Source organism: Callorhinchus milii, unplaced genomic scaffold (assembly GCF_018977255.1).
Source record: "Callorhinchus milii isolate IMCB2004 unplaced genomic scaffold, IMCB_Cmil_1.0 Scaffold1, whole genome shotgun sequence".
In the NCBI taxonomy this organism is placed as follows: Eukaryota; Metazoa; Chordata; class Chondrichthyes; order Chimaeriformes; family Callorhinchidae; genus Callorhinchus; species Callorhinchus milii.
This window is the reverse complement of record NW_024704742.1, coordinates 75252214-75315096: the sequence shown is the minus strand read 5'-3', so window position 1 is coordinate 75315096 and position 62883 is coordinate 75252214. Positions and strand designations below refer to the sequence as shown.

General features: G+C 44.7%; 2 protein-coding genes across 2 annotated transcripts; one reads left to right on the top strand and one right to left on the bottom strand.

Moving 5' to 3' along the window:
* The first annotated feature begins 2654 nt into the window (after positions 1–2654).
* On the top strand, positions 2655–5348 carry LOC103177664 (exosome complex component RRP40). The gene is made up of 4 exons (XM_007891937.2): positions 2655–2850; positions 3741–3890; positions 4775–4926; positions 5020–5348. The coding sequence occupies exons 1-4, from the start codon at positions 2671–2673 to the stop codon at positions 5225–5227; spliced, it is 690 nt and encodes a 229-aa protein (XP_007890128.2). The 5' UTR covers positions 2655–2670; the 3' UTR covers positions 5228–5348.
* A 15037-nt stretch (positions 5349–20385) lies between these two features.
* Positions 20386–51393, bottom strand: LOC103177733 (neuromedin-K receptor). The gene is made up of 5 exons (XM_042337774.1): positions 51098–51393; positions 45116–45307; positions 41822–41972; positions 31142–31338; positions 20386–20701 (listed from the first exon to the last, which is right to left on the bottom strand). Exons 1-5 carry the CDS (start codon positions 51325–51327, stop codon positions 20386–20388), a joined length of 1086 nt encoding a protein of 361 aa, XP_042193708.1. The 5' UTR covers positions 51328–51393.
* Positions 51394–62883: the final 11490 nt, after the last annotated feature.

Genomic DNA, 62883 nt, shown 5'->3' with positions numbered 1-62883 from the left:
TAAAACAATAATAAATTGGTCACTTCTAACCATGACTATTTGTGGGACACTGCTGTGCGCAATTGGCTGCCGCATTTTCACTCACAAATGTACAGTCAATTCACTTTAGTCTATTCTGTGAAGCGCTTTGAGAAGTCTAGAAGACATGAAAAGTGCTATATCAAATGCAAGGTTTATTATTATTATTATAAATAGGAGTCCTGCATCTTAGTGGTTAGAGCACTTGATTTCCAGGCATAGCAAAATAATAATCCCTTCAAAACAAAAATAAATTTAAAAACTAATAATTTGTTTACCCAATCCACCACTGTTTGTGGGACACTGCTGTGCGCAGTTGGCTGCCGGGTTTCGCCCACAAATATACAGTCCATTCACTTTACAGTATACAAAAAGCAAAATTCTGCAGATATTGGAAATCTGAAATAAAAACATAAATCGCTGGGAATACACAGCAGGTCAGGCAGCATCTATGGAGAGGAAAATGAGTTAACATTTCAGGTCTATGACCTTTCGTGAGAACTCACGAAAGGGAAGACCTGAAACGTTAATTTGTTTTCCTCTCTCCATAGATGCTGCCTGACCTGCTGCGTGTTCCCAGCAACTTCTGTTTTTATTTCACTTTAAAGTATATTCTGTGAAGTGCTTTGAGACATCTCAAAGACTTGATAAGATGCGATATCAAATGCAAGGATTATTATATCATTATAATAAACAAATTAAAAATCACCTGTACCTGGGTTTGATTCCCAGCAGGCGAAACCACGTGCAAGTTTCCCTACTCCACGTGCCTAATAATAATCCCTCAAGAAAAAAACAATAATAAATTGGTCACTTCAATCCAAGACTGTTTGTGGGACACTGCTGTGCGCAATTTGGCTGCCGCATTTTGTCCACAAATATACAGTCAATTCACTTTACAGTATATTCTGTGAAGCGCTCTGAGACGTCGAGAAGATGTGAAAACCGCTATATCAAATGCAAGGATTATTATTATATTATTATTATATGCCGCAGCATATTTAGATGACATTGATCTATAGCTCAACCTGGGATTGTCATCTGCACCTGGTGGCTGCGGTTCTGGATTCCCTAAGGGCAGCCCGACGAGCAGTGAACCCCCCAGCAAGTGTGACCCATGCTCTTACAGATGCATACATACATGATGGAATAAGGGATTATGGGGGTAATAGTACGGGCTCTCGTGGAGTATATAAATGTAGCTGGGCCAAACGGCCTGTTTTCATGCTGTATCATTTTATGTAAAAGAAAACTTGATGCATTTGTAAGTGTTTGTCCTGTGCAACGATACGTTTGAGGGATATTATTGCAAATTGGCTGCTACCGATTCAGTTCACCGCAATTATTTGTGAAATGCTTTCGAGAATCTTTGACATTTACAGCAAGTTTGGTGGTTAGAGGAAGTAATGGGTGCCCAGTTCCCCACAGTCCCCCAGTTACTGTTACGTTATTGTAAAGAGGAATGATAAACTGAAATTAGATGCTAAATTTTGACAGACCACGTCTGGGAATCAGCCTTTTTTTTAGTCAGTCAGATGTCTGACTCCTGTGGAAACCCATTAACATGCATAAGAGTATCCAAACCAAACTGAGATTTCCATACATCCCACCCACACGTGGGAATCGGAGATAGATTGTTGGAATGCGGATTCTCTCCCTGGAGGTCGCATCCTGATTACCTAATTTCAGACCGTATTAGGCGCAGGTTGGCAATAGCCAAGGCCTGGGGGACCCCAGAGTGTGTGTTGGGGTAACTGCTGGAGTCTAACCAGCTAAAACGACATAGCTTGCGTGTGACCTTGAGGTCGGTTCAGCTCCCAGGAGACCCCACTTGCCCCCCATAGGAAGGATGGACTCACTGTTGACCCCCACATGGATCCGGAATATACATTCCTGATAAAATCCAGGATTCGGCCCAGAAACCGTAAGAGGCACAATACCTCAGTGGATATATGTGCGGCGGTCAGTCGGGGTGAGCATGTGCGGGGTCAGACGGGGGGGGGTGAGCATGTGCGGGGTCAGGCGGGGGGGTGAGCATGTGCGGGGTCAGGCGGGGGGGGTGAGCATGTGCGGCGGGGCGGGGTCAGGCGGGGTGAGCATGTGCGGGGTCAGGCGGGGGGGGTGAGCATGTGCGGGGTCAGGCGGGGTGGGGGTGAGCATGTGCGGGGTCAGGCGGGGGGGGGTGAGCATGTGTGGGGTCAGGCGGGGGGGGTGAGCATGTGCGGGGTCAGGTGGGGGGGGGTGAGCATGTGCGGGGTCAGGCGGGGGGGGGGGGGGGGAGTGAGCATGTGCGGGGTCAGGCGGGGGGGGGGGGGGGGGGGGGGGGGGGTGAGCATGTGCGGGGTCAGGCGGGGCGGGGAGTGAGCATGCGCGGCGGGGCGGGGTCAGGCGGGGAGGCGGAGTGAGCATGCGCGGCGGGGCGGGGTCAGGCGGGAGAGGGGGGCGGGGTGAGCATGCGCGGCGGGGCGGGGTCAGGCGGGAGAGGGGGGGCGGGTGAGCATGCGCGGCGGGGCGGGGTCAGGCGGGGCGGGGAGTGAGCATGCGCGGCGGGGCGGGGTCAGGCGGGGGAGGCGGAGTGAGCATGCGCGGCGGGGCGGTGTCAGGCGGGGAGGCGGAGTGAGCATGCGCGGCGGGGCGGGGTCAGGCGGGGGGATGCGCGGGGCGGCGGGTGGCGTGGTGTTGGCCGGGGATGTGCTGCTGTGTGAGCAGCGGGAGCTGGTGACGTGCGGCCCCGGCCTGAGGCGGGAGGGGGACAGTGTGCTGGTGTGTAAGTGCGGGGAACTGCGGCACAAGGAGCCCAACATCTACTGGGTGGACTCACAGCAGAAGCGGGTGAGTGAGTGAGTGAGAGAGAGAAAGAGAGAGAGAGAGGGCCTCACAAGAGGCTCCGGGTTGTCAACCAGTGAGGGAGGGGGACACTGACTGCATCCTGAGGGGGAGGGCTCCGAGCTGTCAGTCACCAGTGACAGCACAGCCGCCTCGGTCCTGACATACCTTTCTACCCCACATCTGCGCCATGACCCGCTCTGCCTTCCCCCACCTCCGCAACGTCGCCCGACTCCGCCACTGTCTGACACCGCCGGCCACCGACACCCTCATACACGCTTTCATTACATCGAGGCTCGACTCTGCAAACTCATTGCAACTGCTTGTCACCAACTCCTCCCTTCACAGGCTGAGATCATCCAGAACTCTGTAGTCTATATCCTCTCCCACACAAGGCTCTGCGACCCTATCTCCCCCATCCTCACCCAACTCCACTGGCTTCCCATCACACAGAGGATACAGTTCAAGGATCCTGGTTCTCACCTTCAAAGCCCTCCCCGATCTTGCTCTCCGGCCTGCTTCACGTCCCCCGCCTCGCTCATCCCACTATTAGCGGGCAGGCCTTCTACCACTCTGCCCCCACGCTCTGGAACTCCATCCTGCAGTCCCTCTGCCTCGTCCCCTCCCTTGCCACCTTCAAGACCCATCTCATAACCTCTTCGACTGTGCTTTCGATCTCCCTGCTTCCCCGCCCCTGCCCTCCGCCCCCTCCCCAACCCCACCTCCAGCTTGGGTCCGGTACTCTGTCTGTCCAGCACCTTGGGACGTCCTCCCGACGTGAAAGGAGCTTTACAAATGTAATTTTGGTGTTGTTGTTCAATTAATAGTTGAATAGTTAACTGCTGAAAATTAATTTTTAGACACATTTGTCTTACTTGTCAAATATTCTTTTGTAGTATGTTCCAGCTAAAGGAGAATACGTGATAGGAATTGTTACTACAAAGTCTGTGGATGTATTCAAAGTTGATGTTGGAGGAAGTGAGCAGGCATCGTTGTCATATTTAGCATTTGAAGGAGCCACCAAACGAAACCGACCAAATGTTCAAGTAAGGAACATCTGTTTTCTACCAATAAGTTCTCAGAGATTATGTATAAGACAAAGACTTTGTTTGCAGAATTCTGAGGTTAATAAATTGAAATTGCAGCCTTACAAGTTCACGCTTTTTCACTAAAACAGTTTGCTATTTTCATATTTGAATGTGCGTATGCTGCTTGATGATTCGTTGCAGGTGCTGTGCCCTTTCTCGCTATGCTTTCTCCCTTTCCAGCCCTTCTTCTGGCCTCTCCTGCTCCGCCTCCGTTCTCCTGCTCTTCCGTGCCCCCCCCCTCACTCTTGTTCTCCCACCCCCTTCTCTCGCCCCCTTGCTAAGTGTTCTCTCTTTCTCTCTGCCCCCCCCCCCCCATTTTTCTCCACCCTGCCCCCTCTCTGTCTCCCTGCCCTCGTTTTCTTCCTCCCCCCTCTCTCGCTTTCTCTCCCTCTCAATCTCTCCCTCCCCCACTCTCTCTCCCCCCCTCTCTTTCTAAGTGCCCTCTCTTTCTACCCCCCTGTCCCACTCCTCTCTTTCTCTCTTTTTCGCTTTCTCCGTACCCCCTCTCTTTTTCTCCGTGACCCTGTCTCTCTTTCTCCCCACCCCGCTCTCTTTCTCCCCACCCCTTCTCTTTTTCCCCACCCACCTCTCTCTTTCTCCCACATCCTCTTCTCTCTCTCCCCCTCCGATCCCCCCTCTTCTCTTTCTCTCCCACTCCCCTCTCTCTATCTTTCTCTCATTTCATTTTTTAAAAATATATATCTATACAGTAACTATCTCAACAAGAAACATTCAAAGTATTACTGTTGTGAAAGTGATGGATCTACTCCTCAGTCCTTAATTGATGAAAGAGTATATATTAAGTTCAAACTGGTTTCTTGTTCTCTGTTTGATTGTAACAGGTTGGAGATCTCATTTTTGCACAATTTGTTGTGGCCAACAAAGACATGGAGCCAGAATTGGTTTGCATTGATAGCTGTGGACGATCCAATGGGATGGGTGTGATTGGACCAGATGGATTATTATTTAAAGTTTTGCTGGGTAATGCACGCAAGTAGGTGAATTTACTGTGTCAAAACTCTTATCTACTGTCGTCCAACAATTTTTTATTATGACTTATAAATTATTATTTTTATTATATTCCTAGGTTACTTTCTCCAAACTGTGATGTCATCAAGGACCTAGGAAAGCTATACCCTTTTGAAATAGTCATTGGCATGAATGGGAGGATATGGGTAAAAGCCAAAACAATTCAACATACATTACTTGTAGCTAATGTATTGGAAAGTTGTAAGAATATGACCAATGAGCAAAGGAAACAAGTCTTCAACAAATTGTCGGAAAATGTTTCATGAATTAATTGAACTGTATGTTAAACGTCAATGTTGAAGGCAGTCAATAGATTGCTGTATTTTGACCTTTTGACCTCTTGAGTGAGATGGAATTTTGATAAATAAAAACAGATTGAAAAAATTACTAGAATATTGATTTTTTTCAACTGTAATTCAATGAGAACATGGTGAGTTTCCAACATACTGTTAGGAAGGAAATACGGGTCTTGTATTCAAGAAAGATGAATTATATCTGATAACCACAGACCAATTAGCTTAACTTCAATTCAGTAGAATCCAGTTCCAGCATACTTTGTTATAATTCAGCTTTACCTCTAGCCTAACTAGAATATGGACGCTATTCACTGGATGCAAAACTCAGCTCCTGGCCTCCCAAAATGCAAATTCCTGGTTGTCAGGTGACGGTTGACATTCTTTAAAACGACATAACTTCCTACACATACATTGTGCACAGGAAATGACGGAAGGCAAGTCGGCCAATTGTGTGTGCAATGTATGTGAAAATGCAAGTTTAGGATGCTATGGACTCCCAACAACAACTTGCATTTGTATCACGCGGGGCAGAGTCTCCGAGCACCAATGCCTTATAACAGGGCTCCATTATAAATGGAAAACTGCTAGAATCAATGAAAGATTATTCATCAAAATAATCAATGACAGCCAGATAACTTCACAAGGACCCTTCTTCTCTAAACAACCTCCTTGTAAGTGCTTGGGTTCTTGTGCACACTCACTCCTTCCACAGTGCACTGGTGCAAACACATTCTCTTTCTGCAGAGTGCTCTCCAGAGGCCCTCAAATGTAGTGTAAAATGGAAACGAAACATTTGGCCTTTCAGGCCTGCGCTGGTGTTTATTCCCCTCAAATGGGCCACCCAGTTTTTGTTACAGAAAGGATTGTTATTATTATCTTCAAAGCTCTACCGTAAAATGAATTGACTGCATTTTGGGGGGAAATGTAGCAGCCAGTTTACACAAGGCAATATCCCACAAACAGCCATGGAGTGAGTGACCAATTTCATTTTGAGGGATTGTTGACCAGAACACGAGGAGAAACTGCCTTTCTCTTTTGCCATGGGATTAATATCTGCCTGAATAGGCAGAAGAGACCTCGGTTCAACATTTTATCCGAAGGGTGGCACCTCTGATAATGCAACAATCCTCCTCCCACAGCTGTATTGGAATGTCAGCTTAAATTATGTAGCATTATAAATTATATAACAATAATATAAATTATATAACAAAGTATAACAAAGTATGGGATTTGAACCCACAAACATCTGACTGAGGCCAAAGTCATTGAGCCAGGCTGACACACTATGAAGGGAGAGTGTTTGGGCATGAAAGTTGGAGGAACATTGTGCACATGAGCACGTGTGGCAGCATTGTGGAGGGAGTGTGCGTGTGTGATCGCTGTGGAGGGAGAGTTTGCATGCGTGAGTGTACTATGGAGGTAGAATGTGCACACGTGTGTCAGTGGTGTGGAGGGAGCATGTGTGTGTGTGCATATGCTGTAGCACTATGAAGGGAGAGTGTCTGTTCACAGGTGTGTAGGTTTGCATGTGAGCAACGTGACTGTTATTAAAGTAATTACAAGTATATGTTTCACGCTGGCAATAACATAAATGCATCATTCTTACCTGGTGAGTCATCACCTCCAGGCTCGACTATGCAAACTCCCTGCTTGTCGGCCTTCCCAACTCCTCCCTCCACAGGTTGCAGATAATCCAGAACTCTGCAGCCCGTGTCCTCTCCCGCACCAAACTCCGTGACCCCATCTCCCCCATTCTCGCCCGACTTCATTGGCTCCCTATCCTTCGGAGGATCCAGTTCAAGATCCTGGTCCTCACCTACAAAGCCCTCCATGGTCTCGCCCCACCCTACCTCTGCGACCTCCTAACTCCCTACCAACCCGCCCGTTCCCTCCGCTCAGCCGACTCTGGCCTGCTCCACGTCCCACGACCCACCCGCCCCACCATTGGCGGGAGAGCCTTCAGTCATTCTGCTCCCAACCTCTGGAATTCCATCCCCCAATCACTCTGCCTCGCCCCCTCCTTAACCTCCTTGAAGTCCTGCCTCAAGACCCTCCTCTTCGACCATGCGAATCAGCCACCCCCTTCCCATTCCCTCCTCCCCCCCTGACCCCAGCTCGGGTCTGAAATGCTGTACACTGTCAGGCGCCTTGGGACGTTCTCCTGACATGAAAGGCGCAATATAAATGTAATCTTGTTGTTGTTCAGTGTGCACACATGTGTGGGCGCTCCTCCATATTGCTCCCACTCACAAACTATAGAACTTGCGCACATATACACAGGACTTCCACAGGGATAGTGTGTTGCACACACAGACTCTTCCTCTATATTTCTCACGCATGCATGCACACTCTGTGTCTCCACACCGTGCTCATACACGCACTCCCTCCACATTGTTCACATGTGCACGGTCACATACACTCCCTCCACATTGCTTGTGCATGGCTGCAAACACAGTCCCTCCACATCGCTGGTGCACACACAACACTGGCACATGCGCTCACATGCAGATTATTTTTATTTCGGTCAGCTTTTCCTGACGCCATTTCCAATTTCACCCGGTCAATTTGTGATTCCATATGGTAGGGGTGGCGGTGGATGGCTCCTTTCCTTTTTGGTAGCTGTTTTTTTAAAAAAAGATTATACCGAGTCCTGTCGTTCAGTGGTTAGAGCACTCGCCTCGCAAGTGAGAAGACCTGGGTTCGATTCCCGGGCAGGACGAAATGTTGGGCAAGTTTCCTTCCTCCACGCGCCTCTGTTTACCTAGCAGTAAGTAGGAACCTGGTTGTTAGTCGATTCGTAGATCGCTTTTCCAGGGGTAATAATTCCTTCAAAAAAAATAATTTGATCACTCAATCCACAACTTTGTAGACCACTGTTGTGTGCAATTAGCTGCCACTTTTCGCCCACAAAATTCACTGTACGTTTATTCTGTGAAGAGCTTTGAGACATCTAGAAGGCGTGATAAGGCGCTATATCAAAGGGAAGGATCATTATTATTATCATAGTGGTAGTGCCATTTGGTGGCAAAGAGAAAGGACTTGTTTTTCCCTGTGGTTTGCTTTGCCTCCAGCAGATGGCAGTAATTATAGCGGTGTCCAACGGCGCCATCCACTGGTTAGTAATATGTAACGGTAAAACGTGTTCAACTGGAAAAGGTTTTTCACAAGATCACAAGATTTTTGGGATGAAGATCCACCTGCTCACATCGATTCAGAACACCCACCCTACCGTCCACCATCACAGCATCAAGCTACTGATTAAAATGTAGAGAGAGTTTGCCTACAAATAAATACACGTTCACCATAAATCCTGTGAAGTCCAGAAGCATAATGCCAAGCTGGGAGGTGACTGTAACCTGGAACACTCTTCATATTCGACCAAGCTGGTCAAATAGGAAGGTCTTCAGGCGCAACCTGAAGATGGGGAAGGAAGGAAAGGGCAAGGTGGAGGGATCGAAGAAGAATGTTTCAGAGATTCAGGGCATAGCGGCTGAAAGCGCAGCCACCGATGGTGGAACAGAGGGCATGGGAGACACGCAGGGGGCCAGAGCCAGTTGGTGGTATACAGCGGGTAGTGGGTTGGGGTGTAAACAGGTACAGATATCAGGGCATGAAGGGATTTGAAAACGAGTGTGAGGATCTTGAAATCAATCCGTTCGGTGTTAGGGAGTCAGTGGAGCCTGGCTAGAACTGGTGTAATTCTTTCCACAACTCTGTCTCTCTCCAACGTTCTTGTTCACTCTCCACAGCTCTCTCTTTCTTTCCAAATCTCTCTTTCACAGTTTTCCACTGAGAGATGGAGAGTTGTAGAGAAAGTGAAATACTTGGCTTGTGGAGTCCTGTAGCTCAGTGTTTAGAGCACTCGCTTTGCAAGTGAGAGACCTGAGTTCAATTCCAGGCAGAGGGCGAAACCTTGGGCAAGTTTCCTTACTCCACACAGTGCCTAATGATAATCCCTCCAAAACAAAACAATAATAAGTTGTTCATTTTCAATCTACGACTGTTTGTGGGACATTGCTGTGCGCAATTGGCTGCCGCGTTCGCCCACAAATATACAGTCAATTTACTTTACAGTGTGTTCTCTGAAGCGCTTTGGGACGTCCTCCCGATGTGAAAAGCGCTATATCAAATGCAAGGATTATTATTATTATTAAATGGAAGAAGCAGAGACAGAGAGTGGAGGAACCCAGAGATTGGGTGAACTCGATTCTTATAGAGAAATCTGCCAGGCCACTTCAGATTTGTCAGGTAGTTAATAAATAGAAGATTTCAGACAGAAGCTGATTTAAATTTCTATGTTGAATGCACCATTTGGAAGGAATGAATTCCTGAAAATGCTATTTGGAACAACATCAGCTAAAGTAAAGTTTAAACAACACACCAAGCAAATTTTCCAAATGAAATTCAGCAATATTTCTTCGTGTTTGGGGCCTTTGGCCCCTTTGGTTGATAAGAGTCGAATTCTAATACTTCTCATTCAATTTGTAATGCTGTAAAGGACTACTGATGAGATTCAGCACAAAGTCATTCCTCATTCAAACCAGAAAGAAGTTAATGGGAAAACATTGTATTGTGAAAGCTACCCAGCAGCCAATTACCAATTAAAGATTTTTGGTGCTTTGTAATAGGATGTAAACAGGAAAGCAGTTCTGGAGGGAAGATAAAAAGGAGAGAGTCTAAATACTTGTATTTTCTTCAATTTTTTTAATAAAAGTAAAAAGGTAAACTTCACTGCAGATTTTTCAACTCCGTTAACCTTTTTCTGAGTAATGCTGTTATGTTCTTTGGAAGTATAAAGCAGGCAAAAATAAGGACATCAAAAGGTTCTGGTACACAGAGGAGGATGCGATTCAGAGGCAGGTTTTGATTTAAGTAGGTTGCTGTTTAATGAGTAAAGGATAGGATTTACAAGTATTTAGATAATACAATAACTACATGCGGACTACTGAATATGCAGAAACAAATTCCCTAAAAATACAGAACAACAACTTGCATTTATATAGCGCTTCTCTCACAGGGTAGAGTCCCAAAGCACTTGACAGTGGCAGAGAACAAAGCTGAGCCGGCAAGTGGGGGGAGGTAGTTGAAAAGGAAGATCTTCAGGCGTGTTCTGAAAATGGGCAAGGATGGGGGGCAGTGTGGAAGTTTATCAAGTGTCTGCGGATGACATTGCCAAGAGAGAGCATGTAGATGAGGAAGGGGAGGGGACCACAGGTGAACATGCGGGGGCGGGAGAGGAAACCGTTTGAACAGACAAAGATAGGACCCGAACCAGGCTAGTGTGGTCCCACTAAGGTGGATATGGGAGGAAAGGCGGTGAATGAGGATGGCATGGTTGACTGTGTCAAATGCAGCGGAGAGGTAGTGTAGATGTCTGGTGGGTGTGGAAGGGAATGTGGGGGTGGAGGATGCAGCTAAGCAGATGTTTTCAATTTTTGACAAGAAACGCACTTGGCATTTGACATGAGGACGGAGAAAGCTTGGGGTGGAGGGAGGGGATGGTGTACAGAAGAGGATGGTGGAGGACAGTGCCTTGAGTTGTTTTTGGCCTGTGGAATGGTTTGGGAATAAAAGGCAGATTTGGCCGGCGAGCGGGAGAGGCCACAGGTGTGGAGAGCCACAGCTGGTGGTGAATTGTGAGGCTGGATTTGTGCCATCTGCACTCGAGGACCGGATTTGCATTTTGAGGGAGAAGAGTTGACTGTTATACCAGGGGGAGTGGGGGGGATCAGAACCTATCTGATCTTTATGTAGATATGAATGAAAATTCTAGTACTTTTCCACCGTTCTCTTTATCCTTCGAAGTATTCAGTTACAAAAAAAAAGCATTGCATCGCTTTATTCGAATTACAGACTAAGCAAAAACACTTTTCCTCTAACATTCCCTTTCCACAGGAAAAAATAAAGTTTCCATGTTCTTGGCACTACATCTTTGTTCGATTCAGTTAAAAAAAGAGCAATATTTGTAAGCATAGAAAAAAAGGCACACAGACAACACAATAACACTGGATATGAGTGTTCCAGTATTTTTATTATGTCTCTGCTATTCATAAAAACAAGCAGTTACTGAAAAATCTGCTTGGTTGCTGTCACTTTCCACATTAATAGTTCCCCCTTTTCTTTAGAATCTCTCCAAACACAACCTGTATGCACTTTGCCCCTGTTTTAGTACTTTGTAAGCATATTTTCCTGGTTCGCAAGCTATTTCTTGTCACACAGATCACAACTCAAGCTTGTCTTGCAGCCTTCCTTTTCAGCCCTTGTTTTGACACCAAATTATATCTTCTTTCACCATCAAATCTGATCTTACAAAACCTTCAGATATTGCTTATTTATATTATATGTGAATATATTTCAGATATTCGCTTCCACCCAATTTGAGTGAAACGACAGTCCCAAAATGCATGTTACCCAANTTTTTCTTTCCCATGTCCTTCTCTCAGGCAAGTTGCTAACTGCACCAACCTTCCCTTGTACATGTAACATCTATATGGGAGGCATTTCTGCACCAGCAACCATGCTAGGTTTCTCTGAGATCCTTTCAAATCTATATAATTATCATTCACCCACTCATTCCCTACGCCCCCTCCAGAGTCCCCTTTCTTTCTTTATTGGTCTTTCAGTTTTTCGAATACTCCTTTCATGCCACAAGGAATCACAATTCAGTTTTAAAGATGGTGGATTCTGTCCCTCTTGCTCTATCAGTCCTCTTGCTTCCCGTGATAAGGCACTGTATCAAATGTAACTATAATTTTTATTATGCTTTTCATATACTAAAAGACCACAATTAACAGTTAGTGGTCCACTCCCCTCAATAAATGTAACTTTTAAGTTTAAAGCTCCCTTTCTGAATTAAACTCTTGGCAGGCTGAACTCTCACAATTGCAATAGTTTTGCTCTGATTGATTTGGTGTTCAGTCTTCGGATGTTACAACCGCACCATGCACGCTTTTTCAGAACTGTACAATGGTTTAGTGTGCTTGCTTAGTGTTTAGGTTGTTTTTCTATTTCTAACCTCATTGTCTAACCCCACAAGCTCCATGAATGATATCATGAGGCTGCTCTTCTGCTGAAGTTTGATGAACTTAATTACAAATTGAAATGTACTTCAGTTGAACTTAGTAACTGCTTCTTTATAATTGGATAATCAAATTATGAAATCTCATATCCTTATTAACCTCATATATGCTTATATTCAAAAGTCAAGCATCATAAATTATACTTATTTTAAGGCAATCATCATTGATTACTGGACATAGTATTTTCTCAATTTCTCCCAGCTATAAGAGGAGCTTAAAACTATATTTGGGCCTCTTTGTTTTAGTCACAATCTCAATCCCACACACTCCACTGAATAAATAGTTACTCCATACAATTAAGTCAATAATTGTCATGTGCTTTGCTCATTTATTTTAATCTGAAATACCCAAGAGATATTCTGACATTTTTAAGAAGTATTAGGATAATAGTAAAATCGTATGGTGCACGACACAGAGCCGGAGGGAGAGGGAGGTGACGATAGGCACGGAGGTGGAACGGAGGGCACGAGGGACAAGCAGGAGGCCGGAGCCAGTTGAGTGGAAAGAATAGATAGTGACTCTTTGTAATATATTTCTCTATCTTGCGATTATTGTATGCGATCTTTATAACAACTAAGACAAGAAATTTATTTTTCCCTTCTTCCCTTATGTTCTTATGTCCTCCCCTTTTCATTTCATTCCTTCAAGCAGAATTGTATTCATATTTTGTCAAACATTAATTTGGCTGACTTTATTTTCAACAATTCTTGAACACAGTACTTCAAGGACACAGACATGCACAGTAACAGGGCGAAACCATGGGCAAGTTTCTTTATTCCACACGCCTAATAATAATCCCTCCAAAGCAAACAATAATAAATTGGTCTTTTTCAATCCAAGACTGTTTGTGGGATACTGCTGTGTGCAATTGGCTGCCATGTTTCGCCCACAAATTATACGGTCAATTCACTTTACAGTCTATTCTGTGAAGCTCTTTGAGATATCGAGAAGACGTGAAAAGCGCTATATCAAATGCAAGGATTATAATATTATTATTATCAGAGGAAACTCACAAGGGAGATGGAATGCTTGCAATGGGTTGCTTTCTTATGACTCTAAGTAATCATTTATTAAGTAAATATTAAAAGAAAAAATGAAGATTTGGTTGAATTTATCATTTGCCGAATCAACTTATCATATCCTCCTTGAATGTCCTTTCTTGTCTTTTTCACCCTCTTAAATGGGTGTCAGAAGACATATTTAGAATTTCTTGTGCAGATTGGTCCCCTCTCACAGCACATTTTATGTGACAAGGATTTATTTTATATCCAACATAGATATGTCATATCAGGACCTTCAGTTGAAATTCTCCCTTCTGCTCGCTGGAAATAGATATGATCTTAGACAAGTTATCATTCATTGTTGTTGGAAAAACAACACCAATATATCCTTCCAGAAGAGAGCTTTCTTTCATCTTGTCTGCAATTGAATCCTTTTATGCATTATTGTAAGCGCATTTCAGCAGCAAAGCTTTCTAGCTCCTGATACCGCTAGCTGCACCAGCCCCTCCCCACCAGCCATTCTCATTACGGTAATTACAACAGTTGATTACAGCATATGAACGCGGATGAATCAAGAATATGCATCAAATTGTGGAACCTAACCATCATGTATGCGGATGACACCCACTCTATCTCGCTGCCTCCACCCTCGACTCCAGACCCGCTGCTGTGCTGACAGAATGTCCATCAGACATCAAGTCCTGGTTGAGAGCTAAGTTTCTACAGCTAACCGTCAACGAGACCGAGGCTCTCCTGATTGGCTCCTGTCAGCGCCTCTACACCTCAGGCACTGGCAGTATTACCATCCAAGGATGCGCACTCCACCTCACTGAGCCAGTCAGGAACCTCGTCTTGGTTGAGCCTCAACTGTCCTTTCTACCCCACATCCGGGCCATGAACCTCTCTGCCTTCCCCCAACCCACCCGCCAGTGGAAATAGTTTCTCCTTGTTCACCCTATCGAATCCCCTTAACATTTTGAAAACTTCTATTAAGTCTCCTCTTAACCTTCTCTGCTCCAAGGACAATAACCCCAGCTTCTTGAGTCTCTCCTGATAACTGAAGTCCCTCACTCCTGGCACCATCCTGGTAAATCTCCTTTGCGCCCTCTCCAACGCCTTGACATCCTTCCTAAAAGTGTGGTGCCCAGAACTGAACTCAGTACTCCAGCTTGTCAATACAAGTTATTTATAAAGCTTAGTATCCCGTATGCTTTTTTAAAAGCTTTATCTGCCTGTCCTGCCACCTTCAAAGATGTACCTATATGAACCCACAGGTCTCTCTGTTCCTTCACCCCCTTTATGATTGTACCATCAGCTTATATTGCATCTCCTCATTCTTCCTCCCAAAATGTATCACTTCACATTTCCCCACATTAAACATCATCTGCCATGTGTCTGCCCATTTTACCAGCCTATCTATGTCCTCTTGCAGTCTGATACTATCCTCCTCACTGGTTACTACTTTTCCTACAACAACAACAAGATTCCATTTATTGAGCGCCTTTCACGTCGGAGGACGTCCCAAGGCGCTGTACAGTTGGGTCAGGACCCGAGCAGTGGGGGAAATGGTCAGGGTGAGGGGAGGGAAGGGAGGGAGCGAGGAGTGGGTAGAGAGTCGAGAGGGGAGCTGAAGGCACGGTCAAAGAGAAAGGTCTTGAGACCGGCCTTGAAGGAGGAAAGGGAGGAGGCGGTGAAGGCACTGGGGATGGAGTTCCAGAGCCTCGGGGCTGAGAGGCTGAAGGCCCGGCCACCGATGGTAGGGCGGTTGGGGCGGGGGATGTGGAGCAGACCGGAGCCAGAGGAACGGAGGGTACGGGCAGGTAGGTAGGGGGATAGTAGGTCAGAGAGGTAGGAGGGAGCAAGGCCATGAATGGCCTTGTAGGTGAGGATGAGGATCTTGAATCCTAGCTTAGTATCATCCTCAAACTGGGAAATTGTACTCCCTATACCCAAGTCCAGGTGATTTATATAGAGTTGGAGGGACTCCAGGAATGAAACTCCAGAGAGAGGAAGCAAAATGGTGATGGTGGGGCGTATGAGGTGGAGGGACACGAAGCAAGCTGGTGTTTGCTGGGCAAAGGGAACGGCAGGGTCAGAAAGTCACATAGGTAGGGTTGGTGGATTGAAGGATGTGGAGAAGTTTCTCATTGGGAAAAGAGGGAGTTTTCTGTGAGGAAACTGCACGGCTTGTCCCTTGGTGTCTGTCCTCATCCCCCACGATGGCCAAGGGTAGCTCTGATTGTCTGTTCTGACAGTGAGCCACAAAACACTGCCCTCACTTCTCTCTCTCTGCTCTTTCATTCTTCTTATTTCTTCCTCTCCCTTTCATGCTTTCATTCCCCTGCTCTCCCACACGCACTCTCTTCATCCACTCCAGCACATCTCTTAATTATTCCCTCTCTGCTCATTTGCTCACTGTGTCTCTCCCTCCCTCTTTCTATTTCTTTCTCTCCCCCTCTTCCTTACAATCTCACCCTCTTTTTCTCCCTCCCTCTTTCCCCTCTCACTCACCCTCTCTCTCCCACCTCTCTCCATCACTCTCTCTCACACACATTCTCTCTCTCCCCACCCCTCACAATCTCTCTCTCTCTCTTTGGTCTCTCCCTCTTTCAATCACTATCGCTCTCCCCCTCTCTGTCAATCTCACTCTCCCCCCTTCTCACACAGACTCTCTTTCTCACTCCCCCTTTCTCATCTCTTTCACACGCACAAGCTCTCCTCTCATTCAATCACTTTCTCTTCCCACTCCCTCCAATCCTCTATCCTCTATCCCCTCTTCCTCCGTCTCCCCCCTCCCTCCTCTTGTTCCTATTCTCCCTAGCATGTAGCACCGGGAGTACTCCGTAGAATACTATCTCTGAGCTCTTTAGTCTCCTCTCTAACTCCTGAAACTCTGTCTAAAATATCTCAACTCTTTTCCTTCCTGTGTCATTGGTTCCAAGATGGACCACAACTTCTGTCTGTTCCCCTTTTCCCCGCAGAATGTTCTGCACCTGTTCCTTGACATCCTCTACCCTGGCACGAGGGAAGCAACACACCATGCGAGAGTCACATCTGTAGTTGCAAAAACACCTGTCTATTCCCTAATTATCGATTCTCCTTTGACAACTACATTGTTACATTTCACTGTGTCCCCTGTCCAACCATTTGCCCCACAGCACCATGGATATGGTTTTGTCTGTCCTCCCAGAAGGCATACCCTCACCGGTATTCAGCACAGAAAACCAGTTTGTGAATGCTATACTCCCAAGGGATTTCTGCTCTGCCTGTCCTACAATGACAGGTGGTCACCCACTCACTCTCCTCCTGAACTCTCTGTAGCTGTGGGGTGACCGCCTCCTGAAAAGTGTTCCATGAAACTTTCAGCTTCCCATGTGCACTATATAGTGACACCAGTCTCTCCTCAAGCTCAGAAACCCTGAGCTTGAGCTCCCAGAGGCACTTCCTGCACACGTGGTTGCCCAGGGCACACAAAGCATCCTAGAATTCCCATTTGGTACAGGTTGCGCATGCAACAGGTCTCTGCTGTCCTGCCATATTCCCAGAAGCTGAAGCACTCATTATTTAATTATTTAATTATTTATTTTGGAGCCCTTATTTATTTACTTAATTATTTTTGTTTATTAGCTCCTCCTTCCCCCTCTACACCCAATTCCCACTCTTGATTAACTTGGCATCCAAAAATCCACTGATAATTCACATTATAATTTATAATTAATTTATATTAAATTATAATTATTATTACAATTATTAATAGTTATAATTATTATAGTTATAGTTATATTTAAGCTATGGATATGGTTTCAACTGCTCTTCCAGGAGGCATCGTCACACTAACTGGTATTCAGCACAGATTGGGTGCAGAAAATTCTGTGGGGGGAAAGGGGAACAGACAGAAGTTGTGGTCCATTTTGGAACCATTTTGGAAGGAGTAGTGTTGAGGTCCTACAGACAGATTTTCAGGACTTAGGGCGATTAATTGATTAATTGAGCTTGATTCACTTATGGATATGAATTATAACTTATAATTTATTATTATTGTTAATTCACATCAACAGCGGTTTATAATGAATGAATGCTATTTTGCTTAAACTTTTGAGGAAATGTTTGATGTAGTATTTTTTGGGTGTCAGCCGGGTGTCTGGCACGATATAGTAGTATGTGCAAAGCTGCAGACTGATTTGACTCCAACGCTATGTAGCATACACTGAAACAGTAACATATCCAAACATTAAGGTAAACCATATCTACCTGTATTTAATTGATGACTGAGGTACTGTTGGAAAGTGTTTGTAGGTTTATTCACAAAGAGAGTACAGGAACAATTAGAGGGAGAGAGTTATAGAACATTAATAGTAGTTTATTAATTTTAGTCGATGAGACAGATAGGTCAAAGAGATCTTCTAAGACGGTGAATCATAGGTCTACTGCTGCCTGTTACTTTATTACTTGACATAAAAAGACACAATCAATTGCAAAGCAAATTTTCAGAATATCTGATCACTCAGGGAATGCAGTGCAAAGTGTGCAAGTTCTTTGTGGTGAGTCACACTGTTCTTGCGAGATTCCAGTAAGTGGCAGTGAGTAACGTTGACCTGTGGTGTGGGTCACACTAAACTGTTGGATTCTGGTAATCGGTAGATCGGAGTGGTACACCATTATCAGCATCAGTTTCTCTTTTCAATTCCTGTTAAAAATTGTGTCTTTAGAACCCCATCGATAAATTGCTCTGAATCAGTTATCTGGAAATATTGAAGGTAAATGGAAGCTGATACACATGTTGCTTCCACTAATCAAAGTTATTGGTTCACTGCATATGTACACCTCTGTCTGAGCTGCAGCTGAGGATCAGCCACAGGATTCCTGTTTTACTCTTATGCTATAGAAGATGTAATCTGCAACCATGGAAACACTCTTGATGATGCGCCTAAGGCTAGTTTAGTCTTCCGATTCCAATTTATAGAATTTGGACTGTAATATTACGGATTACCATCAGCAGGAATAGTTTGGGACCTAAAGGGTTTTTAAAAATTATTCGAGGTTTAGTTTAGTTTAATCCCAGTTGACTTTAATTGATCTCCATTCCATTTGAGGACTCAATAAAGTATTGTAGTCTCAAAGAAACAGAGGAGTGCACAACAATCAACTTGAAATACAATATAATACCATTTAAATTTATGCGGTGCTTTCCATGTTGGGAGGAATATTGAAGTGCTTAACACTGGGCATCCAAGCTGGGGGGAGGGTAAGCCGGAGCGATTGAGAAGGGGAAAGATTAAGATGACTGAGAAGGGAGCCTGAGCGATAGAATTCCAGAGAGCTGGAGCAAAATGGGTGAAAACCTGGGCTAATAGAAAAGTGCAAGTGCACTTTTTCCACAGAATCCGCTAAAAACACCCCTTTCTGCTACAAACATACACATTGTACTAGACCCTGGGTCTCTTGTGCTATTTGCTCTGGAACACTCTGGAATACTCTCCCTCAATTCCTCCGCCCTTCTCTCCCTTCTTTCAAATCCCGCTTGAAAACTTTCCTCTTCGACTGTGCTTACAGCCACCTCCCTCCTCCCCCCAGCTCACAGTCAGGCTCCGCCACTGTTAAGTGCTCTGAGATGCTACCCTGAGTGGAAGGCGTTATATAAGTGCAAGTTGTTGTTGTTGTTGTTGCTCGATGCTGCTACTGTGGGTGGAGCAGCTCTGGTCAGACATGCACGGTGCGGGGAGTATTGGGATGGCAGAAGTGGCGAGAGTGGGAAATTGGCTGCGCCCAGTGCCTGCGGCCTAAACTGAGCTCCTGCGGTGAATTCTTGGTAACTGCTGTACTATTCAAATTAAAAGATTTAGTGTTTTAAACATAACTACATGTTCAAGAACTACATGCCTATAATTTCAATCTGGGTTTTTTCACAAAATGCGTCTCTCAATAGAACCAATCAACCCTCCACAATTTTCTGCAAAATTTATCAAATTTCTCTGTACTTCCCCGCTAAATTTGTCAAATGCCCCAGAATCTCCGCACTTTTCTATTGGCTTAGGTGAAAATCCACCTGCCAGTGAAGGGGCGGAGTGAACGCAGAATATGAAGCAGGTGATTGAAGGAGATTTCAGAGAACTGTGGAGGGATTTGAAGGCGAGTGTGAGGACTTTGAGCTTGAGCTGATGGGGGAATTGGGGAAGTAACCGTTCTTATATTATTCAATTTGCTTCTGTCACAAATGCTTATAATATCATTTTGTTAATACCACTCACCCACAGGTAAACACCAGGAAACAGTGCAATCAGAGCAAGGAGAGCAGCAATATTATTGCAATACACAGAAGCTCATATTTAACATTTATAATCTTAGCATTTCAAGTTGCTCTGCTGAAACCTTTTCTCTTAACTTGATGGATCACTGCAAGTTTCTACAGGCACATCAGTACTTCATCTAATCTAGTAATAATTAAAACATATAATAAAGTAGCTCCCAGTTACCAGCAGTTCAGAATACACAAGGTTTGCAACTGGCACTATTCGACTAATCCTCACAATTATTGTTCTACTGTACTTGGTAATGAGTAAAACATAATACACAGACCACATTCAAATGGATCACACATTTAGCTGAAACAGACCAATTGGGTGTTTTTGTACAAACATCACGATAATCACATATAATGTCAGTAAATTGTTTACATTCAACAAATCAACAAAAAATGGTAAATACTTGCTTTCTAGTTAAAGAGAACGATATTCACATAACTGGCAGTAATAACTTTGCTCATGGAGAAGGGACTTCCCATTTCCAGAAGCACTTCCAAGTGGCTCCAGTGCAAAATGGTACTCTGTTTTCTAATCTCAATACTTGCTTGCTACAAAGGAATTACAACAACATAATTACATTTGTATAGTGCCTTTCACGTCAGGAGGACGTACCAAGGCGTTGGATAGTCAGCTATGGGAGGAACGAGACAATTATCGCATCATATATCTCCCCCCCCCCACCACCCCCCATTTCCAGATTGCACTGATGAACTTGAGAATGCTCATCTGATAATGAGTTTAGGAACCTAGGAGTACTCATCTACAGATGTATTTATAGTGGTAAACAAGCTCGAGGTTCTTGAAATGTTTTTAGAATTACTCGGAGAGTATCCGTTGAAAATCATATCCTGCAAAGCTGAACTCTTTTTCCTGCAGACCTCCTGGCTGTCGTTTTCAGCTGTCTCAAACTCCACTGTCATGCTGGACTCTAGCCGAGAGATGGTGAAGGTGCTGTTTTCTCTAGTGGGGTGAAAGTTAGTTGAACGCAATTCTAGTTCATCATAGTTGGAAACTTCAATGAAGGGACACCACTGGAAAGCTCGCTTAAACCCTGCCCTAAAGCTGGAGAAAGTTCAAAACAAGGAAATGTTGAAGCAATCTGAGAACTTTGAGGTAGTAATTCCACCTGTGTCTATATTTACTTAATTGTCTTAACATTTCAGAGTGACTAGAATTTTGGAATTTCTTAAAACAACTTTAATTTATAAGTGAAGAGAGTTTCTCCCAGTGTTCCACTGGCCAACAATTCACCAAATAAAATAGATCATACACTTCATGGCTGTTTGTGGGACATTGCTGTATGCAAATTTGCTGCTGCATTCAAACAAAAAACACACAGTCACTCCATTTTACAAGCACTTTGGGACCTCCTCCTGATACAAAAGACTCTATACCAAATGTAAGGATTATTATTGATATTCATTGGGAAGTCAGTTTTTTCAAGTTCTTTTGAGAACTGCAGAAAATTGGCTTCAAACTTCACACTAAATTCAACAATGTGATATATTCTGGATACTGTAAAATACAAAGAAAATAGCGTAAACTAATAAATAACTCCCCCATGTCCCCATCATTGCCCCCGTTGTCTTCTATGCCTGCAGCTGACTATGCCCCACTCCGCCTCCAGTCTCTGTGTGCACGTCTTGGCTGCCGGCCCCAACCCAAACTACTTTCCCTCAAAATGCCCCCATCCCTGTCCTCCACCCCCCATCACTTTCCCTTGGTCCTTCTCTCCCTCTGTCCTCCTTGCCTCCTATCGCCACTTGACTGTCCCGCAGCCTCCCTCAGCTCCAGCCTGGGCATCCAGATGAGGCTCACTGTGGCACTCGCTGTTGGCTGACCGGCAGCAGCTACACTGACCACCCCAACCCTCATTATCACCACAAGGCCCACTGGCACTAGAGCCCAGGGGAAAACCTCTCCTCCCTCATCCACATTCTCACCCTCCCTGTCAATCCTCCCCCTCCCATCTCACACATTTCTCTGCCACCCGTTACCTCCGTAATGCCATACAAAAATGTCCACCCCCTCTCCAAAAAAGCCCTCGCCGTCAATAAACGCATTGTTGATAGAAACATCGACATCCTGGCCCTCACAGAAACCTGGATCACCCCAGGTGACACCTTCCCCCTGATCAAGGTCACACCACCCGGCTACACCTTCCACCATACCCCATGACCTATCTGCCATGTCGTGGTGTGGCCCTCATCGCCTAGTCCTCACTTGGTCTATTCCCTTACTCCTCAGGTTCATTCCCCTCCATCGAGCACCTGACCTGACTAAGTCCATCTCGGAAGATTATGGTGTTCCGAAGGAAGATGAAGGAACTCCTCTATTACCATCCCTTCAATCTTTCCCTTAAAATCCTCCTTGTTTATCACTCTCCCAAACCCTCCCTCACCTTCTTCTCTGACGTCTCCACCCCTAACTTCCCTTTGCCTCTGTTCTGAACGCCTCTTCATCCTAGGCGACTTCAACCTGCACTTCACTCCCTCTTGCTCTATCTCTGCTGACTTCTCCTTCCTTTCCTCTCACAATCTCACCCTCCACATCCACTCTGCTACCCACATCTATGGTCACCTGCAAGATTTGGTGATACCCAGGGCCTCAGCATCTTGGAAATCATTATTACTGACAAAGCCATCTTGGGCCATTACTTAATCTCCCTTAACTCCTCTATCACTGCCCCTGCCACCCAACCCTCCTCTGTCTCTTATCATCCTGGAAAAAAATCTGCACACCCCCTCCCTCTCTGCTGCCCTGGAGTCACCTGAAATCTTCCCTATCTGAGCTTCCTCCCACAATGACCTATCATCCTCAGTCACTTTCCTCCATAACTCCCTCCCCACCACTCTCAATGCCTTTGCCCCCTCACCTCCCGAACTGCCTCCTACTCATGTAAGTCTCCCTGGTACACCAGCCACCACCACTCCCTCAAGGCACAGGTACGTGCCGCCGAATGCATCTGGCTCAAATCTAATGGTCCGTCAGCAGAACTGGCTGGACCACATCAAAACTTACTGCTCCGCCCTCACTTCCACCAAATTATCCTTCTACTCCAAGACAATCTTGGAGGCCAAGGACAACCCAAGCTCCTCTTCTCCATCACCAACCGGCTCCTCCACCAAACCTCTCATTCCTCACTCATCCTCTCCTCCATCTCCAACTGCAAGGAGATACTGGTCCTCCTCGAGACCAAAATAGAGGGGATCTGCTCGGCTGCCCCTGCCCTTCCAACCGATAACCCCTCCCCATCTCCCCCTCACACTCTGATCCCTGTCTTGACTGCTTCAGATCCTACCTTTCACACTGTCTCCACTTTTGTGTCCACAAACAGCTTCTCCTCCAACCCCTGCACCATCTTATGTGGCATTCCTCAGGGCTCTGTCCTTGGTCCTCTCTTCTTCAACACGTACATGCTCCCTCTTGGTGACATCATCCACAGACATGGGGTCAACTTCCACATGTATGCGAATAACACCCAACTGTACCTTTCCTCCTCCACCTTCAACTCCAGGACCAATGCTATCCTGACAGAATATCTGTCAGACATCAAGTCCTGGATGAGAGCTAACTTTCTTCAGTTGAATGTCAACAAGACCGAGGCTCTCCTGATTGGCCCCTGTCAGAGCCTCCTCACCTCAGGCGCTGACAGCATCACCATCCATGGTTGCACACTCCACCTCACTGAGCCAGTCCAGAACCTTTTTTGACTTTCAACCATCCTTTATACCCCTACGAAGTCTTGTTGACCCTAAACTATCCTTTATACCCCACATCAATGCCTCGACCTGCTTTGCCTTCCCCCACCTCCACAACATTGCCCATCTCCACTATTGCCTCTCCCCTCAGGCTGCCGAAACCATCATCCACGCACTTGTTACATCTCAGCTCGACTGTGTCAACTCTCCTGCTTTGTCAGCCATCCCAACTCTTCCCTCCGCTAGCTGCAGATCATCCAGAACTCTGCAGCACATGTCCTCTCCTGCACCAGGCTCCATGACCCTAACATCCCCCCACTGCTCCCCACCACCAGTTTCCACTGACTCCCCATCCCCCAGAGGATAGAATTCAAAATCCTCCAAGGCCTTGTTCCTTCCCACCTCTGCAACCTGCTAACCCCATATCAACCTGTCCCTCTGCTCAACAGGCTCTGGCCCGATTGAGCCTTCAGCCTTTTTGCCACCACCCCATGGAACTCCATCCCAGGGTCCCTTTGCCTTGCTCCTTCCCTTATCTCCTTCAAGGCATGTCTCACAACTTTCCTCTTTGGCCACCCTCCTACCCTTACCCTCTCTCCACCATCCCTCCTGATCCCAACCACTGCTCAAGTCCAAATCCCTGACTATACAGTGCCTTGGGATGTCATCCCAATGTGAAAGGTGCTATACAAATGTAATTTATTGTTGATGGAGTCCCATAGCTCAGTGGTTTGAGTACTCGCCTCACAAGTAAGAAGACCTGGATTTGCTTCCTGACAGGGCAAACGTTGAGCAAGTTTTGTTACTCCACATGCCTTTGTTTACCTAGCATTAAGTAGGAACCCAGTTGTTAGACAATTGGCGGATCACTTTTCCAATTCCTTCAAAATAAATAAAAATAATTTGGTCACTCAATTCACGACTGTTTGTGGGACACTGCTGTGTGCAATTGGCTGTTGCGTTTCGTCCACAAAATATACAGTCAATTCACTTTACAGTATATTCTACAAAGTGCTTTGAGACCTCTCAAGACGTGATAAGGTGCTATGTTAATATTATATATTCTTATATCAAATACATCAATTATTATTATGATATTCATTATATGAACTGTAAAGAAGTCTGGTACAATTTTAGTTACACTGTAACAGTAATGAAGCAGCATTGCACATTTATCAAAGACAAGATAAGGCACTATATCAAATGCAAGGATTATTATTATTATTATTATTATTGAAGATAGTAGTAGACCAGAGTCCTTCATGCTAAGTTTAGGGCATTAGGAATAAAGCTTTAGGGAAATTCCTCATTGTTGTATTTCCTGAAATACTACCCGTATCACGTGATAATGAGGAGAGAAGAGGGCAATTAAGCAGACAAACGCGTGGCTAAGGCTTTCAGTTCCTCAAACATATTTTGGAATATGAGGTACCTAACATAGACTGGATGGGTTCCACCCAAACATTCAGAATAGATAGTATGGTAAGCGAGTATTAAAATTAGATATCTGGGTGGTTGCAGTAAGTGTAGGAGAGGGCCTAAAACAATTAGGGAAAACTTTAAGTTGTACCAGTGAAAACATAACCAAAAGTATAATAGGTCTAACTCCAATAGTGGGAGATAAATAAACTAAAAATGCTGATAAAGTATATGGGAAATGCCAAAGACAATGGAGTTGTGACTGACAAATACGCTATGCTTGCATGCGGCAAAATATTGGACATCATTTGTATCACAGAGACAATGTTGGGATGATTCCAATCAATGGGATACATATCTGGAAGGATATAAACTGTTTAGGACTGTATCGGGAATAAATAAAGAATGCGGGAATCAGTGGAAGTATCTTACAATGGATACTGACCGCTAGAACCCAGAAGGTAGTGGTACAGGGAATGTCATCAGGCTGGGAGAATGTTACAAGTGGAGTTCCACAGGGGTCTGTTTGGGGACCTCTTTTGTTTAATATCTTCATAAATGATCTGGAGCTGGGATTCACAAGCACAGTAGCTAAATTTGCAGATGATACAAAACAAATGAAGGTGGTAGAATGCAAATCTAAACAGGATAGGTTACAGGAGGACTTGGTAATTGGGCAGACCAATGGTAGATAACGTTGAATGTAAGAAAATGCAAAGTGCTTCACATGGGGATAAAAAATCCAGGAAGACACTATTATTTAAATGGGAAGAAAATAACCTGGACAGAAAATGAAAAGGAACTGGGAAGTCTGACTGATTCTGATTTATAATAAATTGACCAACAGTGCTCGGTAGCAGTGGGTAAGGAAAGCCAGATGCTAGGTCGTATGAAAAGAGCAATATTGAGCCCAAATAGTGAGGTAATCCTGCTACTTTATAAATCACTGGTGTGACTGCACCTAGAATACTTTGTGCAGTTCTGGTCACTGTAGTACAAAAATGGTATTGCAGCAAATGAGAGAATACAGAAAGGGCAACTAGAATGATTGAGTGGAAGGAGGGACTGGACTATGAGGAGCGATTAGGTAAACTGGACATGTTCACATTGAAGAAGAGAAGGCTGAGAGACAATATGATTGTATTTTTTAAGATTCTAAAGAATGATAAGCTGTTTTATCTTGTACTGAACAGTAAAACCAAAGGACATAGCCTGCGATTGAAGGGAGTTAAACTGAAAAAAATCTGTGGAAACACTATTTCAGTGAGTGAGTAGTAAATGTATGGAACAGGCTCCCAAGGGAGATGGTTTAAGCAGAAAGAGTTGATTCTTTCAAAAGCAAATTAGATAGAATTCTTTTAAGAAATAATATGTCGGGATACAGTTTTTAGTTGGGGACATGACATGTGCATATGACTGCAAGGATGGTAGAAGGCGAACTGGATGGATCTTGGTCTTTTTTCGTCTAACGATTCTTATGTTTTTCCTAACTTAAGATTTTTTCCAATAGAGTTGAGAAGATAAAGGGTGATCTGATAAAAGTCTTCAAGAATAAAGGGTAAATATATCCACTGAGCAGTGAGTCAGTAACCAGAGTTCACACACCACAAGAAATAAAGCACAAATCAATGCAACTCCTGGCATTTCTAATTACAGTTCAGCAAATCGACAAGCCTCTGACAGGTACAGTACAGTACTTTTGACTAATCTAATGACTTAGTCATTCACTTCAGTGCCAGAACCAAAGTCTTTCATACTTTCATCCATTCTGAGGATGTCCTTGCTACCACTGATATAGGGATCTTGCCTCCAACACTGTACTTGTTTTTGGTGTTCTCGGCCCCTGTAGTGTCTCAATCATAACATAACAGTCTGCCTCTTTCACAGCCACGTTTGCCTCCTTTTCTACTGTGCTTTCGATCACCTTCCTTTCCCCCATGGATCAGTATGTTTCTAGCCCAATGAGGAAGGAAGCAGTGCCGGATCTAGTTCTGGGGAATGAATTGGAGCAAGTGGAGCACGTTTCAGTAAGAGGCTTGAGCAGAGAAAACAGCAGCATGAGGAGAGAACTGAGTGAGGTCGAGCAGAGTGAGAATTCTGTTAAGGAATTTGGTGAGAGTGGGAATTTGGTGCAGAGGGGGAAAGAGGTGCAGAATTATAAAATATATAATAGTTATATTAAATAATATAAAACATGTCTGGAAATATAGCAAGGCAGCTGAGACTGGTTGCATGCACAATGTATGCCATGTGGAAACTTTCGGATGCTTTATGTGTCCTGGACAGACACGTGTGTAGGAAATGCCTCTGGCTGCTCAAGCTTGAACTCAGAGTTTCTGAGCTCGAGAAGAGGCTAGTGTCACTAATAATAAAATAATAATCCTTGCATTTGATATAATGCTTTTCACATCGTCTAGATGTCTCAAAGCGCTTCACAGAATATGGAGGCTGAATGGATCGAATGTTTTGAGGTGGTCACCTCACAGCCACAGAAGGTTTCAGTGACCACCCGGCATGGTAGGAAGAGAGGATGGACAGTGCAGAAATCCCCTGAGAGTGTGGAACTCACAAACCGGTTCTCTGGATTGAATACCAGTCAGGGTAATGACACGTCTGGGGAGGAGAGTCAAAAGCAAATGGATGCACAGGGAAGAGTGTTAATGCAATTGTCATTGGGGTCACAATGGTGAAAGGAGTAGACAGACGTGACTCTTGCATGGTATGTTGCCTCCCTGGTGCCAGGGTGGAAGACATCACAGGGAACATCCAGAAGTCATGGTCCATGTTGGGATTCATGACGAAGGGAAAAAAAGGGCTGCGATCCTACAGGGAGAGTATCAGAAGCTATGGAAAAAAAGAATGGGACCTCAAAGGTGGTCTCTGGATTGCTCCCAGTGCCTCATGCAAGTGATTATCAAAACAGCATGATCAAACACATGAATACATGGCTGAAGAAATAATAACAATAATAATCCTTGCATTTGATATAGCACTTTTCATGTCTTCGAGACGTCTCAAAGCGCTTCACAAAATAGACTGTAAAGTGAATTGACTGTATGTTTGTGGGCGAAATGTGGCAGCCAATTGCGCGCAGCAGTGTCCCACAACCATGGATTCAATCGTGGATTGAAATGACCAATTTATTATTGTTTTATTTGAGGGATTATGATCAGGCGTGTGGAGTAAGGAAACTTGCCCAAGGTTTCACCCTGCTGGGAATCGAACCCAGGTCTCTCACTTGCAAAGCGAGAGCTCTAACCAACTGAGTGACAGGACTCCACAAAGTCATCAGCAGTGTCCTGGAATACCGTAGAACAGCCTGGCTCAGGAACCATACTACCAAGACCACCACAGAGGACTGGCTCGATTCCAACATTCCATTGCCAGACATGTCACCTTGGAGCCAGTTCAGCTCCAAAGAGATCCTGCTTACCTCCACCTCCCCTAATCCCACCACCACAAGGAAGATAGTCACTAGTCGGTCGGTTGACATCCGACAGGCATGGGTTTGTGTCTTCACCAGGTGGATGGTAGGTACCAAAAACTCCCTTCTGTGTGTTGAAGCCCAGACACCAGCAGCATTCCTGACATGATGGTTTTAGGATGCCATGGGACATACTCCATTAAGGAAATGAAATAATCCACTGGTCATTTTCTCCTGCACATGTGATTCTATCTACTTTATGACACAAAATACACAAATCTATCTGCCCCCACTCAACACAATGTAAAGTTAGAAAATGTGACAGATGTTTTTTGTTAGAATTTAATGTAAACATAGCAGGATTATTTATTTTAAAATGCCTATGTACTTACATGCTATTGGCTCATTGGTAGCATTAATCTTTCACTTCACCCATTATGACAAGTGAAAGAATAGTGCAGAAAGGAGGGCTGCAGGTTTCTGTATCACTGGGACCAGTTCTGGGGCAGTTGGGACCTGTACAGGTTGGATGGGTTTCACCTGAACAGGGCTGGGACCAATGTCCTTGCAGGGAGGTTAACTAGTGATGTGGAGAAGGGTCTAAACTAATTTTGAGGGGGGAAGGGAATCAGGATGTAGCATTGCAGAGGACAAACAAGTTACAGAAAGGGCTGGGACAGACAAATAGCAATATAATCAGGAGTAATCCAGCAAAAAGCAGGGATTAGATGGGAGAGAAATGCAGAGTCGGTCTTGGAGTGCATGTGTGTAAATGCACGGAGTGTGACAAATGAGATTGGTGAGCTGCAGGCTCAAGTTGTCACATGGGGTTATGATGTAGTGGCAATAACGGAGACCTGGCTCAAACAAGAGCGGAATGGGAGCTGAATATTCCTGGCTACAATGTAGTCAGGAGGGACAGGTAAAGAAAAAAAGGAGGGGTGTTGGCAATATTGATTAAAGACATGGTTACGGCCCTGGAAAGGGACAATGTGCTAGAGGGTCCAAAAACAGAATCTATTTGGTTAGAGTTAAGTAGCAGAAAAGGAGCTGTTACTCTGTTAGATGTATACTATAGACCACCAAATAGTGGGAAGGAGATAGACGAGCAAATCTGCAAGCAGATTTCAGAAAGATGCAAAACCAATAGAGTAGTGATAATGGGGGATTTCAATTATCCTAAAATAGACTGGCAAAATAGCAGTGTAAAGGGCAAGGAGGGGGATAACTTTCCTTAACTTAACTCAGGATAACTTTCTGGATCAGTATGTTTCCAACCCAAGGAGGAAGGAAGCAGTGCTGGATCTAGTTCTGGGGAATGAAGTGGGGCAAGTTGGGCAGGTTTCAGTAGGAGAGCATCTGGACAACAGTGATCACAATATCATTATGTTTAGAATATTTATGGAAAGAGACAATGAGTAATCAAAGATGAAGATACTCAGCTGGAAGAGGGCTAATTTCAGTGAGTTAAAAAAGGGACGTAGCCAAGGTGGACTGGAAAGAAAGATTGGTGGGTAAAACTGCTAATGAGCAATGGGAAGCCTTCAAGGAGGAGATAGTTCAGGAACAGAACAAACACATTCCCACAAAGGGGAAAGGTAAGACATCCAAACCTCCCTGGATGAAGGAAATTGGGAATAAAATAGAACAGAAAAAGGACGCTTATGATAAATGTCAGGTCCAAAATACAGAAGATAATCAAATAGAATATAGAAACTACAGAGGAGAACAGAAAAAGGAAAAAAGAGGTGCAAAGAGATTGTATGAGAAAAGATTAGCAGGCAACATAAAAGGGAACCTAAGGTATTTTATAAGCACATAAAGAATAAAAGGTTAATAAAAGGTATGGTGGGTCCAATTAAAGACCAAAGAGGAAATCTTCTTGTGGAGGCAGAGGGCATGGCTGATGTACTGAATGAGTACTTTGCAGCTGTCTTCACAAAAGAAGAGGATGCAGCCAATGCCACAGTATCGGAGGAGAGGGTAGAGAAATTGGATAAGATAAGAATAAACCGAGAAGAGCTACTAAAAAGGTTGTCGGTGCTCAAGGTAGATAAGTCACCCGGTCTGGACGAGATGCATCCTAGGTTTCTGAGGGAAGTCAGGGTGGAAATCTCTCTCTATGTGTTTGTGAATATCTGTCTGAGTGTGTCTTTCTCTTCTGTATGTGTTTGTAAGTGTGTCTCTCCTCTGTAGGTGTTTGTGAGTATGTCTCTCTCATCTGTATGTATGTGTTTGTGAGTGCCTCTTCTATAAGTTTGTGTGTTTATGAGTGTCCTGCTCGGGTCATGACCCAACTGTGCAGCGCCTTGGGACGTCCTCCTTACGTGAAAGGCGCTTTATAAATGGAATCTTGTTGTTGTTGTTGTTGTCCCTGCGTGAATGTATATGTGTGTGTCTCTCTCTTCTATGTGTGTGTGTATGTCTTTTTGTGTCTCTAAGTGTGTGTGTCTGTCTCTCTCTGAGAATGTGTGTCTCCCTGTGTCTGTGAGTGTGTGCGTCTCTCTGTCTCGGTCTGTGTGCGGTGCCAGGCCCTGGGAGGCAGGATGTGGTGAGCTCCTGTAGCCTCAGTGGTGAGCTCCCGCTCCACCAAAAAAAACGGCCACCCAATTTTTGTTAAAGAAGCAATTAATATGTTTTTTGCAACAATCTAATATGTGTTATTTCCTCATGTTTATTTTGATCAATGAAGTGAAAAAATGTAGGTTGGCAGTAAAATGTATCTCAGTAGCACCAATCAACCCCCTGCAATTTTCTGCAAAATCTGTCAAAAATTTCCCTGCAATTGGCCAATCTCCCTGCAATTTTGGCAAATATTTCTGCACTTTTCTATTGGCCCAGCCTATAACCTTCTGACTCAGAGGCAAGAGTGCTACCACCTGAGGCAAGCTGATTTAAAAAATATCTGTGGAATGAATCGGAAAGCAATAAAGATTATTTTGGAAATTCTGAACTTACCGGCTGTTCAGGCAGCAATATATAATGGGGTTATGCATGGCAGAGCTCATTGCCAGTAAAAACACAGCTAAGTAAACCTGCTGAATGGGCTTCCAGCGGTTGATGGTTGGATACCGGATAACCACAAAAAAGTAGATGTGGTAGGGCAACCAGCAAATGGTGAACGCCAGCACAACCACAATCATCATTTTAACAACCTGCAGGAAAAAGGGAAATACTGCAGTAAAATTACACATTATGACGAAGGAGGCACTATCTTTATAAAAAAACGTTAACACACGTGTTTGACACCATCATAATGAAACTGAGGTAATGCTTTTCAGACTTGTCTTCTAAAATGAAACAATTTGCACTACCTTTCACACATTGATAGATCATGTTTAACAACTGATGAAACGGACCACATGAAGTAGAATTATGTTCTCTATTTACCATGTGAAATGGACCATGGTTTTTTATTAAAAAAAGCTACTGCTCAAAGCTTTCATGTACCCAAGGCAACAATTAACTGACTTTTGAGAACTTAGCAACATAAGAAGGTGCGTGAATGGAAGACAGATATAATGCATATACCTCATACATTCATACTCTCTCAATGTGTTTATTCACGAAATGACAATGTAATAAGCATGCAATAACACTTACCTCAGCATCAGCACATTAGTTTGAATTAGTGCTGGTCATTTTATCCATCCATTGGTGCATGTGTATTGTTAAAATGTGCCCTTGAAAAATCATAATGACTGGAAACTGATTTGAAAAGATGGATGTACAATCTGACATGCGCGGGTACAATTTTCAAACCTCCAGGCTGAGTATAGTTTTCATTATCTTTTGTCCATGATCTCCCTCGTTTCCCTTCTAGTATTCTCTCACCTCTCTCCTTTCTGTTTCTCTCTTTAACCCTTTCTAAATTAGTAATTAGATTGGGCTCTTGTCTAATTTAATGAAGCTATGAGCACCATCACCTCTCTCTCCCCTCTGTGCTGTCTCCTTTACCCTTCTCCAATGCCTGAGGGCTGACTATGCTCCGCTGGTCCCTTTGCTTCCGATCTTGGCGTCTGCATTTTGGCTGATACCCCTGACCCGAGCCACCCTCTCCCAAAATGCCCTTCGCCCACACTCTCTCCAAAGTCTGCCTCCCCTGGTCTGGAAAGTAACCATCTTTCCTCATCCACATGCATTCACTTCCAAACTCCCTTTAAACATAACGTGTATATGCCCTATTTTATTGGTCTCGAGTTTACACAGTAATAAATTAGGTATAAAAATAGATAGTTCAATGAGGAGATGCAGATCTGACTGACTCCCAGCTGTCTGCTGCTCTCTCACGGATACCTAACTGATCAATACTTTATTATCTGAAACCTGGTTGGTACTATTATTGTATCTAGTGATAGTGGTTCAATGCTCTCTCTATAATTATTTGACTGTTGAACTGTAATAAAGGAAACAATTGTTTAACATCCAAATTGTGTGCATTATTTCATCATCAATTAAATAAATACAACCATTTGCGTACAGCAGTGTCCCACAAACAGTCGTAGATTGAGTGACCAAATTATTATTATACTTTTTAAAAACTTGCAAAGCAATCTGTCAACCAGGTTCCTACTTATTGCTGTGTAAACAGATGTGTGGAGTACGGAAACTCGCCTAATGTTTTGCCCTGCTCTGGAATTGAACCCAGATCCTCGCACTTGCGAGGCAAGTGCTCTAACCACTAAACTACAGGACTCCACAAGATGCCATTTATGATTGTATTACCTGATGACATGTTATATTGAAGCTCATGCATTTGGTACCTCACACATTTGTATCAGTCTGGCTCAGTTAATAGCACTCCGATCTCGGAGTCAGAAGCCCTGGATTTGAGGCTCACATCGGAATTTGAAATCCATATAGTCTATGCTGAGACTCCAATACAGAGCTGGGGATGTGCTACATTGTTGGAAGTGCCATTCATTGGATGAGATGTTAAACTGTTGTCTTGTCCATAGCAATACTAAAAATCCTTGCATTTGGTATACACCTTTTCACATCAGAAAAACGTCTCAAAGTGCTTCACACAATTTATTGTGAAGTGGAGTCACTGTATTTTTGATGGCGAACATGACAACCCATGTGTACACAGCAATGTCCCACAATGGCATGAAATGAATGACCAGAGTTATTTTTGGGGTGGGGGTTCGTTGGTCAGGACACAGGGACAAACTTCTCTTTTTGAGTAGTGCCATGGGATCTTTAATGTCACCTAAACAGGCAAACAGGATCTCAAGTTAATGTCGCATCTGAAGACACCTCCAACAATGTAACAACAAACCACCAACACTGCATTGGATCATCAGTTTAGATTACGTAAGTCCAAAGTCCGGACATGGGACTTGAACCCACAACCTTCTGACTGAGAGTGCTTAAATCTTTTCTGATGACAACAATCATAATTTGCAGCCAACTTATAATAATATTACACATTGTTTGCCACTCGCTAGTGAAGCTCTTCTGAACTCAACTAAATACTATCTCCCACTGGAACCATTTATTGCTAGAAGCGATTTCAAATAGGAAATGTTGGAGATATTCACTTACGTGACAGTTAAAGCAAATGATCTTACTTTGGTATAATGTTGAATTGTGAATAAGAGAAATTAGATTATCCATATGGCAGCCCAACAGGTGCTACAGAAGCTCAGCTCTTGTATGATGTGACCAATTGCCTGTCCATCAAGTCTTGGATGAGAGCTAACTTTCTCCAGTTGAACATCGACAAGACAGAGACTCTCCTGTTTGGTTCCCATCAGTGTCATCTCACCCCAGATGCTGGCAGCATTAATCTACACGGATGTACACTCTACCTCACGGTGCTAGTGGATAAACTCGGTATCTTGCATGACTCTGCTGTTCTATAAACGCTACATTCATGCCCTGACCTGTTCAGCTCCCCCACTTCCCCCCACCCCCCGCTTCAGAACATTGCCCATCTCCACCACTACCCTTTTCCTCTTTGGGCTGCTGAGACCCTTATCCATAATTTCAAGATCCTCTCACTCGTTTTTAAATCCCTTCATGCCTTTGCACCTCCCTACCTATCCGATCTGTTTACCCACCTACTTTCTGCAATCCCTTTCTGCTGCCCTGGAGTCCTCTGACATCCTTCCCCTCTGGCCCACCACCTGCACCCATCCTCTGCGTTTACTCTCCTCCAAAGCACCCACTCCACCGTACTCGACGCCCTTACCCCCTCACCTCCCGAACTGCCTCCTATTCCCGACCCTCACTCTGATTCACCAGCCACCTCCACTTGCTCAAGGGCCAGGTGCGGGCTCCCGAATACACTTAGTTCAAATCCGGCCTAACTGTCCATCGCCGCATCTGGCTGGACCACATCAAAACCTACTGCTCTGCTCTCGCCTCGGCCAAATCATCCTTCTATTCCAGGTTAATCCTGGAGGCGAAGGGCAACCTCAGACTCTTGTTCTTCACCAACCGGCTCTTCCACCCTCCTCACCATGCCTCGCAGATTCTTTCCTCCGACTCCCACTGTGAGGAAATGCTGGACTTCCTAGAGTCCAAAATCGAGGGAATCCGCTCAGCTGCCACTGCCCTCCCAACTTCCACCCCCCCACCCCACATTCCGATCACTGCCCATCCCCCTTTCCACACCATTGAACCTGTCACCCCCTCCTCTATCATCACCACCATATCCTCCATGAAACCCACCACCTGCTCCCTGGACCTCCTTCTTAAATCCTAGCTCCACCTCTTTGCCCCACTACTCGCCGACATCATCAACCTCTCCCTGTCATCTGGCACTGCTCCTACACCCCTCAAAACAGCCACTATCACCCCCACCTTGAAGGAACCTTCCCTTGACCCAACACTGCTATACAGCTACTGGCCCATCTCCAACGTTCCTTTTCTGTCCAAGGTCCTTGAGAGATCCGTTGCCTCCCAGCTTTGCTCTTTCCTCTCCTCCCACTCCCTCCATGAACCCCTCCAATCAGGTTTCCATGCTGCCCACAGCACGGAAACTGCTCTGGTCAAGATCACAAATGACATCCTGACCATGTGTGACCAGGGCTCCCTCTGCCTCCTCATCCTCCTCGACCTCTCCACCGCTTTTGACACTGTGGACCACTTAATCCTCCTCCACCACCTCTCCTCCCACCTCAACCTCCAAGGTTCTGTCCTTGACTAGTTCAGGTCCTACCTTTCACACCACCTCCACTTCGTCTCAGCTAACGGCTTCTCCTCCAGCTCCCGCAACGTCTCATGCGGTGTTCCTCAGGGCTCTGTCCTCGGTCCCCTCCTCTTCACCCTCTACATGCTTCCCTTTGGTGACATCATCCACGCACATAGGGTAAATTTCCACATGCATGACACCCAACTCTATCCATCTGCCTCCACCCTCAACTCCATGAGTACTGGCGTCCTGACCAACTGCCTGTCCGACATCAAGTCCTGGATGAGGGCCAACTTTCTCCAGACTGAACGTCAGCAAGACCGAGGCCCTCCTGATTGGCTTGCACCAGCGCCTCCGCACCTCAGGCACTGGCAGCATCAGCCTCCACGGCCGTACACTCAACCTCAATAAGCCAGTCAGGAACCTGGGTGTCTTGTTTGACCTTGAACTGTCCTTTCTCCCCCACATCTGCGCCATGACTGACAATGCCTACCACCACCTCTGCAGCATTGCCAGACTCCACCACTGCCTCACCCCTCAGGCTGCCGAAACCCTCACCCACGCATTCATCACATCAAGGCTCGATTATGGAAATTCCCTTCTCATCGGCCTTCCCAACTCTTCCCTTCACAAGCTGCAGATCATCCAAAACTCTGCAGCTCGTGTACTCTCGCGCACCAGGCTCCGTGACCCCATCACTCCCACCCTTGCCCAATTCCACTCGCTCCCCATCCCTCAGAGGATCGAATTCAAGATCCTTGTCCTCACTTTCAAGGCCATCCATGGCCTTGTCCCTCCTACCTCTCTGACCTGCTGACTCCCTACCAAACTGCCCGCCCCATCCGTTCATCTGGCTCCGGCCTGCTCCATGTCTCTCGCCCAACCTGCCCTACCATCGGTGGCCAGGCTTTCAGCCTCTCTGCCCTCACACTCTGGAACTCCATCCCACGGTCCCTTCACCTCACTTCCTCCATTCCCCCCTTCAAGGCCGGTCGCAAGTTCCTTCTCTTCGATTGTGCCTTCGGTCGCCCTCCCATCTTTGCCTTCCCTCACCCCTACCCCACCCCTCCCCCATGCTCGGGTCCTGACCCCTGACTGTCCAGCGCCTTGGGACGTCCTCCCGACGTGAAAGGCGTTCTATAAACGTAATTTTGTTGTTATTGTTGTTGTACTCTACCACCTGCAGCCTCTGCTCGGCTCGCTCTGGCATCTTGTTTGTCCCCCGTCCCCTCTGTTCCACCATCAGTGGCTGTGCCTTCAGCCTTTATGCCCTGAAACTCTGGAACTCTCTCCCTCAATTTCTCTGTGTTGCCTCTTCCATTCCTCCTGCCTAAACACCTTCCTTTTTGATCATACTTATGGTCACCTCCCACCTCCCTCTCTCCTGGCTCACGGTCAGATTCCGCCACTGTCAAACGCTCCGGGACGCTACCCAGCATGAAGGGCGCCATATAAATGCAAGCTGTTGTCGTTGTTACCATTTTGCTGCCGGTCACAGGACTATTGAGACGGCATATAAGCCACTAGAGCACTTTACATTTATTTCCTATGGTGGGAAACTTTTTTCCACTGCCATTGAAGCTTTAGTGACAATATTCTAAACAACAACAACAATATTTATATAGTGCCCTTCATGCAAGGTAACATCTTCGAGTGCTTAAAATGTTTGCTACCAGCCCAGCGTAAATGTTGCCCGCAAAATACACAGTCAATCCATTTATATGCTGTGAAGTACTTTGAAACATCTCAATGATTTGATAAAGCATTACAATGAATGCAAGGATTATTATTATTTATTATACATAGGAGTCCAGTATCTTAGTGGGTAGAATACTTGCAAACGAAAAGACCTGGCAGTAAGTAGGAATCCGCTTGTTAGTTGATTGGCGGATCACTTTTCTAGGGATAATAATCCTTTGAAAAAATATATTTAAAAAAAAGAATTTGGTCACTGCTGTGAGTAATAGGCTGCCGTGTTTCACACACAAAATATACAGTCAATTTACTTTACAGTATATTCTGTGAAGTGCTTTGAGATGTCTCGCATCTCCAAATGCAAGGATTATTATAGGATTATTACAAATGCTGGAATTTATTTATCTCTATTTACTCACGCACAAACCACAGGGACATTACAACGAGGTGTTTTTACATGTGTTACACTATATAAGAACATAAGAATTTTCTAGGCCAAGGTCCATCTAGTTCGCTTTCCATCATCCTGGCAGTCGCTTGACATATCGTGTCTCAAATTATATACAGTATCCTGAGAAATTATTTTCTAGCAGAAATCTATCTAGTTTGTTCTTGAAACAAATGACATTTTCTGCTTCCACTGTACCTTAGCGAGCCTGTTCCATAAGTTTACTACTTGTTCACTGAAGTAGTGTTTCTGCAGATTTGTTCTGAATTTACCGCCCTTCAATTGCAGGTGTGTCCTCTGGTTCTACTGCTCAGTACAAGATAAAACAGCTTATCATGGTCTATATTATCTATTCCCTTCAAAATCTTAAAGACTGTAATCATATCGCCCCTCAACCTTCTCTTCTAGTGTGAACATGCCCAGTTTATCTAATTGCTTGTCATAGTCCAGTCACTCCATCTCCTTGATCGTTTTGGTTCCCCTCCTCTGTATCCTCTCAATCACTGCAATATCCGTTTTACAATTTTGCGGTGACCAGAACTGTCTGTCAATCTCTTCAGTTCCCAAGAATGTTCAGGTCTTCCTGTTCCCTATCCTGTTCACCTTTGCAGTCTACTATTTTCATTAGCTTTGTGTCTTCTGCAAATTTAGCTACTGTGCTTGTGTCTCCCAGCTCCAGATCATTTATGAAGATACTAAACAAAAGAGGTCCCAAAACAGACCCCTGTGGAACTCCACTTGTAACATTCTCCCAGCCCGATGACATTCCCTGTACCACCACCTTCTGGGTTCTATCAGTCAGCCAATTATGAATCCATTGTAAAATACTTCCACTGATTCCCGCTTTCTTTGTTTTCAGTACCAGCCTTTCATGAGAAACTGTATCAAAGACCTTACTAAAATCAGATATACAACATCCACTGCCTTACCCTTGTCAAGCTCCATTATCACACAGTCAAAGAAAACCAGTAATTAGTTTGGCAGGATCTCCCCTTCATATACTCACATTGGCTGTCTTTTATCATTTTATTACTGTCCAGATGCTCCCTAACTTTACCCACAATGGATGTCAAACTCACTAGTGTCAAACTTATTGTACCAATTGGCAATTGGAATTTCAACTCTCAGATCTACTGCTGGAGAATCACATTACTCTATTTTCCTTTGAATTACTCTAATACTCCATGTTCTTTCTTATTCCTCTGGGATTATCAACCAGTCAGTTTGGTACAGTTGCAGGAACTTCATGTCAGCCAGGGTGACATATAGATTGTGAGTTTAAGCTCCATGTCAGAGGGAAAAATGTAGGTTCTACTTGGAGCTGAGCGGCTTCCAAGGTGACTTGCTTGCAATGGGATGTCACAATTGAATCAACCCTCTGTGGTATTTTCAGTAGTCCAGTTCAGAGCCATTATTTCAAGGCACATCAAGGCACTCAGAGCACTGCTGATGATAGCCCAGTCAGCCTGACTCATTGGTACCTGTTGGAGGGGCAGACCAGTCATTGGGAGCAGGGATTTTCACCTCCTGCTAACCCTGCAAGCCAAAATCCTAATGAGTAGGGTTGTCCTAACTGGAAAAGTTTGTAAGACAGTACTCTCAATGTCAACCGATACGCTTTTAGCTGGCTAAACATCAGCAGTACCCCGATCCACTCTGTGATCTCCAAACCTTGGCTCTTGGCAACTTGTAAGTTATACTATCTGGAATTAGGTCAGCAGAGTGGGCTGACTATAGAGAGACACTATATTCCAGTCCAGACACAGGACAATTTCCATGTATAGGTATCATACATATATGGACCTCTCAGTCTGGTTTGGATACTCGTAAGCATGGTGATGGGTTTTCACACGTGACACCTAGCTGACCAAAAAATAGATCACATCATGACTGTTTTTAGGTTCTTGCTGACACAAATGCAATCTTTATGTTTAGAAATACAATCAAGAGAACAGGACAGAAAGGGGATCCTTGTCAGCTCAATGAGTGAGAAGACTGATTCAGTGAAATAATGTGGCAGTTGTCTTTAAGCTGTGACCACATCCAATGGGAACTGGATTGAGAAGCCATTTAGAGGCATTATATTTGAGTTTGAGCTCATTCATAGAAAACCTTACTCTCTAAATGTCACTCAGTAAAGTGGCTGAAACACGTTTCAGTGTTACAGAAAAGCTTGAATTGGTTATCATCTGATTTTTTTTTAGATATGACAATTCCTGTCAAAAACACTGAAACTCAATCTTCTCTGAGTCAAGATGTCTCACAGGGAATTTTAAAAAAAAGTTGCTCAGAGCATATTCACATAAGTCAGAAAGCAGCCTCCCAGTGTCAAATGCAGGGCTGATTTCCAGTCCCAAGGACAGAAATGACATTGTAGGACATCTGGGGTCAAAATCGCTGAGTGTCCAGCACCTTGGAGTGTCCTCCTGACATGAAAGGTGCTATACAAATGTAATTTGTTGTTGATATTCTCAAAGTTTGTGAGATTTCTGTGACAAGATGTCCAGATAGTGGAAAGTGTTGGGATAATGCCCACCCACATGCTGGAATTTTGATATATATTTTCGGAACTTTTCAAGCAAACACTTTTTGTACAGACCTACGCAGCAGTGCAACAACTAAGGAGTATCTGTATTGTTAAGACAGTATTGTGGGTTTATGCTTTTTGGGAAATTCCAGTGGATTGCCTTCCTATATAAATCTTTGCTATTATGCCTATCCACCTGAAGTTCCACCAAGACGTTGCCTGTAAGACCATTTTGTCATAAAATTTAAGATCATGCAATATTATAGAAAATTCTTCAATTCAGACATAATTTGGAAGCTTTATTTAGAAGATCTTTTTCAAGAACTGAGGAAAAACAGCTACCAAATTTAAATTTTAAGACAAATTAGATTTATAGTCTAACATGTAGATCAGGATTGTCCAATACATTAGCCATGAGCCACATGTGGTGAATTGGGAATCCAGATGTAGTAAAATTGCTTTTTTGATTAGTAAATAAACATGAGTAATAGACACCTCATTAACTATGTCATCTCAATACTTCTATTTGCATGGCATGAACTTTTTGTGCTTTTGTTGGTAAAATAGTAAATAAAATAGCAGCAGGTCGTTGTGCGTGCTTTACTTCCTTGGTTACTGCTTATCGGTTATCTGCTAAAATAATGTGTAACACAGATGAAATGCCAGAATTCAGCACCATGGAAACACCATCAATATTGTGTGGGGAGGGGAGCTGTCAATCATGGTCAGCTTGACCAAGCAGAATAACCGTTTCAGGCCAAAAGAAGAAAGCAACGAGCAGCTCCAACACGGCAAAGGGCAAACAGGATCCAACTATGTTCTGGAATGAAAGCGGGGTCGGGTCTGGTGCGAGAGAAGACTACAAAGTTTTATGCTTGAGACGGGTATTGAAGTAGGGGAGGGAGTGAGGTGGAGGGACTGTGGGATGGAATTGCAGAGCGTGGGGGCAGAGTGGCTGAAGGTCCGCCTGATGGTGGGGCGGGTGAGGTGGAGGATATGAAGCAGGCCGGAGCACGTTGAGTGGAGGGAGCGGGCAGGTTGTTAGGGGGTTAGGAGGTCGTAGAGGTAGGGGGTAGCAAGTCCATGGAGGGTTTTAAAGATGAGGACCAGGATTGTGAACTGTATCCTCTGTGTGATGGGAAGCCAGTGAAGTCGGGCGAGGTTGGGGTGATAGGGTCACAGAGCAAGAGAGGTTACGGTTGCAGAGTTCTTGATGATCCCCAGCCTATGGAGGGAGGAGTTGGGGAGGCCGACAAACAAGGAGTTTTCACAGTCAACCCTGGATGTTATGAATGCGTGTATGAGGGTTCTGACGAAGGGTCGTGGACCCGAAATGTTGACTTACTTTCCTTTCTCCATACATGCTGCCTGGCCTGCTGAGTGTTCCCAGTGACTTCTCTTTTTATTCCAGTAATAGCCATGACTGATGAATTTGATTTGGACATTTGTAGGCCAAGACACAGGGAGAAAATCCCTTCTCTTTATGAATAGTCTCATATGATGTTTAATATCCACCTGAACAGGCAGATGTGTTCTTGGTTTAATGTCTCATTTGAGGGGCGGCACTTCCAACAATGCAGCATTCACTGAAGTTTCATTTCAGACTGTGAGCTGAAACTACAACCTTTTTACTCAGAGTGCTACCAACTTAATAAAGTTGACACTTATTTTGAAATCTCGTTAAATATTTGGATTAGATCCCAATACAATAATCTCAATGTAATCACACCAAACAATCATTCATTGTTTCACTAGAGTGCAGTTAATTCTGGAAGATTAAACACCACCGGTGGTTTATGCTAAGTATAAAGAAAGTTTTTCTCATACCTTTCGCTTGGCTCTTAGTTGTTCATGGTAATTATTTGAAGTGTTACCAGGAATTTGTCCGCCCCACAAAGTGATTCCAACAATGGTGTAAGTAATAGCCATCACAACCAATGGCAGAAAGTAGACCAGAACAAAGACAACAATCTGATATCTGGAAACAGAAAGTAATCAAGAAGTCAGAAGGGCAATTATCTTCCAATGTGACTGAAATTTAACAAAGCAGATAGCTGTGAGAAGATGGTGTTTTAAAAAATGTGGGAGACAGCTTTACTTATTTTACTCCTCAGCCTTTGTATTGGACTTGGGGCTGTGGGCTGTGAATTCCATTTGCAATTAACATTAGAAATTTGATTTAAACAATGCAGTCTGCTTAAGAGAAAATCATGTTTTAAAAGCTTTCTCCTGCTCATTTGTCTGGGACCTTCTGTGCTGGATAAATACAAAGGCTGCTTAATGCTAATGTTTTCCAGGCCATATAGAGGAAACTTCGCATCAACAGATTACTGGAGTCCTGTAGCTCAGTGGTTAGAGCACTCGCTTTGCAAGTGAGAGACCCGGGTTCAATTCCAGGCAAAGGGTGAAACCTTGGGCAAGTTTCCTTACTCCACACAGAGCCTAATAATAATACCCCCAAAACCAAAAACAATAATAAATTGGTCATTTTCATTCTACGACTGTTTGTGGGACATTGCTGTGCGCAATTGGCTGCCGCGTTCGCCCACATATATACAGTCAATTCACTTTACAGTGTGTTCTGTGAAGCGCTTTGGGATGTCCTCCTGACATGAAAAGCGCTATATCAAATGCAAGGATTATTATTATTATTACTTGGCGAACTATTATCTTTGCTCAAGTAATCTGTCAATTAATTATTCAAGCAAGTCACTTTAACATCTCATTGTTAAGTCCAAAAAAAAAAGACTGGCTGGAAATGTATTCTTTCATTTTAAATATGACACAAGGATTAAGACTATAGCCCTGCTCAATATGTTCAACATGCTGTTCCATAAAGGAGTTTCCGAATTCTCCGTGCGCTACAACAGAAAAATCATCCAGGAACATAAAACAGCCATTGATAGGTCAAGTCACAATCAAGTGCTAGTTAACATGCTAATTAACTGAGGGGCTCGTCTGTCTGTTCAGATGGACATTAATAATCGTAAGGTACTACTCAAAATGAGAAGGGAGATTCTCCCAGTGTCCTGGGCAACAATGTCTCAGACAAAATTGTTCATTGCATTGCTGTTTGTAGGACAATGCTGTGCACAAGTGGAAGCTTGTATGAAGTACACAGTCACTACACTTTGCACATATCCTGTGAAGCATTTTGTGACGTCCTCCTGACATGAAAGTCACTGTATCAAATAAAAAGATTATTATCATTGAATCATTAAGTCCTGTAAAGCTCTTTGACACATCCTCCTAAACATGAATGGTGCAATATCACATGTAAAAATGATTATTTATTATGGATTTCCCTTGGGCTTTATCACAAATTGTGATCTCATGGAAAGCCACAATTTAGTCCACATACTTCTCACGTAAGCAGAATCCTTTCCAATCAATCTGTGAGCCTCCAAAGCATTTGCTCTTTTACACTGTGACAATTCAAAATACCACCTTGAGAGCCATCAAAATCAATGAGATTCCTTGGGTACCTCTCCTACTCTCCCTGGCTCTGGCTCTCTGGCATCAAGACCCATCACTGTTAAGCACCCCAAGACATCGCCAAGAGGTAGTGTCCCAGGGTGCTTGACAGTGGTGGAGGACAACACCGAGCAGACGGAGGGGGAAGGTGACCGTAGGCAAGGTTGAAGAGGAAGGTCTTAGGATGGGGAAGGAAGGGGCTAGGTGGAGTGATAGAGGAAGAGTGTTCCAGAGTTTCGATGCATAGTGGCTGAAAGCACGGCCACCGATGGTGAAACGGAGGGCATGAGGGATAAGTAGGAGGCCAGAGCCCATCGAGTCGAGGCAGCGGGTAATGGTTGGGGAGTAAGCCAGTCAGAGAAGTAAGGCAGTGCCAGGGTATGAAGGGATTTTCGGTCGGGAGGACATCCCAAGGCTTCTCAAGAATCTGAGGGATAGGCCGAGGAGGTTGAAGAGCTCAGAGTCGCAGGATAGAAGAGGTTAACAGGAGCCAAGGTGTATGGTTTTGTTTTGTCAACGCTTTGTTGCAGGAAGTTTGAGCTTATCCAGGCCCTGATTTCTGCCAGACAAGCTGACAGAACATTGCCGGAGCTGGAGTCGCAGCTGGAGGAGGGGAAGTAGATTTGTGGTCATCCACATACCCGTGGAAGTTGTCTGCGGATGACATCGCCAAGAGGGAGCATGATGATGAGGAAGAAGAGGGGGCCAAGGATTGATGCATGGGGTATGACACAGGTGACCGGGTGGGGGCGGGAGGAGAAACCGTTTGAAGAGACAAGTAAAGGCAGTCTCTTCAACCCTTCACGTGGGTGCTAAATAAGTGCAAGTTGTTTTTGTCAGAGCGCTTAAGAGTAGAGCTTGATGTCGAGCCTAGGAGAGATGGCAAGTGATAGCATAGAATCATAGATTCTTACAGCACAGGAGGAGGCCATTTGTGCCTGTGCTAGCTCTTTGAAAGAGCTACTAAATAATCCCATTCCCCCGCATTTACCCCATAGCCTTGCAAATCTTTTCTTTTTAAGTACCTATCTAATTCCCTTTTGAAAGCTATTACTAATTTGCTTTCACCACCCTTTCAGCCAGTGTTCCAGATCATAACAACTCTATGGGTAAAAAATGTTTTCCTCATCTCCCCTCTGGTTCTTTTGCTAATTATCTTAAATCTCTAAAACAAAAATTCACCATATAACTAGAAGAAAATGACTCTGAAGATTGCCTAAGTGAGGAGAAATGTTTTCACACAGCAAGTTGTTCAGATCTGGAATGCATTGCCTGAAAGGGTGGCAGAAGCTGATTTGATAATAACTTTTAAGAGAGAAGTAGATAATTATTTGGGGAGGACAAGTTTGCAGGGCTATGGGGAGAGCGCGGAGGAATGGGATAGCTCTTTTCAAAGAGCCGGCACAGACACAATGTGCTGAATGGCCTCCTTTTGTGCTGTGTAATTCTATGATTCTATGATTGATTCTATGTCAGCAATTGGTTTTGTCTGAGCATGTGGAGCAGCAGCCAACTGAGAGCTGATATATTTGCATTTGCCTCTCCTTTGCTGCTATTTGTTCAAGTTTCACTATGGAACAGATAAATAACACTATTTTAGTTTGCAGTACATGGCACATAAAAATGTTAGAGAATATCAAGACTTACATAAATTTTTGTTGATGTGGGCCTCTTGGCCAGTCCACAAAGCAGACATTACGTTTTGAAAACTGCCGGATATCTGAGTAAAAACACTGCGGGAAGGCAAGAACAAATGCCAGAAGCCAGATGCTTGCAATGATTACTTTAGTCGCCATGGCTGAAATTCTTGGTTGCAGAGGATGTATAATAGCCATGTACCTTCCACATGAAAAGATAAAAACAGGGTTAGATTCTGCATTTTTTCATATTTAGTACCTTACAATGAGTGTTATCTCCAAGGTGGATGTTAAAGATCTCATGGCACTATTCAAAAAGAGAAGGGAGTTTCTCATGGTGTCCTGACCAACAATCTTCCCAGATAAAATTGGTCAATCACTTCACTTTTATGTTGGACCTTTCCACCCAATTACTCCACATTAGTCACTCCCTCACTTACTTCAATGTCCAAGTCAAGACCTTCCTTTGACCATCCTCACCCAACTGCCAGTTCAGGTGCAAACCTTCAACTGGCCACACATTTGGACATCCTCCCAATGTGAAAAGTACTATATAAATGCATTTTGTTGTTGTTTATAGTAAATCCTGTGAAGGGCTTTGAGATAACCCCTAACATGATAGGTTCTGTATCAAATGTAAGAATTATGTTATTTTTATCCAAAAGTATTTTACTTGGTTTAATTTTTCAATCCCATTTAAAATTTTATGTAATAAATAATAATAATAATTCTTGCATTTGATATAGCGCCTTATCACATAGTTGAGACATCTCAAAGAGCTTCAATGGATATACTGTAAAGTGGAGTGACTGTAGTTTGTGGGTGACCAGTTGTGCAAGCTGTTGTGCACAGCAATGTCCCACAGACTGCCATGACCAACTTTATTTGGGGGATTGTTGGTCAGGACACCAGGAGAAACTCCCTTCTCTTTCCGCTGCCTCAGCTCGGCTGGTTCCGGCCTCCTGTTGTCCCCCTTACCCTCCATTCCACTATCGGGGCCGTGCCTTCAGCCACCACGCCCGAAACTCTGGAACGCTCTTCCTCAATCAATCCCCCTTTCCCCCTCTCTCCCCATCTTCAAATCCCACCTAAAGACCTTCCTTTTTGATTGTGCTTACCTCCCCTCTCCCTCCCCCCCTGGATCGGGGTCAGCCTCCGCCACTGTCAAACGCTCCTGCCACCAGTAACTGGTCTGCCCTTTCAAGCCCTGCCGTTGAGCCAGACTGGCTGTGCTGTCATCAGCAGTGCCTTGGAGTATCAGTATCTGGGACCTGCCTGGCTCAGGAACTGGGCTTTCAAGACCACCAGAGGATTGGTTCAATTCTGACATTCCACTGCCAAAAATGTCATGTTGGAGCAAGTTCAGCCCTAAGGAGACCATGCTTACCGCACCCCTGCGCCCTCCACCTTGCAGAGCTGGTCGGGAACCTAAGTGTTATTTATGGAAACACATTCATATATCCAGATTTTTGTGTTGTTGACTGGCATGCGGTAAGTTAAGCAGCTGCTGTGAAAGCACTTCCACCTATTGGAAATGTCACTCAATGGCAAGGGATATATGCCGAGCTGTGGGCAGGAGGATGGTGGCAATGGTCTCACATATTTCATGCTGATTTGTACTACCCTTCAAAAATCTCTCAGTGGGCTCCTGGTACCTGTTATCTACTAAGTGGGAGCTCAAACTTATGCTTGACAGATGTCAATTGACAACTGGTGAATATCCTCGTGGAGATGGTAAATGGTGTCTCCTTGGGATTGTGCTGGCTCAAAGGGCATGTGCTTAGTATTGAAATTTTGACTTTCTGTGGTGGTCTCAGTAGTCAATTTCCTGAGCCAAGTGGATCAACAATAATCCAAAGTACTGATGATTAAAGACCAGATAGTCTAGCAGTGTCTAGAGAGGCCTGCAAGGCAAAGCTTTAATTGGTACGGCGATCCTAGCTAGACAGGCGACAAGAAGTTTGCCAGAATGGTAAGAAATGCTGTTTTTGCTGATTAAACTTTGGCTGTTGCCTACCTGCACCTCATACACTTAGAAATAGGTAACCAGGGTGGGTCTCCCCAACGAGAGAGTACACATTCCAATTCAGAAACCAGGCAATACATTTCTACATTGTTTTGAAAAGTACGGTGTCTGGCACATGCAGAATCCCATCAGCAGACTGAGAGTTTCAATCTTGAACAGTACCATGGGATCTTCAATGTCCACCTGAACTGGCGGATGGAACCTTATTTTAGCATCTCCTCTGAAGGACAGTTCCTTCAACAATGCAGCCCACAACCTGCATTGTATTGTAGTGTCATGCAGAGCCTAAACTGTAAGTTCAAAGTCCCAAAGTGGGGTTTGAATCCACAACCTATAGGTTTTCTTTACCAGCTGTAGCCCCAAGCTTCAGAGTTCCATGATCTATTCTACTGACATCTGCCTTCAGTGTGTTGGGAGGATCTTTAGAGACCATCTTGTGATGTATCAGCCACCTTGATGTTCTCAAGGTTCAAGTCGAATGCCATGTACCCGGCACAAGTTAATTTAGGGCTTCATGTGAGGGGCTGTGAAGCTAATTCTGCTCAGGAACATGTCAGTTTGGGTGGTGACTTCCCTCCCTACAGCCGCTTCTGATGTTTACCACAAATCCATCTCATGCTTGGTCCTAGACTTCACAAATGGCCTGAGGATAATCCCTTCATTGGATTCCCAGGAATTTGCAATCATAATGGACCATCTGGACAAAAGTTTTATATGCCACAAGCTTAACTCAGTTTGGTGAATAATTCTTGAATTTAATAATCTAACATCAAAATATCCTGAAGTGCTTTACTGGTAATTGCTGTCGGAATTGGTGATTGTATTTGCCACCTTTACAGGACCAAACTGTGCATGGCAAGCTCCCACATCAAGTGCAAACTCAATATATGAGGAGTACTGTTGGTCAGAACATGAGGAGAAACTCATTACTTTTCAAATCGTATGAAATTTTAACTTCCACCTGAACCTCAGGTTAACATTTCATTTGAAAAATTGCAGCTGAACCAGAGGGCACTTATCTTTGTAGCCCAGTTTTGGGAAAAAGTAAAATCACTCATTTGAAATTCTTTAATAAATAGTCCTTTAATTTGTATTTGTATTTAATTCGAATGGCGGGGCAGGCTCGAGGGGCTGAATGGCCTACTCCTGCTCCTAATTCTTATGTTCTTATGTCCTGCTCCACGAGAAAACAAACAAAAACATTGGACTGTCAGATTGTGTGCTCAAGTCCTAACTATGCAGCTTTTTAATTCATGGTTGTTTGTGTGCAAACTAGCTGCCACTTTCACCTACAAAATATAGTCACTACACGTCCTAAAATTACGTGAAGCGCTTTGAGACATCCTCTCAGCATGAAATATATAAAATTGGAGGATTATTATTATAACTTGAGGATTCAACCACACAACCTTCCAGCCCAGAATAATAACAAGTAAAACAGACTAACATCAAATTACAACAACAATAGAGCCCTTCGTGTGGCTAAAGTCGTCAAATAATCCATTTTATTCACCCGATGAGGGCTTCTTTGAGTCATTTCTACTTTATCGTTTGTTCCAATACTTGATTTGAAAGATTTAGCATTTCAATAAATGTACTGTCTGATAGTACAATCATACCCGTGATATACAATCACAGATCTTTAAGTCAGATTGATCAGAGGATTTCTTTTTAAGATCTGGTAAATTTTGAACGATTTAATAAATAGCCCTCTATTTTTTGTGCAATTAATAATTTCATATTGTACAAATTTACTGGTATTTGTGTTTCCCTCAGAAAATATCCAATGTTTTCATTACTTGTTGACTGACATGAAAGGATTTTACATTACATGTACATATTGTCTGCCAGGTTCGCCTACAAAATATGATCATTACATTTTGTACTAAACTCTCTGAAGCGTTTTGAGACGTCTACCTGACCTGAAAGTTATTTTATCAAATACAAGAATAGTTATTTTTAACAGATTGTTCGGGGGGCGGGATGGCCGGAGATCTTGTTGAACTGAAACAATATGTAACTTGGATGCAAAGCTGGGAGCATTAAGGCGAAGCTGAGAGGATTGAGGGGCAGCTGAGAGCATTGAGGGGCAGCTGGGAGGATTGAGGGGCAGGTGGGAGGATTGAGGGGCAGGTGGGAGGATTGAGGGGCAGGTGGGAGGATTGAGGGGCAGGTGGGAGGATTGAGGGGCAGGTGGGAGGATTGAGGGGCAGGTGGGAGGATTGAGGGGCAGGTGGGAGGATTGAGGGGCAGGTGGGAGGATTGAGGGGCAGGTGGGAGGATTGAGGGGCAGGTGGGAGGATTGAGGGGCAGCTGGGAGGATTGAGGGGCAGCTGGGAGGATTGAGGGGCAGCTGGGAGGATTGAGGGGCAGCTGAGAGGATTGAGGGGCAGCTGAGAGGATTGAGGGGCAGCTGAGAGGATTGAGGGGCAGCTGAGAGGATTGAGGGGCAGCTGGGAGGATTGAGGGGCAGCTGAGAGGATTGAGGGGCAGCTGAGAGGATTGAGGGGCAGCTGAGAGGATTGAGGGGCAGCTGGGAGGATTGAGGGAGGGGGGGGGGGGAGGGGGAGGATTGAGGGGCAGGTGGGAGGATTGAGGGGCAGGTGGGAGGATTGAGGGGCAGGTGGGAGGATTGAGGGGCAGCTGAGAGGATTGAGGGGCAGCTGAGAGGATTGAGGGGCAGGTGGGAGGATTGAGGGGCAGGTGGGAGGATTGAGGGGCAGGTGGGAGGATTGAGGGGCAGGTGGGAGGATTGAGGGACAGGTGGGAGGACTGAGGGGCAGGTGGGAGGACTGAGGGGCAGGTGGGAGGATTGAGGGGCAGGTGGGAGGACTGAGGGGCAGGTGGGAGGATTGAGGGGCAGGGGGAGGACTGAGGGCAGGTGGGAGGACTGAGGGGCAGGTGGGGGACTGAGGGGCAGGTGGGAGGATTGAGGGGCAGCTGAGAGGATTGAGGGGCAGGGGGGAGGATTGAGGGGCAGGTGGGAGGATTGAGGGGCAGGGGGAGGATTGAGGGGCAGGGGGAGGACTGAGGGGCAGGGGGGAGGACTGAGGGGCAGGTGGGAGGACTGAGGGGCAGGTGGGAGGACTGAGGGGCAGGTGGGAGGACTGAGGGGCAGGTGGGAGGATTGAGGGCAGCTGAGAGGATTGAGGGGCAGGGGGGAGGATTGAGGGGCAGGTGGGAGGATTGAGGGGCAGGTGGGAGGATTGAGGGCAGGTGGAGGATTGAGGGACAGGTGGAGGACTGAGGGGCAGGTGGGAGGACTGAGGGGCAGGTGGGAGGACTGAGGGGCAGGTGGGAGGATTGAGGGGCAGGTGGAGGGGCAGGTGGGAGGATTGAGGGGCAGCTGAGAGGATTGAGGGGCAGCTGAGAGGATTGAGGGGCAGCTGAGAGGATTGAGGGGCAGCTGAGAGGATTGAGGGGCAGGTGGGAGGATTGAGGGGCAGCTGTGAGGATTGAGGGGCAGCTGAGAGGACTGAGGGGCAGGGGGAGGATTGAGGGGCAGGTGGGAGGACTGAGGGGCAGGGGGAGGACTGAGGGGCAGGGGGGAGGACTGAGGGGCAGGGGGGAGGATTGAGGGGCAGGGGGAGGACTGAGGGGCAGGGGGGAGGATTGAGGGGCAGGGGGGAGGATTGAGGGGCAGGTGGGAGGACTGAGGGGCAGGTGGGAGGACTGAGGGGCAGCTGTGAGGATTGAGGGGCAGCTGAGAGGACTGAGGGGCAGCTGAGAGGATTGAGGGGCAGCTGAGAGGATTGAGGGGCAGGTGGGAGGATTGAGGGGCAGCTGTGAGGATTGAGGGGCAGCTGAGAGGACTGAGGGGCAGGGGGGAGGATTGAGGGGCAGGTGGGAGGACTGAGGGGCAGCTGAGAGGATTGAGGGGCAGCTGAGAGGATTGAGGGGCAGCTGAGAGGATTGAGGGGCAGCTGAGAGGACTGAGGGGCAGGTGGGAGCCTCGGCAGCCCTCACCTGTCCAGCGCGATCGCCGCCATCGAGTAGATACTGACGAAAACAGCGGTGATGGGAAAGAAGTTGTGGAAGCGGCAGTAGCTTTTGCCGAAGTACCAGTCGCCGTGGACCCCGTAGATGAAGTTGACCAAAGTGTTGAAGGCGGCCACGGAGGCGTCGGAGAACGCCAGGTTCAGCAGGAAATAGTTGGTGACCGTCCGCATCCTCTTGTGCGCCAGAATGATCCACATCACCACCAGGTTCCCGAACACCGCCACCAGCACCACCGACCCGTAGGAGACGGACCAGAGCCCGGTCTGCCAGGAGGGTTGGGCGTACCTGTTGGAGCCGCCGGGCGAGGGCAGGCGGCCAGAGCTCTGGTTGTAGGGGTCGCTCTGGTTGCCGCTGCCCGGGGTCCCGCCATCAGCTGCGGGCGACGCGCTCATCTTCGTGGAAGTTCGGGGAAACCCCCCCCCAACGAAACCGCAGAGGGCGAACCGCCAATATAAAAAAAAAACAGGAATGAATAAAAAAAATAAAAAATAAAACGAAACGTAAATCAATAAAACGCAAATCAATAAAACGCAAAGAAATAAAATGCAAATCAATAAAATGCAAAGAAATAAAATGCAAATGAATAAAATGCAAAGGAATAAAATGCAAATGAATAAAATGCAAAGAAATAAAATGCGAATCAATAAAATGCGAATCAATAAATAAAAAAATAAAAACAATAAAATCAAATAAAAATAAAAATAAAAACGAACGACTAAAACGATAAGCTTCCGAGGAGGGGGTGGGTTTTGCGGCTGAACGTGTGGGCGAAGATGTCGATGTTGGCACCGTTCCTGGCGGGGACTCTCGAGCACAGGGACCGCGCGCGGTCTGATCCCGGGAGGTCAGCAAATGCCATCCTTTTAAGAGAGGGATCCAGGAGCGTCAACCCCAGACCAGGACCGCTCCTCACAGAGGATAGGCTCAGCTGGGAACAGCCCACCATCACCATCACCCCCACACACCCTCACACACACCATCACCCTCACACACACCCTCACACACACACCATCACCCTCACACACTCACACACACACACCCTCACACACACCCTCACACACTCACCATCACCCCCACACACACCCTCACACTCACCATCACCCCCCCACACACCCTCACACACACCCTCACACACACACCATCACCCTCACACACACCCTCACACACTCACCCCCACCACACACACTCACCATCACCCCCCCACACACCCTCACACGCACCCTCACACACTCACCATCACCATCACCCCCACACACACCCTCACACACCATCACCCCCTCACACACACCCTCACACACTCATCATCACACCCTCACACACACACACCCTCACACACACACACCCTCACACACACCATCACACACACCCTCACACACACCATCACACCCTCACACATACACCATCACAGATCCCCACACACCCTCACACACACACACACCATCACCCCCACACACACACCCTCACACACACACACACACACTCACACACACCCTCACACACACCCTCACACACACACCATCACCCCCACACACACCCTCACACACACACACACCATCACCCCCTCACACACTCACACACACACACCCTCACACACACCCTCACACACACCCTCACACACACACCATCACACCCTCACACACACCCTCACACACACCCTCACACACACACCATCACACCCCCACACACCCTCACACACACCCTCACACACTCACCATCACCATCACCCCCACACACACCCTCACACACACCATCACACCCTCACACACACCCTCACACACACACACCATCACCCCCTCACACACACCCTCACACACTCACCATCACCATCACCCCCACACACACCCTCACACACACCATCACCCCCTCACACACACCCTCACACACTCACCATCACCATCACCCCCACACACACCCTCACACACACCATCACCCCTCACACACACCCTCACACACCACACCATCACCCCCCACACACACCCTCACACCCCCACCATCACCATCACCCCCACACACACCCTCACACACACCATCACACCCTCACACACACCCTCACACACACACACCATCACCCCCTCACACACACCCTCACACACACACACCATCACCCCCTCACACACACCCTCACACACTTACCATCACACCCTCACACACACACACCCTCACACACACACACCCTCACACACACCCTCACACACACCCTCACACACACCATCACACCCTCACACATTCACCATCACACCCTCACACACCCTCACACACACACACACCATCACCCCCTCACACACTCACACACACACACCATCACCCCCTCACACACACCCTCACACACACCATCACACCCTCACACACTCACCATCACACCCTCACACACCATCACACCCCCTCACACACACTCACCATCACACACACACACACACACCCTCACACACACATACACACTCACACACACACCCTCACACACACCCTCACACACAGTCACACCCTCACTCACACACACAAACAAACACCCTCACACACACCCTCACCCACCCTCACACCCTCACACCCCCCCACACACCCTCACACACCCTCACCCTCACACACACACTCACCCTCACCCACACCCTCACTCACCCCACACCCTCACCCACACCCTCACCCAAGCCCACACCCTAACCCACACAGTCAGCCTCACTCACACCCTCACCCACACCCTCACTCACACCCTCACCCTCACCCACACCCTCACTCACCCCACACCCTCACCCTCACTCACACCCTCACTCACACCCTCTAACACACCCACACTCACACCCTCACCCTCACCCACACCCTCACGCACACCCTCACCCACACCCTCACCCACACTCACACCCTCAATCACACCCTCAGCCACACCCTCACCCTCAATCACACCCACACCCTCACCCTCACCCACACCTCACACACCCTCACACACACCCACACCCTCACCCACACCTTCACTCACCGGACACCCTCACCCACACCCTCACTCTCACACTCACCCCTCACCCACACCCTCAGCCTCACTCACACCCTCAGCCTCTGCCTGACTGACTTCTGCTGAAACCAACAGCTGAAGTGCAAGTGAGACTGAGATGTTGGGAGCCCTCAAATGCCCCGTCTCCACAGGCAGGTCAGTCAGTGCCACCGCCACCAGCAAACAGCAGCGCACTGGGGATGAGCTGCATGTCCAGCCAGAGCTGTTCCTGGGGATCTCAGTCTTTCGAAATCTTCCTTTATATCCGAATGTAACCCGAGGTTGCAGAACCCCAGCACAGAGCCTCGCCAGTGCGGGTCGGTGTATTTCAAACAGAGATTCAAACAAGTAAACGGTTCCCTCCTTAATATAAAGGTGCCTTTGGTTGGAAATCAAAGGAATGCCTGAACTTGCAATAAGCTCTTGTAAGCAGAGTTGATCCCAAATCCTCATTGTTTCTCACTCATTGGGAATATAATAATAATAATAATCCTTGCATTTGAAATAGCGCTTTTCACATCTTGTTAGACGTCTCAAAGCGCTTCACAGAATATACTGTAAAGTGAATTGACTGTATTGTATATTTGTGGGCGAAACGCGGCAGCCAATTGCGCACAGCAGTGTCCCACAACAGTCGTGGATGGAAGTGACCAATTTATTATTGTTTTGTTTTGGAGGGATTATTATCAGGCATGTGGAGTAAGGAAACTTGCCCAAGGTTTCACCCTGCCTGGAATTAAACCCAGGTGTCTCGCTTGCAAGGCGAGTGCTCTAACCACTGAGCTACAGGACTCCACATGTCAACATTTCAGTTCCACGATCAGAACGCGGACATTAAGTTGTCATTTAGTTTTTAAAAAAATATATTTTTGTGATGTATGATATTCAACAAAAACGTGCGGAAAAAAACAGTGCGTATTTTAAGCAGTATTGGGCGTACCTAAACTGTGCATTTTAAGCAGTATTGATTCTCTGCACAGAAAAGATCAATGGAGCCATTCGCTACAGATTGTAAATACTGGAATTCAGCAAAACTGCAGATGTTCATATCTAGTTTGCATATCCCCGCAGCAAGTCCAAGGCCGTTGTTATTCATTCCAGACACAGAACTGTTGCTTTTTTTTATTTATTTAGGCACATTTATAAAGTAGATTAGCATCTCTATCCTCAAGCCATCAATGCTCTTTAGCAGGAATTTAGAGTTAAATGATGAATTCAGCCGACAACTGAATTGCAGTCTGGCGCCCACCCGCACACACTGGCCAGATTCCATGAAAAGTTAAATCTTTAATCGCAGATGTGCACGGTGTGGGCTTCAAAACATCAAGACACTCAGAAACTGATGCGCATCATAACATAAACCTCAAAACTGCGAGGCTTCTGCTAAATCTGGGAGCACGACTGAGCTTTGTTGATTTGCCTCAGAGTGCAGCACAGTGAATGAACAGCGTGAGCGCACAGTGAACTACTCTAGATCCAATCGCAGGTTTTGCAAATGAATGGGACTCTTTCTCAGAGCCAGCACAGATACAATGAGCTGAGTGGCCTCCTGTGCTATACATTTCTATGGTTCTATGGTACTATATAACAAAACAATGCTGTTGGCACCATGGAAATGTCACCTGTAAAAATATCAGAGTTCAATAGTGAACAGATATCTAGACATTTTGTAAGAAACACATTTTACAGTTTTGTCTCTTGTGAGGTTTTTATGGTCCTTCAAGAGATTAAATAGGGAAGGTGTAGGACCCTGTCATTTATGTACCTAATTCCCGTCTGTGTTTAGTTTTCTGGTGTCAGTGGAGACTGCTTGTGAAGACTTAATTGGTCTTGGCTTAGGTTTGGGAAGTGAAAACTAGCCAAGGTTCCTTAATAATATAATAATAATAATAATCCTTGCATTTGGGGGAAGAGTTCAGGCTTGACTGCGAGTTAAGTGGTGTGCCGAAAATCACATGAATGATACCTTTCATTAAAAAAATGATAGAAACCACAATCTGGTTAGGTGTACATGATTTGAGTTAAGAGAGAATAAAATTGAGGAATATGGGGAAAAGTTTAGATAAGGGATTAGGGATAGTCACTTGTGTGGAGTACAATTTGGACTGGATGGATCAAGTGGCCTGTTTCTGAGCTGTATCATCTATGAATCTTTACTGAATAGATTCTTGTCCTAACATCTTCACAGTTTTAACTCTCAGCAAACCCAGCTTGCAACCTTCAGCTTTAAGTCCACTTTGCTTTATTCCTCTGAATTCCCTAGCAATGGGGGTACAACGTACTTGGGAGCTGAATCATTTTCCCAACAAAAAATCTCAGCCAACGTACTCTCTGTATCTTAAATTATCTTACATTTCTGCTGTATAGTCACTAACTAGTGGAAATAATTTCTCCATGTTTACTCTAACGGGCAACTTCTTTCTATTGGTAGTAATTGAAGTATAATGATTTATGAGATTCTGCTGAGGAATAAACCATGTTTCAGGGATCACAAGCTTTGAATTAAAAAAAATGACAAAATTGTGTGTGACAGGGTGATAAACCCCATCACTGTCTTTTATGGATATTGGTGATCAACCTTTGTTAAAGGAGCTAACAATCAGGATTGATTGGAATTCCCGTGATAATTGGGCATCATCCCAAAGGGATAACTGAGCAACAATATAAAACTGGGGCATAGTGAGAAGTAAGGGAAGTCTGCAGTAGACAGATGTAAAAGCAATGTGGTTGTAATGAGAATAGCTCAAGTAGGCAAGGCAACATATTTCTAGAATGTATTCAGGACAGTTTTCTGGAACAATATGTTTTAGAACCGGCAAGGGAACGGGCCATAGTAGATTTGACGATGAGTAATGAACTGGAATTAGTTAACAATCTGAAGGTAAGGGAGCAACTTGCAAATAATGACCATAATGTGATTGAATTTGATATAAGGTTTGAGAGGGAGAAGGGAGAGTCGCAAACCAAGATTTTAAATTGAAGCAAAGCAAACTTCAAAGGGATGAGAAATAAATTAACTATGGTAAACTGGGCTAAACTGTTAATGGGTAAACCCATAGACATACAGTGGGAAGTATTCATAGAAGAATTTGGTACAATACAAAGCCAGTATATAGCCAGTATAGATGGGGAGACTTTAAAAAGCAAAAAAGAGATACAAAGAAAGTAATAAGTGTGAAAAGGGAATAAGAGAAAAAAGTTGCATTTTTTTCAACAGCAACAATAAAAGTTTTTATAAGTATGTTAAGAGAAAGAGAGTGGTACAGGGGAATGTGGACCCATGAAAGACATATGTAGGTGAGACTATAATGGACAATAAGGAAATGGCAGGATTGTTAAATGAATACTTTGCCTCCGTTTTCATAGTAGAGGAAGAGGACAAAATACCAATGGTAACAGGGAACATAAATATAAGCCAAAGAGAAGTACTAAATGAATTTAATATAAATAAAAAATGGTAATGGAAAAAATAATGGGACCAAAGATGAGACAAATCTCTGGGACTTGATATATCCCACCCCAGGCTATTAAAAGAATAATACCTTTTAGGTGTTAGTCAGATGTGTTAGTCATAATTTTCCAAAGCTTCCTATATTTGGGAATTGTGCCTTGGATTGGAAAATTACAAATGTCACTCCATTATTTAAGAAGCAAGGGAGGGAGGAAGCAAGTAACTACAGACCTGTCAGCCTAACTTCAGTTGTGGGGCAGTTACTGGAATCTACTATCAGGGATAGAGTAACTGAGCACTTGAACAAATATGAGATAATCAAAAAGAGTCAAGTCAGCATGGATTTTTGAAGGGTAGGTCATGTCTGATGAATCTGACTGAATTTTTTGGGGAGGTCACTAACATGGTGGATAAGAGAGTGTCTATGAATGTCGTCTATGTGGACTTCCATTAGGCATTTGATAAGGTTCTGCACAAGAGGTTATTAACAAAAATAAAAGTGCATGGAATCGGAGGTAACCTTGTGAGGTGGCTTGGTAATTGGTTGGGAGGCAGGAAACAGAGAGTAGGGATAAAAGGAACAAAAGGCAAAATCCAGCAGATGCTGGAAATCTGAAAAGCAAACTGAAGTTGTTGGGAACATGCAGCAGGTCAGTAGCTTTCCTCTCTCCATAGATGCTGCCTAACCTGCTGCGTGTTCCCAGCGACTTCTGTTTTTATAATAAGGATAAAAGGAACTAATATATCTGATTGGCGGGATGTGACAAGTGGTGTTCCCCGGGGTCTGTACTGGGACTTCAGCATTTCACTATGTATATAAATGACTTGGAGAATAAATAATAATAATAATAAAAATAATCCTTGCATTTAATATAGTGCCTTATCATATTTTCGAGACATCTCAAAGCGTTTCACAGAATATACTGTAAAGTAATTGATTGTATATTTTATGGGTGAAATGCAGCAGCCAATTGGTTGTGAGAGATATGGTCCATTCTCATAACAAACACACAACAAAAAATAATTATTAATAATACCAATAATAATTGATGAAGGAATAGAAAGTTTTATATCCAAATTTGCAGATTACACAAAGTTAGGAGGCACAGTAAATTGTGCAGAAATGGGAGCAGGAAGTTACAAAGGGACTTAGATAGATTAAGTGAGTGGGCAAAACTGTGGCAGATGGAATTCAATGTGGTTTAGAAGGTTGAAGGATGATATGATTGTGTTTTTTTAAAATAATAAAGGGATTCAATAGAGTAGATACAGAGAAACTATGTCTGAGGTCATTCACTAAGGATCCAAAAATAACAAAACAGAATATTTTCTAAATCTTGAGAAACTAAGAACTCTGGAAGAGCAAAGGGATTTGGGTGACCATGTACACAAATCACTAAAAATAAGCTCACAGGTCTTAAAAAGTTATCAAAAAGGCTAATGAGATGTTGGCCTTTATCTCAAGGAGGCTGAAATATAAAGGAGAGGTAACGATGTTTCAACTATATAGAGCCTTGGTCAGACTCCATCTGGAGTGAAATTAGATGGTAGTTTTTCATCCAAAGAGCAATGGAAATCTGGAACTCTCTCTCCCAAAAGACAGTTGGATGAAAACAAAATGTGATAATAAGTAATTGACACACAAGATCAAGTTTTCAATCAGTACAATGCAACCAGCTATCTGGAGCTATCCACGTGGAGTCCTGTACCTTAGTGGTTAGAGCACTCGCCTCACAAGCGAGAGGACCTGGGTTTGATTCCCAATCGAAACATTGGGTAAATTGCCTAACTCCACACGCCTCTGTTTACCTAGCAGTAAGTAGGACCCAGTTTGTCATTGAATTGGCGGTTTGCATTTCCAGGGGTAATAATTCTTTCAACAAAAATAATAAATTGGTCACTTCAATGACCAGCGACTGTTTGTGGGACACTGCTGTGCGCAATTGGCTGCTGCGTTTCGCCCACAAAATATACAGTTGAATCACTTTACATTATATTCTGTAAGTGTTTTGAGATATCTCGAAGATGTGATGAGGCACTATACCAAATGCAAGGATTACTGATATTATTATAAGTAGTTTGCTGACAATCACTTATTATCACATGAAAAGTGAAGTGGCAAAATACCTAAAGATAGGCAGCACTCATAGACTGCAGCCCAACTTGAATCAGCCTATTCAGGCAGGGAGAGAAAGACACAGGAAGAGAGGCAGGCAGGGAGAGAAGCAGGGAGAGAGGCAGGGAGAGAAGGCAAAAATTAGGGAAAAAATCAAAAGATTTCATCAAACAATTTTTTCAGAATTTCTCAGCATTTAACAAACTTAAGGAAACATTTAACCTTTAAAAACATTAACATGTTTTTGCTGTGTGGATTCTTTACCTTTTAATAAAACAAATAATACTGACATTTTCCACAGCTCTCTTCCAAATGTAAGAAAAGCCCTGAAATATCATGGCTCCTTTTGAACTGAATTTGTCAAGATCATTCAGTTTGTTATTTAGCTGTCGACCAAGAAGTAGGTAGTGATGTGGGAGGATTTTGTAAAAAAAAATCAGGGTATCTATCTAGGTGGAATGAAAAAGATTCAAATCATCGTGAGAAAAGAAAATAGATTCCAGGGTTGTTGAGTCTTTTTAAGTGCAAATAATAAGAAGGAGATCAATTTTTTTATGGATGCAGACACATGCTTATTCAACACTACAAATGTACTATATTTACTTCAATCGAAGCCACTCACAAATCTAAGATGCAATAACAACAACTTGCATTCATTTAGTACCCTTCACCCAGGTAGTATCAGGGAGCACTTAATGGAGATCTGTTCCTAGAAAGAAACTGGGGAGTTTTAACAGAGATCACCCAAAAGGGTGAGAACTGTCATAACATTGCTGAGCCAGGGCGGGAGGTGACTTTAGACAGGGTTGAACAGGAAGTTCTTCAGATGTGTTCTGAAGATGGGCAAAGAGGGGGCAAGGCAAAGGAATTAAGGCAGAGAGTTCCATAGTTTTGGGGTGTAGTGGCTGAAAGTACAGCCACTAATGGTAAAGTTGAGGCAACGAGGTACGTGCAAGAGACGTGAGCCAGCTGAGCAAACACAGCAGGTAGTGGAGTGGGGTATAAGCAGGTCGGAAGATAGGGAGGAGCTAGGGAATGAATCCAATTTTAGGTATCCGAACAATTGCTCCAGGCAGGGCATTCCATATCCTAACTACGCCTAAACTCTTAAATTCTCCTAATCTCCCCATTTTCTCATTTGTTAACTATCTTAAATTGATGCCCTCCAATCATTGACTTGTGTTTCCTATTCTTACTTCTTGTATGTAGTACCTTTTATTTATTTATTTGTCAGCCGGGTGTCTGACACATATGGAACCCATCACCTTGCTTAAAAGTATCCAAACCAAACCCACGTATCCCACCTGCACATGGAAATCCCACAGATAGATTGTTGGAATGGAATACGTATTCTCTCCCTGCAGGGGCTCATCCTACTTTCCTACTTCCAGAAAGTATTAGGTTCTGGGTACCTTGCATTTATCTACGAGGGACACCCCAATATAATGCCTCTTTTTTATTTTCTCAAAATTCTTCAATTGTTAACTTACAAAACTTAACATAGATACAAAAGAAACTTTTTAAAATACACCGGTGAAGTGATTTTTCCACAAAGTCACTGTCACAATCTACACACCTGCACCAATGTAGAACCATAACGGCCACTATGCTGTTATGGTAAAATGATGTGCAAATGGCCTTTCTGGTTTCCTTGTGAAATACGGTTAACATAGATGGAACCCACTGAGAACAAACTTTAGAGTAACCAAGGTTACCAATAATTATCTCTATGGCATCATGACCGATACTGAGATTCTCACTCAACTCGCAGTGATGGGTCGATATTTGCAGATCATTTCTTCAACTTTCTGTGTACTCTCTTCATTAACAGCTGTTGCCAGCCACCCATTGTGAGATGTATCTTGGGGTTCAGTTTCTTCATTTTTCACACAATGTACAGCATCTTACACGACTCGCATCAACACTTTCAGCAGGCAATTGGCAAAGTCCCCTCAACTGTGAGAAATTCAATTACTGCTCTCTGCTTAACATGTGTTTCCATGCTAGATGCCATTTTGAACTGCTGTCTTGTGCCTCTACCTAGTTAGAAGTAAACAAAACTTTCACAACAGGGACAGGGTATATAAAAGTATCTGGTTTTTCATTACTATACCGCTTCACAAAATAAATAGGAGGCATTACTTTCGGGATGTCCCTCGAATATTAAACTGAATTTGCTAGCCCATGGACATGCCATATCAAGCTCTCTTTGAGGACCTTTGCTGTCTCCTCTGATTCCACAGTTACCCCCATTTGGTGTCTCTGCAAATGTAACTATCTTACACTGGGTCTAGAAATCCAGGTCATTAATATATACGTTGAACAGGAAGGGTCCTTGTACAGACCCCTGAAGCACCCTGCTTAATACCTCTCCAGATTTTGACCTAGTTCCCCTAACAAAAATCCTCTGCTTCCTTCCCTTCAGCAAATTCTGAATCTATGTCCATGTTATTCCCCTGACGCACAGTGACCACCTTGTGAAGGAGTCTTTCGTGAAGTTCTTTGCCAAATGCCTTTTGAAAGATTGAATACTGATTCATGGGGCTTTCAATTTTGTTTCTGCTCAAGGTGAAGAATGTTAAGGCTGGTCAGATATATGATGGATCAAATGGCCCCCCAAAATACTGCAATAACCTTTTGTTAAGATAGAAGATAGGAAGTAAAAGAAAAAAAGAGACATTAAGAAGTTAGATAATTATGAAATTAAGAAGCAGTTCTTTAGGTGATGTGACATATTGAAATCATATGGGCTGCTCATGATCTGTAAAGTCTGACATTATTTACCCTAACTAATTGAATTGGATGCTGGCAGCTGGATCTGAATATCATTCACCTTTTACTCCTTACCATTTTCTCCTCTTTTGTCACGGTTAGAAGCAGGTATTCGGAAAACTAATGTGAAATTTTCCATGTGAATTTCCCCCATTCTATCAATCTTTGATTACATTAATAAGAAAAACACCTTGGAAAAACTAAGAGCTAAAACAAAATAAAGAAGAATTTACAATATGTGTTGTCACTTATAAATCTGCCTTTTCAGTTGCAATAATGCTTTATGATCATTCCCATAAATATTACCGATGAAGCCCACTAATTTCAAATGTAGATTGCTGCCATCTGCTTAATTTACATTTTTTAAAGACTGATGAAAATATTCATCAAATTCCTAAATGTACTTTCAGCCTATTAGCTGAAACAATAAATTT

Coding starts and splice junctions, on each gene's coding strand:
- LOC103177664 (XM_007891937.2), top strand. CDS start 2,671: ATGCGCGGGGCGGCGGGTGGCGTGGTGTTGGCCGGGGATGTGCTGCTG. Junction 2,851..3,740: donor TGGACTCACAGCAGAAGCGG/GTGAGTGAGTGA, acceptor ATTCTTTTGTAG/TATGTTCCAGCTAAAGGAGA. Junction 3,891..4,774: donor GAAACCGACCAAATGTTCAA/GTAAGGAACATC, acceptor TGATTGTAACAG/GTTGGAGATCTCATTTTTGC.
- LOC103177733 (XM_042337774.1), bottom strand. CDS start 51,327: ATGTGGATCATTCTGGCGCACAAGAGGATGCGGACGGTCACCAACTAT. Junction 41,973..45,115: donor CCACATCAACAAAAATTTAT/GTAAGTCTTGAT, acceptor TTCTGTTTCCAG/ATATCAGATTGTTGTCTTTG. Junction 20,702..31,141: donor TATTGCTGCCTGAACAGCCG/GTAAGTTCAGAA, acceptor AACTTTCTCCAG/CTTTAGGGCAGGGTTTAAGC.